The sequence below is a fragment of the Phyllobates terribilis genome, unplaced genomic scaffold (genome assembly GCF_046119375.1).
Source record: "Phyllobates terribilis strain yellow unplaced genomic scaffold, ASM4611937v1 Scaffold_4__5_contigs__length_816908805, whole genome shotgun sequence".
NCBI lineage: Eukaryota > Metazoa > Chordata > Amphibia > Anura > Dendrobatidae > Phyllobates > Phyllobates terribilis.
The window spans coordinates 473,319,017-473,391,105 of record NW_027362764.1 but is presented as its reverse complement, the minus strand read 5'-3'; the positions used below and the strand labels follow the sequence as shown (position 1 = coordinate 473,391,105).

Genomic DNA, 72,089 nt, shown 5'->3' with positions numbered 1-72,089 from the left:
TACAATTTTTCATTCTAAAAAATGGTTTGAGTTAACATTTACCAATCAGTATTAAACTGACAATTATTATGCTGAGGTGTTACTCACCTGTACTGGCTTCAGCTCTGGTCTGCACATCTTCCTTACCTGGGTATCGGGTTCTATTTGCTCTCATGCACATCGGATTACCATGGTAACCCAGTATCCTTGTGCCTATGTGCCAATCTGGTTCTGCTGTTCCAAGATGATGTCCTGACATTTGGCTCTGCCTTTTCAAAGTGTCTTTCTGCCATTCAGGCTCAGCTGCTCAAAAGTGCAGCCTGCACATTCAGGCAGCTAGATATAGGAAAGCTATGTGCCAGTCCAGCTCTGCAGTGCCAAAGTGCCATCACGCATATCCAGCTCCACTGTTCCATGGTGTTCGATGTGCAACCCAGACTATCCTGCCTTTCTATTCCTTGCTATTACACATGCTGTCTGGCCTATCCAACTCTATCCAACTCAATGCATTTGGTCCATACTGCTCTCTGGGACTTAAGGCTTTGCAAATTCATCTCTGTCATTTTTTTTCTTCAAGTGGATGTCTTTTCAATGTGTAGGAGCAGTTCTTTTGTAACCTTCTCATAGATCTAGAAACCATCCCTGCAGTTTCTTTTCTAGGGATTTACAGTTAGATGTTCTACAGCAGAGCAGAAATACTCCATTGGTGATTGAGAACTTCTAGCTGTAAAATGACCTTTGAAGGAGCCTTCAAAGCCTTCAGTTACCTAATTGAAGGCGCTAAGTTTCCAATGACCATTTATACTGACCATAAAAATCTGCAGAATGTTCAGTTTGTCTTTAGACTGAATCCTCACGCATCTCTGGTGTTGCTTTTCTTCTCTTTCTTAATTCCTTTCTCAGCTATCATCCGGATAAAAAAAATACCACTGGGCTGACACTGATGGTCTTTTGATCCATGTAACGCTTCTGAAAAAGTACCTTCTTGAACCTGACTACATTCTTGCTTCTATTTTTTTCTTCATTTAGGCTATGTACCTACGTAGTAGATTTGATGCAGAGCGTTTTTGCCTCTCGGCAGAAAAAAACGCATGCAGATTTACATGCTTTTTTTCTGCCAGAGAGAAGCATTTTTTCAGCGTTTTTATATGCGTTTTTCAAGCAGTTTTCCAAGCGATTTTGACAAATTGATCACACAATATAAATCCATGCAACCGGCATGGATTTATAATGTGTGAACAACTTAGATGCTTTAAATTCAGCATCTATAGTAAAAAAAAAGAATTAAAACGTTAAAAATAAAAAAAACCTGTATATTCACCTCTCCGGCGGCCCCCGGTCTGCTATCCAGTCTCCTCCAGTTTGCTCCCGGCCGCGTCTTCTCTCTTCAGCGTCCTGCAGTGTACTGTCAGGACCTGCGGTGACGTCATTTAGTCAGCTGATGGTCACGCGACCATCACCTGACCGCCGACGTCGGCTCAAATTGTTAGCGGACACCATGTTGCGTTTGGAGAGCCCCTGTGTGCCCAAACTTTGGAGCTCCCCCACAAGTAACCCCATTTTGGAAACTAGACCCCCCAAGGCACCTATCTAGATGCATAGTGAGCACTTGGAACCCCCAGGTGCTTCACCAATTGATTCATAAAAATGAAAAAGTGAAAAAAAAAGTGCTCACTATGCATCTAGATAGGTGCCTTGGGGGGTCTAGTTTCCAAAATGGGGTCACTTGTGGGGGAGCGCCAATGTTTGGGCACGCAGGGGCTCTCCAAATGCAACATGGCGTCCGCTAACAATTTGAGACGATTTTCCATTCAATTTGTTAGCAGACACCATGTCGCGTTTGGAGAGCCCGTGATGTGCCTAAACAGTGGAGCTCCCCCACAAGTGACCCCATTTTGGAAACTATACCCCTCAAGGATTTTATTAAGGTGTATAGTGAACATTTTGAACCCAGAGGTACGACACAGAATTTGTTTACATTAGGTCATCATATTGAATAAGTTGTCATTAGTCTTGAGCAAGTGCTCGCTACTTGAGTTTGCATCGGGTACTCAGGTATGCACCATGTACAGCGTGTGCTCGAGTGACATGCTCGAGTCCCTGCTCCGCATGTTTCACGGTTATTAGACACCCAAAAAAAAACATGCGGGGATCGCTCGTGCATGGCAGGCAATCCCCGTAAAGTTTTTTTGGCCGAGAAGCATATGGGGCAGAGACTCGAGCATGTCACTCAAATACCCACGATACTCAATGCATACCAGAGCACCCGATGCAAACTCAAGTAGCGAGCACTTGCGCTCAACACTAGTCGCCATATCGTCATCTTTTTTTCTTACTTTTGAAAAAAATCCCAGCCCCATCACAACCCTAACCCCAACCCTAACCCCAACCCCAGCCCTAACCGTAGCACAACCCTAACCGTAGCACAACCCTAACCCTAGCACAACACTAGCCCTAGCACAACCCTAGCCCTAGCACAACCCTAACCCTAGCACAACCCTAACCCCAAACCCAGCCCTAACCCTAGCCCAATCCTAACCCAAGAGTTTATTTTTGACGCCGTTCCTTGTGCGGTATAAGTGATTAGACGACTTTATTCTTCGGGTCGGTGTGATTACAGCAATACCAGAATCATATGGGGTTTTTATGACTGACAGCTGTCACACACTAAAAGACGCATTTTTTGTAAAATCTAGTTTATGCATCGCCATATTTTGAGAGCTATAATTTTTCCAGATTTTAGCAGACAGTCATGTGACGGCTCGTTTTTTGCGGGATGACTTGACGTTGTTATTGGTGCCATTTTCAGGCACGTGACATTTTTTGATCGCTTTCTATTCCGATTTTTGGGAGGCAGAATAAACAAAAACCAACAATTCAGGAATTTTTTTTTTTTTTTTTTTTTATTCTGTTCCGTGTGTGGTAAAATTGATAAGGTAGCTTTATTCTTTGGGTCAGTACATTTACAGCAGTACCACATTTATATCGTTTTTCTATGTTTTGCACTTTTACATAATAAAAGCAATTTTATAGAAAAAAATATTTTTTAGCATCGCTTTATTCTGAGGGCTATAACTTTTTTATTTTTCGAATGATGGAGCTGTATGGCGGCTTGTTTTTTGTGGGACAAGATGACGTTTTCAGTAGTACCATTTTTATTTATATTTGTCTTTTTAATCGCGTGTTATTCCATTTTTTGTTTGGTGGTATGGTGATAAAGCATTGTTTTTTGCTCCGTTTTTTTTTTTTTTTCCGTGTTCACTGAAGGGGTTAACTAGTGGGACAGTTTTATAGGTCAGGTTGTTCCAGACGCGGCGATACCAAATATGTGTACTTTTATTGTTTTTTTTTTGTTTTTTTTTTATAATAATATTTATTGATGGGTACATTATATTTTTATTTTTGGTGGATTATTTTTTTTATTTATTTTTTTTATTTTTTTATTTTTTTATTTTTTTTTCACTTTCTGGAAGCTTATATAGTTTATTACTTTGTCCCACTCTGGGACTTTCACTTTTTTTTCTCTGATCGCCTTCATGGCACAGGAATGCAGCACCATCCCTGTGCCATGCAGGCTGTCAGCGCTGGACAGGGAGAAGATTGTTTGGAGATGCACTGTGCATGTCCAAACAATCTTCCTGCTGTCTGGTGACCCGGATGTTGTCATGACGACATCGGGTCGTCATGGCAACACCCGGGAAGCCTTTGCAGACAGCGCTGGAAGCCGGAAGAGGAGGTGAGTATCTGCGATCACCTCCCCTTGCCCCCCGCAATGCTGCGATCGACTTCGATCGACTTCAATCGCAGCATCGCGGGGGTTAATGTGCTGGGAGTGGTGCAGGACCGCTCCCTGCACATAGTATTGGGTGTCAGCTGTGACAATCAGGCTGTGCGGGCGCGATCGCCATGACGTACTAATACGGGTCTGGCTCTTAAGTCCCAGGGCACAGACGCGTATTAGTACGTCAGATGTTGTTAAGGGGTTAAACATTCTAAATCTAGGATGAGGCCATGAGCATGAAATGTAAACCTTACTACCATTTCCTCTGTGGGATTTCTGTGGGTACTCGGGATTACTCCCACACTCCAAAAACATATGTTACCTAACTTCATATGAAAGTGTGGCGCCCTTGAGGGTTCAGTCGCCACAGAGGTACTGCACCTCACCCAGAGGTGTGGTGTCTCCTTCACTCAGGTAAGGAGGTAGTGCTGCCCGGAAACCCAACACCTGCATCCAACACTACACTGCTCCAGGCCGGCTGGAGGGGCAAGACGCAATGTATGTTTTCTGCTGAGCCCTGACCCTGGCTGGAGTGGGAGGAACCAAAGGTAGGGGGAACCAGTAGTGGGTGTGGGTGGAGGAAGTAGTTAGGGGGAGCACTTTGGTAGGAGTATAAAATAGGGAAGCCATCTTAGGGTGGCAGGAGATGAGTTAGGTCGAGTAGAAGAGAGCAGTTCAGAAGAACAGCTCGGGACAGTTCAGAAGAACAGTCCGGGAGCAGAGTCTCAATAGGAGCCCTGCTCCACAACCAGGGGCCTAGTGACAGAGGCCCAGGAGGGGAGCAGGGAGTAGGCTCCGTTCTAGGAAGAGATCCTAGGGGGTACAGCGAGTGCAGGAAGGCACCCGTACGCCCCGCACCTGTCAGAAGACAGGGGGATCGTAAGCCGCATTCTAATCCCCAGGAGGGTCAAGCAAGTCCGGGATCCGATGCACAGGAGGGACTTCAGAGCACCCAAACAGGATTGAGAGTGGGCAGCGCAGGGCAGGAGAGAGAAAGACCCAGTGTGAAGTCGGTCTAAATAGGAACACGTGAAAGTGGGGTTCTGCTAGGTACCCCTGATCTACCTGAGGAAGCACTGAACCCCTGCCTGGTGAACGAAGCCCGACGCGGGAGGCTGTAAGCTGACAGTGCACCCTGAGGAACTAAAGAACTGTGAGTAAAGACTCGGATGACTGCACCGCACCGCCTCTGTCCATTATTTCGTCCGCGCCATCATTCCCTCCCTGCACTACAACGCCCAGCGCAACTACCATTTACCTACACTGCCCTGGAGCTAGCTCTACCCATGGAGAGCCACACCATCCCTGCTGCCATAACACCAGCTCCAGAGGACTGCTCCGCAGCGGCAGCTCCCTCTAGCCGCAATCCACGGGTGGCGTCACGAACATTTTCCCAAATCCCCTATAATTCTCCCCCTTGTTACTGACCACCCTGGGTCACGGACAGGGCCAGCCACCGTGATATCCCCCGGCAACCAGAGGCCCGGCTGCCGAGTACCCCACGGTCCTGGGGCCGCATCATGTTTTGGTGTCACGAACAGGATGCATGACCAGCCCGTACCGGCGGGTGAAGTGTGCCTACAGAACTGTGTTATGTTACTGAATGTGGCGCCCGCCCCAGAAGAACGGGCGCCATTATTTGCGTGATCAAAGACAACAATATGGTACCTTCCATCGTGGGCCAGGTCCCAGAATGGCGCCAAAAGCCAACCCTGCCCCTTGCAACAGTGACTGTCCGCATAGATGTGTCCGTCAAGGCAGGGAGGCTGTCACAGGGAGTGACCGACAGCAGATTGCCATGGGACCAACCCCGAAAGAGAGGAGGAGGAGAAAAGGAATGGAGACAGGGTGTGGTCTTAACCAGTCTAGACAGACTGCACCCGGCAGCCAGCATGGACGGACGCGAAGACGAAGCCTCCACCTCTGGCCTGCTCGAGTGGAAAGCAAATCCCCTCACCCAGGAGGGAGAAATATCTAAACTGTCCCCGGAGGATGCCGAGTTCCTCCAAGCTGAGGTGCAGGAGCTGAGCCACAATGTCAAGGAGGAAGAGGGCATGCCCCTGCAGCTTGAGGCTGATGACCCAGCTGGGTCAGCCAGCAAAAATCAGTCGTACCCCAAGCTGGGACCCCACTATTAGTTTAGCAAGTGGGACTGAAACTGTAAATAACCACCTGTAAGGGTACAGTGTGAAAGTTTAATAATGTTTTTCTAAAGTAGTGTATATTTCCATAAGTACCCGTCAGGGTATATAGACTCCAGGCTGGGGACAGTGAACAGCCAGAAACTGATGTCGTAAATAGTTTAGCACTTCTTAAGGTGCACCCTATTGGTTTTATATTCACAACCATGACCTCAGAAGAAAAACCCGTTTGGCGTGGCGGAAGACGTGGTCCACGACCAGGATCGCCTATGCCCTGCAGCCACACCCAGGGCCTACGTTGAGGGTTTGTGGATGGGTCCCTTATGCTGCTACCTGTTGCACCTGTTTAAAAGTAAAATGGACACCCGGTTACAGCATGAACTGTAACCTGTTGCAAGAATGATATGAAAAATGTTTTATAATGTTGATAGATATAACCCGCAACGTTAAAGTGAAGTGCCTCCCAAAAAGGGAAGAAATGTTTTATAATCTTATATGCGAATGCATTCTTAAAATTTTGCATGTCAAATTTCCCGTGTTTTACTCTGTTCCAGCCTGTGGACGTGCTGTGTTTTACCAGGGGGGAGGGTGGCGCCTCTGAGGGTTCAGTCGCCACAGAGGTACTGCACCTCACCCAGAGGTGTGGTGTCTCCTTCTCTCAAGTAAGGAGGGAGTGCTGCCCGGAACCCCAACACCTGCATCCAACACTATACTGCTCCAGGCCGACTGGAGGGGCAAGACGCAATGTATGTTTTCTGCTGAGCCCTGACCCTGGCTGAGTGGGGGGAACCAAAGGTAGGAGGAACCAGTAGTGGGTGTGGGTGGAGGAAGTAGTTAGAGGGAGCACTTTGGTAGGAGGACTGCTCCGCAGCAGCGGCGGCTCCCTCTATCCGCAATCCACGGGTGGCGTCACGAACATTTTCCCAAATCCCCTATAAATCTCCCCCTTTTTACTGACCGCCCTGGGTCACGGACCGGGCCAGCCACCGTGATATCCCCCGGCAACCAGAGGCACGGCTGCCGAGTACTCCGCTTTCCTGGGGGCGCGTCAAAAGCATACCAGTATTTTGCTGGTATGTGAAAAACAAAACAGAGCACAGACATAGAAGTTAAATAAAAGTACTGCTGATGTCTCTGACACCAGAAGAAACATGGGTTAGTGTAGATGATAACAGGGAGGAGTGTGCAGAGGCAGCAGATGGTGAAATATAGCGTACTGAGAGGCCAAAGATGGGGAAATACACCGGAAATAGAATGAAGACCATAATCAACATAACATTTACATGTCTTATTTGCTCCCAGTGGTGGTTAATATGTACAGATATGGGTCTATATGGTCAGTTTTGACATCAGTTTGTTCCTTGTGTAACATCTCATATCAGAAGCTATGTGGAATAAAATAATGAATATCTTGAGTTATACATTGATTCAAAAACATAAAACATTTCCAAAAGCTGACAGTTATACCTACCAGAAATACTGTTTTCACTATGAATTAACTTACAGGATGAATACCCAGCTGTAGACAAAATGAAATCTTTTTCACAGATGTGATTTATAAAATTAAAACAAAAAACAGTCAACCCAGCCACACTCAGCAGCAGAAAATCTCAGACACAGACTTCCCCAATGTCTCACATGCAGCTGCACGGTCATGAGTTGTCTATATTGTGATCATTGAACCTGAGCTTTTTTTCAAAACTTTTATTAGTAAGTCATAGTCTTAAAATATTTTTCAATTTACTGTTGGAATATAAAATGAAAATATCGGGCGAGTCAGATGGGCAGGTTGAATAGTGTTTGCACCTGGAAGACTCTGATTTGACTATTAAGGCTGGGGTGTCACCATGACTTTGCCAGCGACTCCTAGATGTCACTTCTACATTGCAGCCCAAACAAGTAGTTAGGGTTATATTGTGACCCCAAGGGTACTGCGACCACAACAAGCAAGTTGCAATAAGTCAGATTATTTTGCAATTTGCTTGTCGCAGTTGCATATTTGTCTTTTCAGGTGACTTTTCAGAATAAGCTCTCATTGTGTTTACACGAGAAATAACACTATTTCCCACTATTGTATGACCTTTAAAACAGCAAATGTGGTCTGAAAAGGGACTATAAACAGCACTATTGATGCAGCACACATGCATCAGGTGATCTCTGCTTCTTTGCATCACTTCACATAATCAAAAAATCCCTGTGCACAAAATCTGTCTTGCAAAGTAGCTTACGTTAATCACATTTGCGCATAATCTACAATCATGGCCAAAAGTTTTGAAAGTCTCACAAAATTTGGTTTTCACTCAGTTTGCTGCTTTAGTGTTTTTAGATGTACTAGTTAGATATTTCGATGGTAATTGAAGTACAATTATAATCATTTCATACATTTTTACACTTTTATTGACAAATACATCAAGTTTAAGCAAAGACTCAATATTTACAGTGTTGACCCATATTTTTCCAAACTCCTGGCATGCTGGGCCAAATCCTTAATGATGACAACCCATTCTTGCCTAATTTTTGAGGCTTGACCACAAGTTCTCAATGGGGATGACATCTGGAGAGTTTCAGGGCCATGGATCCGAAATGTCAATGTTTTGTTTATTGAGCCATTTAGTTATCACTTTTGCCTTGTGATTGACTGCTCCATCATGCTGGAAAAAGGATTGGTCATTAGCAAATTGCTCTGGGATTGTTGGGAGAAGTTGCTCTTGGAGGATGTTTAGATACATGAGTGTCGGACTGGGGTGCCAAGGACCCACCAATAACCAACTCCAGGGCCTCACTTTTTAACTACATGACAATGTGCTTAATCACAAATATATATATGCAGTGGGTAAGGAAAGTATTCCGACTCCTTAAAATGTTTCACTCTTTGTTTCATTGTAGCTATTTGTTAAATTCTAAAAAGTTCATTTTTTTTTCTCACTAAAGTACACTCAGTGTGATAAATGGAGACAGACAAGTTTTTTTTTGCGAACCACGAATCGAAGCTCAAAATGTTAGAATTCAACCTAAACTCGATCCTCCGCTCATCTCAAAATGTAACACAATTTACATAGCATAATACAGAGTGCTCTACCCAGAGGGCACCCATTTATATAGGCACTAGGAGGCAGTTCTATGACAGATTCTATACAGGTTGTCAAGTTGAATGGCCACTTTTGCCTGTTTTTCAACCATTCTGTCATATTTTTCTTTAAGCTCCCTCTGGAATAATGAAGAATTCAAACTGGGTTAAGTCATTGTGCTGCTCAGCCCCTGATGCAGTACCATTGCTCTAAGCTATAACAGTTCCTCCAGTTTGCTTTACAGTTGGTTTCAACAAACATATAATCTAGTACTGATCAAAGCTATGCGGTATGTTCTTTCTTTTTTGTTTTTTACATGAATTTATTGATCTATTGTTAAAGACGAGAGACAGAAGCAGAAGTAACACTTAAAAATATATACTGAGTCATAGAGAAACCTGTCTGCTAGAATTAGTTAATCTACAGCAGCACCACATGGTGGAACTAGTGTATAACTTCCAGTACTTGTCACATTGAAAACATGAAGCTAAACTTTCCTTCTGGTTCCATCCTTCTCATTCCTTGTATGAACATTTTTATCACCACAATTCCTTAGCATCTTGTGAAATATGGTTGATTTTCAAAATTCTAACTCTCCAGACTTTTCAACATCAAAATTATTGAAGTCAACTGCAATGTGCGCTTAGAGAACTAGAATTACATGACACTTTGGTCCCTTCTGGCAGATCTTGCAGTTTACACCTATAAAGCTCATGCTGCTGTTAAATGGGAATGTATCATCTATATTATTTTCTAATAAAATCCGATTCTTATAAAATTTATATTTTTCTATTTTTTCTAATCTGTTTTTACTTTTCTGACTATACATTTTCTTAAATTCTATTTTCTGTACATGATCATGAGAGCGGTGATGTTGCCTCCGCTGCTGTTAAAATTACTTAGACATATTATTTATCTGAGCCACATAGACATAGGGAACAGTAGACTGGAGATGTTCTTTGGCCTCTATGGGAGGGTGTTGTGGGCATGCGACCAGTGCAGAGGTTACTGCGCAAGGAAAGGGAGATGAATTGTGTCCATCAACTTTTCTAATTGGTTGATCCTGTGCAATCTAAACATTTGTGTCAACTTTCATTATAATTCTGTCTTTGATGACTACTGAAAAGTGATCTGTACAGAACAGGAAGTGTCAGTCCATTATGAGGCCAACTCTAAGTGATAACTACAAGATTTCAAGTTAAAAAAAATAGAATAAATATATATATATATATATATAAACTTGTGTTCAACATAAACACTTGATTTAAATAATAGGTCATTCTCTGACTATAGAATCCTCTTAAGAACCCATCATATGCATGTCTGTTACCAACTTTCCAAGCTGTAGAGCTTTGGGATTGATGTGTCAGTGGTGAGCAAAGCAGAGTGCATCATTGCTTTCCAGGCAGCCATTTTCCTGAAGCTGTGGGCCGCCGGGGGCGACGCATGTGCAGATCGGCATCTCAGTCCAGCCGAGATCTCAATATTTGCATGCGCTACCTCCGGCAGCCATTACCCTACTGCCCACGGCTTGACTGAGATCCCAATCTGCACGGGCACTGCCTCAGACGGCCATTTTCCGGCGGCACATGGCTTCAGAAAAATGGCTGCCGGGAAAGCAATGATGCACTCCCTCACCGACACCGGGCCCGCAGCATCGCCACACTTCTGGCGCCGCCGGCTTCCTGAGGAAGGGACCCTGCTCCACACAATGCACTCTGCTCTGCCTCACCTCTGACACCAGGCCCGCAGCATCGCACCGCTGGGATACCCCCTCCTCCCACCCAAGGCCCACAGCATTGTCCCACTTCTGCTGCCGCCGGCTTCCTGAGGAAGGGACCATGACTCCTGTGAATCTGATCCACCGCCGCCCCTTTCCCCCAGATAAGATACCTTAAATTCGGACTATAAGACAGACCTCCATCTTATAAAACTCTTGTTTTTCTATTTTTCACCCCAAAATTTGGGGGGCGTCTTATGGTCCGGTGCGTCTTATAGTCCGAAAAATACAGTACTTTTTTGATTAAGTTTTGGAGAACTTCTTTAACTAAGAAGAAATATTGTATTCAAATTATTCTTATTTAGAGCAGTGTATATAGTTTTATATAGATATCCCGACTAGGGACGAGTGGACCTGTGGAAGTTCGAGTTCTAGCGCCTTACCCAAACTTTTTTTTCAAAAGTTTGGTTCGGGTACCAGAACTTTACCGGAACTTGTGAGCTGGAAACGAACTGTCCGGTACGAACCCCGAACTTTTAAGTTCAGGTTCACTCATCTTTAATCCCGACTGATTTACCAAATTTATGCTCTCTTATTCATTCATCCTTCTCAGTATAATACTTTTGCACTAGTGTTGAGCGAGTACGTTTCATTAACCCCTTTGGCGAGCACGCTCGGGTGCTCGCCGAGTATTTTGGCGTGCTTGGCATTTCTGTTACTGTCGCCGCGGCTGCAAGTGTCACGGCTGTTAGACAACTGTGACGCATGCAGGGATAGACTGTGCTCGCCGAAGGGGTTAATGAAACGTACTCGTTCAACACTATTTTTCACAAATGTGTAAAATATAAAAACATGATCTAATCAGTAATCTAACCTCAACGAGTTGTAGACACAAAAGGTAACATTCAATTGAATTTTTAACAATCTGGTTGTTTTAACAGTTTATATGAGTAAAGAATGTGAATATATTTACTGTAAGCCCCCCACCAAACTCATACATTATTTGCACTCAATTACGGTAACCTTTACATGTTGTGCCTTTTAGTCACTGAATTATTTCTTGTATTTTTTTTGTGGGTGTCGCAAAAGATATTTCTAACTTTAAATGTGTCTTGATGATTGAGAAAACTTTCCTTTAGAAACTTTTACAGTTTATAGCAGAAGGAGACTGGGGTTTCCCACCTGTGTGTAGCTTGCATGTCTTTATACTGTAGATGCGCTGGAGGGCTCTAGACAGCACTGTATAAGAGTCGCACTCATGTATCTGTTACATCCCTCCTACATTACACACCCCTTTTATAATTTATTCCCCACAAAAAGGAAGTTCCTTTTTTTACATAGTAGTAGTAATATTTTAGTTTTCTGCAGTGAGAGTTCTTACACGCGATTCTCTTGAGGAGAGGTAAGATATGCAACCACTCTCTCCTTAGATCACCGTCTTTATACTGTAGCATTTTCCTACCTGAACTTTCTTCTTATCTTCTACCATGTTGCAGAGCGACATGATTATATATCTGAAGAATTTATTTTATATACAAAAATAAATATATATATGTATAATTAGTCAAGATATATTATTTTTCTCTTTTCTTATATAAATATGAGAAAAATATTAAATATTGACTATCTATATACATATATGTATCTATCTATCTATACATGCTTAGTTAAGATGTATTATTTTTTAGTGCATATATACATAAATATAACTTTATATATGTATATCTATCTATCTATATATGTATATGTATATATATATATATATATATATATATATATATATATATATATATATATATACAATTAGGCAAGGTTATTAGCCAACATTTATTATTGCTCTCTTTTTTTCTTTTTTTTCTTCTTTAAAGATTTATTAAGCAGCTTATTTATGGAAAACATCTAAAATATAATGAATATATTAGTGCACGAGTGTTGTTTTCCAATGCATATTTGCTTTTACATTGTAGGTAAACATGCAGGTCATTAAATTGTAATATATATATTTTTTTATGAATTTTTTGTTCATTCATTTGAAACGTTGTTATATATTTTGCTTATGAGCTCAAATTGTAAAATTGTAATTCACAATTACCATACTTTGCACTTTACTTGGTGCAGGACGTCACGTGCTGTAAGTTTTCAACCCACTACAGCTTATAGATCAGAGGTCCCCAACCTATTGCACTTTCCAAGCCACATTAGATAGAGCTACATGCTATGGATGTCACCTTAGATGTTACTGCTAGTAATATAGTGTGACATTAGTTGTGTGCATAGTGCACACTGGTATATTTAATGCCAAAAGTTATCCAAAAAACTTCAAGCTTGAGAAAGGTCCACAATATTGGACTGAATCGTTGCTATATGGGCTAATAAATTACATCACTTCATTCTATTTTGTGTGCTACCTCCATACTTTTTTGGATATTTCAAGGACTGGTATGTACCTGGGGGGGCTTTGCATCTGACTATCTTTTTTGTGCTGTTTCCTGTCTTTTCGTTTTTTAATGCCAAAAGTTAGAGATCAATGTGCACTTGCAAACCCGATCTCTTGAAACCATAGAACATCAGCCTAATGAGCCTTTATATACAGTAATATTGTAAGTAGATGCAATATCTAAGAAACAGCAAGGGACATGTGCTAATAGCTGCTGCATATAGCATCATGGCTCCTTTCAGGTCTACAGTTCACTGTAAAGTGCTATAGATCACTGCCGAGTGCAGTTGTATCATATATCACCATGTGTGTGTTTAGGGCGACCGGACATGTTATGTTTTGGTGTCACTTCATGTTAAACAATCATTTTTACAATTGAAATGATGTTGGAGAGAATTTAGGTATAGACACATTTGGTTATTGGGAATGTATGTAGGTAGAGTGCCTAAAACGTCACCCACTGTGATGTAGCATTGTATGGTGACTGTCATATATGGTGTTGTAACATATGGTGCTAGCGACTGAATGTCTTATCTATTTAAAACCAAATAAAAATATTGTAAAAAAAAAATCATAGTTTGGACTTGCAATCCCTAATATTATTTTATAAATGCTAATAAAATAATATTTTATTTTTCATTTTGCAAGTAATTTCTTAGTGTTTTTTTTTTATTGTAAGTCCACATTTATCTGTTGTATACTTTGCATTTTTTCAGGTGGAAATACAGTTTAATGTCAGTGCAACTTAAACTTAATCTGTCAAAACAATCCATTCACGCCAAACTTTATATATAGTAATAGTGCTCCCTGAAAGATAATGCCATTGCTGTTTTAATTTATGTGTAAAGTGCTCTGGGAGCGTCAAAGCACTTCCCAAGCCTTTGCCTCCATGGCACTATTCCCTGCCCAATCCCCCCTTTCTGCTTGACTAACAGTTCACTGGCTTGACAAAATGCCAGTCCAGCAGAGGTAGGTGGGGCTGGGAAGGAAATAGAGCCAGGGAGGCAGATGCTTGGGAAGAGCTTTAACACTCCCAGAGCACTTAAGTTTAATTTGCATATGACTTAAAAGAGCAAATTTTCAGTCATGCAGCAACAGATTGCATCTGCAAAGATAAGGATGGCATTATGATTATGATTTCTTAGAGTAATATGACCAAATAAACAGATTGGGGGTGGGAGTTGGATTGTTCTGACAGATGCCCTTTAATCATTTTAATTACATGTGGTACAATAAACTGTATGGCATCTACTGCTACAAATAAAGTTGTCTTATGGGGCTAGCTAAGTGTTTCTCATGACTAACAGGGCCAATGTAAAGAATACCTCTAAAACCAGACATTGTATAAAGATCCTCTGCTCTTATCACTGAAGCCAAAGTCCTAGAATAGAAACATGGATTTCTATTAGAAGAACTTAGTTTTTTTTTTCAATCACTAGGCATAAAGTAATTGTCTACAAAGAAACCAAATCGATCCTGAGCACAGGTCCTCTTGTAAGCTATTTGTGGTTCAGAGAAATACTTTCAAGGGAACCAATCATGTTGAGTATGGTATCTGATCTGTAGGTGGAATGCTATAGAGCATGAAGAGCTGCTCAGATTCCTATACATTTTTATGGGAAAAGTTTCAGTAAAACTTACATTTTTTTATTGTTTGTATTTATGAGTCCAGTGGAAGGTCCTACTAAGTGATTGACAGTGTTCCCTAAATGACTGTGTATGTAGGGAGTTGTCAATCACGAGTAGGACCGCCCACTGGACTCACATCTATACAAACACCAGAGATTTCAATGAATAAAACACAAGTTTTACCGTATATTTCCAATAAATCTATATATCGTTCTGCTCAGTGTGTTCTTCTCTGTACCATGCTGTCCACAGATCAGACTGCATGTTCAATGTGATAGGTTCCCTTTGACACATCCCTGTTTTAGAAAGTGGGGGAGGGGTTACATTATGTTATTTGCATAAGAGGGTGTCACGCAAGCAACAGATTTTTTATCTTGTTTGCATTTTTTGAGGGAAATTTTTTGTAATAGACAAAGTGGCACATTAGCTGTTAGACGCAGATGAAATTTTTTTATGATAATCCGTTCCATTTTTTTCCCCCCAAATAATATTTCCATTTTGTTTATTGATTCATAGATCCTCTATTCCCCCCTACCCGCCTGTATATTGTCCAAACTCAATTGTTTAGGTCTTGTACATTGGCAGGTTTTGTGCTCTACACAGTATAGATCTTGTATGCACCATTAATCCCATTGCAGGAGCAGTGATGTGTGAAGCATTTCTATACAGAAAAACAAAAGTAATGTGAATCTCTAGAGACAAGTGTAACGTTGCTTTCCATCAGCCTCCTTGTATATAAAATATGTCTGTTGTGCTTAACATCTGTTCAGAATATTTAAAGGGAACCTATGCCTCAGTATTGTTTATCTGAGTCAGTGGTCCCCAACTTTTCTTACGCTAAGCACCACATTCAACTGTGAGAGATGGTTGCGAGCCACATCCAGAGCCCCCTGAGCAGTGACATCCTGCCCCCTCACCAACATTAATGATACCCTGTGCCCCACATTACTAGTATACTGTATGTGCATCTAGATCTGCTCTTCTCTACCATGATACTTACAAAAGTTACCATCTGGAGAACTTCATAGTTGTTTGCTAGACCTGATAGTAATACACCAAGTTGGCAGACAGCTGCCAGCCACACATCATGAGCCCGCAAGCCACCTGCAGCTCCAAAACCACACGTTGGGGACCCCTGATCTAAGTGAAGGCAGGATAGTATAGGGCTTGTTTTTACCTTTTTAATGATGTCCAGGATGTTTTACAGGCAGTGGTGAAAGTAAAAAACTTCTAAACACTTCTAATAAAAGGTACCTACTTTTACCTGCTATGTCTCCACCATTCTCTTTGGCAGTCCTCCTCTTGTCATATACCCATGGTTTATCCAGTCTCACCCCGGAACCATAGTAGACAGCTGATCTGGGGAACAATCCTACCCGTATGTAACTTCCCATGGCATTCTAATATCTCTCTCGAAACATTTTGGTCATGCTGGTATAGTATACTTATTTAGAGACTATACCATGTGAGATGACTATAGTCTTGTACCAAATGCATGCTTATGTGTTAAGAATAATGTATATGTAATGACACTTGCACATTGCACTTTAGATAAATCTAGTGCACTTTATTGTATTATAATTTGCTGACAGCATTTTTTGTGTAGACGGGTCTACATTATATACATTTCATTGTTTTTGTGGGATTATTGATATTATACCCATTATACTATTTGAGATGGTTACAGCCTTGTATAAAAGGCATGTCTATGTGTTGAGATTAATATACAGTATAAGGCTATGTGCCCACGATGCAGAAATGCTCTGGATTTTTCCTGAGCGTTTTTGCATCTCCCTGGCAGAAAAAAACGCATGCGGATTCTACATGCGGGTTGTACATGCGTTTTCCTGCCAGGGACATGCGGATGTGAAGCGTTCTTCACTTGCATTTCCGCATGCGGGTTATCAAGCGCTTTTTCAAGCGATTTTAGCATCACTTGGAAAGTGCTTGACAACTTGGTCACACTATATAAATCCATGCAACCGGCATGGATTTATATAGTGTGACCGAAAGAATGGTAAAAAATAAAAAATAAATATTATACTTACCATCTGATGGCCCCCGATATCCTTATTCAATCCGTCCTGGCTTGCCGGCAGCTCGCGGTAGACTAAAAGGACCTGCCATGACGTCATTTAGTCATGTGATGGGTCACGCGACCGCTGACGTCAGCGGTCGCGTGACCGTCACATGACTAAATGACGTCATGGCAGGTCCTTTTAGTCTACCGCGAGCTTCCGGCAAGCCAGGACAAGGACACCGGGGGCCATCAGAAAGTAAGTATAATGTCTTCTCCAAACCCGGGTACCATCCGCACATTGAACCGCATGTTATCCGCATGTACAGATGCCGTGATGCGGATGTCATGCGTTCCAATGCAAGTCAATGGCGGCGAAAACGCAGTGATTCCGCAAAATAATTGTTAGTGCTGCGGATTTTTTTGCAATGATAATCCGCAGCGGAAATTTCCGCAGCATGTGCACAGCACATGTGGATTATCATTGGGGAACATGGCAGACCTTCTACCATGCATTTTTTAAGCGTTTCTGCAGCGGAATTGCCGCTGTGGAAACGCTTAAAAAATGCATAGTGGGCACACAGCCTATGAAGTGATATTTGCTCAATGCACTTTATAGTGTTATAATCTGCTGACAAATCATGCATTTATAATAAGAGACTGCTGATTGGGAACCACAGGATAGGCTGACCTAGGTCTTATATAGATGGTTATTGTTGTATTATAGCCACTTTTGTGCTTTTTAAATGTTTTTAACTCTTTTGGTGGCATGTATTGTTTTTGAGAAAATAAAAATTAATGGGAGGTGATCACTATTGCTTACATATCTCTTGTCCTCTTTTTCGCTTAGCTTTCTCAGCTCAGCTTCATGCTAAATTTAAAAACTGTGTCAGAACCGCTGAAGCCAGTAAACTAAGTGATACATCGTTGGATTCAGGGTCTCTTTGCCTACATCAGGCTGCTCTCAGATGAGGAAGCAACAACCTGCTGACAGATTCCCTTTCAACAATAGGCTATCTTCCATTATAATTTTATGTATTCTAGATTTCCTAATCCTTCCTTACTTAACCTAACTTTATCATCCTGCATCCTATAGCTATCCTATATGATTCTCTATGCTGACCACCAACAAAGGAAAACAAAAAACCTCTTTAAAAAAAGAGGCACTGTTAGTGCTGCGTTTCCACTGCTACCCCGGTGTGGGGTTTGTGGCTGCCATGTTGCAGCGAATCGGAGAGTTCAGCTGATTGTGCGGTCTACATCATCTGAGCTGCTGATCTCAGCGATTGGCTGCAGATAATGATGAGAATCTGTCTACAGAGCTTATTTTAAATGAGAGGAGCTTTACCAGTGTGAGACATGTAACTATCACAGAACAGGAGAACTGAACTTTGTCTCCTTATAAACACATTTGCTGCAGCTTTCACAGCTCTGCTGTATTGCAGCCCTCTCTGCTGCTGGAAGCTGAAGCTGAGAGGAACCTGCAGATGTGTGAGGTATAATCACACACAGCTCTGCAGTGAGATCAGGAGAGCAGAGAGCGGCCATTACACATTATACTGGTAATGCCTCCTTCATGTAAAATAATATCTTGATGCAGATTCTCATGCAGATCAGTGTCCGTCCCATAGTCCTGAACAGCTCATTTACATATAAGAAAAACATGGATTTCTCCGGAATAAGACACGGAATCGCAGATATCAAGGTATCATTTTATTCAGCTTCCTCTGGCCTACATGCCCATATAGACGGCTTAGTAGGGCTGAGCCTACTGACAGATTCCATTTAATATTTAAACTTCCCGCAGATTTACATACAGTACATATACTGGAATGCTCTCAATTGTAAAGAGACAGGTTAAGATTAAATAAATATTATTATTAGTATTATTATTAATAAATCACCTAGAAGTTCACAGTGCTTTAAAACAGTTTATAGTACATAATGATATACAAATAGATAACAAATACAATATACATGATTAAACAGGAAGTAAACAGGTAGCAGATGGTACAGCCAGCGCTTACAGTCTACAAGGGAAGGAGACAGTAAGTCATGGTAGAAGTTGTTTATATCATACTGTAGTGTCAAAGGAGTTGACACCTGAAGAGATTGTTTTTTAAGTTGCTTTTGAACCTTTCACTAGAATCTGACTAGTTGAGGTAGCATCTCTGTGCTCCAAAGAATGAAGGATGCACAGGAGAAATCTTGGAGATGGTTGTGTGATGAGTAAACAAGAGGAGAGCAAGGTAGGAATTCTTGAGAAAACTGAAGGTAGTGTGTCACGAGATAGCATCAGATGTATTTAAGGGGGCAGTTTGAGGACAGCTTTATATATTATCTCTGGGTAATGGGTAGCCATTGAAAGGATTGTAGTTGAGAGGTAGAGGAATAACAAGGGGAGAGGTGGATTAATCAGACGCCAGAGTGAACAGTGGATTGAGGGAAGCATACGAGTGTTGGCTGGTAGACCACAGAGAAAGAGTAGTTACAGTAGATACAGTAATGGTGAAAAAGCAGGTTATGGGGGGAGATGAAGGGGCAATTTGCTTATAGGAATTGCAGAGACTTGCTTGAAGCTTATTCTGATGTTATCAATCTTCTGTTTAAAATATGTTGTAAAGTCCTCAGCTGAGATGAGGGGGCACCAAGATCTAGTGTGGAGAGCTGAAAATGTTGAATAATTGTTCAAGTTTGTGACACAAAGAAGACATGAGAGTACAGTCTACCATACACACTAGATAGCTGTTGGCCAAACAATCATTGGACCCGCAGCTACCTCCTGAGTTCCTCCTGCGCAGGAATGTTAGGCCTGATGCTTCTGTGCTTTGAGAGGCGCTGTCAGATTCCTATGGAAGCAGCTTAACTCCAGGGAGAGCAAAAATATCAGCCATTGAAATCCAATAGGCCGGATACTTCACTCCCTGACATTATCTGTCAGAGGATAATAGGGAGGCCCCCATACACATTAGACTGCCGGCCAATCCTGCGAATATTGGTGGGTTTGGCCGACTTTAGCATAATGTGTATGGAGGTCTTTCAGGTGGAGAAGAATTAAAGAATCAGTTATCTGATAAAAGAAGATTGACTACTCCACTATGTTTGCTGCTAGAGCAAGGATGGGAGTGGGGAGGAAATAAACTGGAGACCACCATATGAGAATTCTTTTAATTATCACTTTTAAGTTTTTCTTTTTTGATTCAGTTAATATTTTTTTTATTGAAAAACCACCTCATAACATTTTCCATTTTAATAATATATCAAGGAACAGAAAAGAGAACAAATAAAGAAATACCACAATACTAGTAGATACATTATGGTGAAAGTCCATGGTCCTCAACATGGACACTACACCCCTTTCATATAATACACTATATGTCAGATAGTATGTGAAATAGATTAATGATAACTTATACACACTAAAGGCCGACTGATCACATAGTATGTATTCAATTGCAGGAAGTACAGAAAGGTCATCATAGGGAATGGCCAACATTCAGGAAGCGCACCCTAGGGGAAGAATGTAATGGCTGTAATAGCTTAGCAATAGAATCAATTCGTGAGGGAAACAAAGATTGCCTGTGGTGTGTCATCTGCTCCCTATTTAGTGTGCCACAGGGTAAATATGGGCTGTTAAACCTCCTTTATTCTTTCAAAGCTGTGCATCACTTTTTTTTTTTGGCACACATCCTACTCAAGTCTTATTATGTTGTTCATTTTATTTATTAGTACTATTATGGTAGGAGGTCCCCGATCTAACCAGTAAAAAGCTAGCAAATATGGGCTTGGAATACTATGGGTGATATACTAATTGTCACTGGAGACTCAGAGTCCATTCCATCACCAGTCACCCCCAGAATATATATTTTGGGGTACACTTGCAATTTGATAGAGGATAACTGTTCTAGGGACAATACTCTTTTCCAGTACATGCCAATTCTTGTAGATTCCCACATCTGATGCATAAGGTGCACCTTATCACCCCCTCCTCTGGGATACACAGAGTCTGACCAAATTCTAATTTTGTGCAGAAAACTATGGGCTCTACATGCCCAGATATCAAGTACGATTGAGAGACACTGGGGCTTGCTTAGCAAAGGTCTGGGAATAGAGTTTAGGATTTCACTCCACATTTCTTCAGGGATAACACCCACATCTGCCTTACATTTAGATTTCACTGTCACCGGAAATGTACTCCCATTTGAGAGTAACAATTGTCTAGAAATGCCGGATATTGAGCCTTTTGTAAATTGGCAGATGTAATTCATTCCACAATAAAGTTGCTATCTACATTCATACTTGTCTGTTTCACTTGTACTGTGTAGGCATGACGAAGATGCAGGTACTGGAATAAAAAGCATGTACTTCTCAGCACCTCATAATGAAATAGCTGCATTATCAAATATATACCGAATCCTGTTTTCCAGGGCTTCAGACATAAGCCACTAAACGTGAGGGTAAAACGCTGTGTGAACACAGCCGAGCAGGAGCACATAGCCGAGCAGGAGCACTATGGAGCACATAGTAGGTCATTATGGAATGCAGAAGTGCAGTTTGCCAGCTTTTCCATAGTCTATTTAGTGCCATTCAGCGTTAATATATTTGGTGCTTACAGATGATCAAATTTACTGCCCTATAGAGAGCTAAAAAAATAGTACTTTCTAGCACCTACAGTAAATTCCCTGACAGCTCATGCTCTTTTTTTACACTCACATAGTGGCTTTATTTCCAGTCACCAATGTGTGACACAGGAACAGCAACCTCTTAGTCATTTGTCTTGGGGGGACAGGATGTCTTGAAGCAATAAAATCTATGTACAATAATTTTCTGTTATATATTTGATGTTAACGTTATTTTAATTTTTAAAAGGAGTCTGTCACCCCAAAAATTTGATTCATACTACTTATACATTGCTTTATGGGACTTAGCCCCCATAAAACTCATACCAGCTATGAAAAGTTTACTTCTTTAGGACAAAAAAAGAAAGTTTTACTTAATAAGTAAGTGAGGCTCTTCGGTGCACCCTTGGTGTGGCCAAGGGCTCAGTGCACCATTCCACACCTTCCCTTTGATTGGTTGATTGATAGAGCTCCCTTGCCAAGAAGGAGCATTGTCTGCGTTAAATTCTGACCCTGCACATCTGCACTGACACTGCAGGAGCTAAACAGGCACGCACACACAAAGTCAGAGCACGCGCTCACCCCACTCTCCTGTCTGCAGTGGCCGCCCATCACTGTGTGATCTTGTGTGCGGCAAGAAAGCACAGCAGGCAGGAGAGAGGGATGCTTGTCCGGCTCCTGCAGTGCCAGTGCATATGTGCAGCGTCAGGGATTTAATTCAGGCACCGTTTGCTCTGGGCAAGCAAGCACTGTCAACCAAGCTAATGGGATGTGCGCAGCATGCTGATTAAGGGGGCGGAACAATACTTTGAGCCTTAGGCCATGCCAAGGGTGCACTAGGGAGCTCTTGTTTGAATATGAAATAAAAATGTTTTTCTGTCCAACTAAAGAAATAAAATCTATACTGCAGGTATCAGTTTTATATGGTCAAAGTCCCCAACAGGACTGTATAAGTAAAATCACGTTTTTGGGATGAGAGACTCATTTTAAGTTTTTTAAAGGGGTTTTCCAGCCTGAAATGAAAAGTCTGTAGTCCCTTTAAATAACTGCAAAATTCCCAACTTGTGACAGTGTGTGATGCACAGTTTGCAATCTTGAGGTCCTGTGATCACCCACTCATTCGGCAGCGAAATCGAGGATGTGCGCTCACTTTCATTTTATACTGGAGAACCCCTTCAATGGTAAATGGGTTGTCTCATTATTAAATAATAATTTACTCTGTTAGATCAACAAAAAGTCATTGGAATCATTTGAATGAAATTCCAGTGTCTGTTTATTGTCTCATAGTCGTTATGTTGTCCAGTCCTGTCCTTTTAGTTTCTACCAGAACATCTACCTAATAATGAACTGATTTTTTTGTTGGGTGGTCTGTACGATAGCAAGAATCACCCTATTTATTACATGTGTACAAGAGAATCTGATCGATGGGACTGAACTACTGTGAAGGTAGTTCACAGTAGTTCAGTGAACCTGCACACTTAAGGTGAATGATCTAAGAGGGAATCAAAAGATCACCAAGGGCAGTATAACAAGTTTGTGTCAGCAAAATCGAAAAACACAGGAACATCTCTTTAATTGATTTCATTTGATTAATAGTTACATTTTGCCTGATCTAGCAGAATGAATTATATTTTTGTGACATAAGATAAAATCCCTTAAATGAACAAAAGAAAAGAAAAAGATCCTTACAGTCATTGTGTTATGAGCTAAATGATTCCCAGCATTGAGAAGAGTATGAGTATGTGCACGTTTGTTTTTTTTCTGCAGAAAAACTCTGCGTAAAATATGCATTTTTGCTGCCTGTTTTTTCTTGTGCTTTTGATGCGTTTCTACTTTATTTAAATGCGTGAAAAATGCTGCAAAAACGCTGAAAGAATTGACATGTTGTAGATTTGAAAGGAAAAAAAAAGCAGCATGAGATTTCAGATGTCTCATTGACTTTGCGGTACTATAAAACACAGTTTGTTCTGTGGCAAAAATGTGCAAAAAATAAGAGTGTGACTAAGCCCTACTAAAAGCAAATTACTAATTGCTCCATTTTAACTAATGCTTCATAGATGCTTGTATATTCCCACTTTTCTTAGTATTTTTAGGCTGTACATATTTCCCTACTGCACTGTTCCCCTATCTACTATGTCTGACTGACTCCCGAAAATTATGCACTTCAGAGCGAACGTTCGCTTTGCCATCACCATTACAGTCTATGGCCCGGTCGGCGCATATGTCCGAATCCTGTTTTGTGTGAGGTTCGAATGTATGCCCCGACGGGGCCACCGAAGGTGTCCCTAAGCGCAATATAAAAGCACTCTTGGACTCTATTTTACAGGCATAATATGGACCTTAACTTACATTCATATTTCAGACTTCTAATAATGGTGCTATCTTAAGAATTCTGACAAATTTTGTAGACTTGAATCTACATTATTAATAGTTACTAAAAGGTTAAATATAATATATCAAATATTGCAGTTTTGACTACACATCACTGTTCATTCTGATATATCAGCAGTTTGTTGGACAGATCCAAGTAGTTTTTCTTAATTTAAAACAACAAATGTAACAAAAAATGAGTATACAGTATATCGCAAGAGTACACACCTCACATTTTTTTTTAAATGTTTTCATCTTGTATAACAGTGTAAATGTGGTGTGCCCTCTAACTAACTCAATACACAGCCATTAATGCCCAAATTGTGCTCCAAGTGTCAATAGTTTGTGTGGCCACCATTATTTTCAAGCAGTGCCTTAACTCTCTTGGGCATGAAGATCATTAGAGCTTCACAGGTTGCCACTGGAATCCTCTTCCACTCCTCCATGACTACAGCTGGTGGATGTTAGAGACCTTGCACTCCTCCACTTTCCATTTGAGGATGCCCCACAAAAGCTCAATAGGGTTTAGGTCTGGAGACATGCTTGGCCAGTCCTGAACCTTTACCCTCACTTTCTTTAGCAAGGCAATGGTCGTCTTGGATGTGTGTTTGGGGTCGTTACAATGTTGGAATACTGCCCTGCGGCCCAGTTTAGGAATGAGGGGATCATGCTCTTCTTCAGTATGTCACAGTACATGTTGGCATTCATGGTTCCCTTAATGAACTGCAGCTCCCCACAGCCGACACACTCATGCAGCCCCAAACAATGACACTCCCACCACCATGCTTGACTGTAGGCAAGACACACTTGTCCTTGTACTCCTCACCTGGTTGCTGCCACACACGCTTGACATTATCTGAACCAAATAAGTTTATCTTGGTCTCATCAAACCACAGGACATGGTTCCAGTAATCCATCTCCTTAGTCTGTTTGTCTTCAGCAAACTGTTTGCGGGTTTTCTTGTGCACTATCCTTAGAGGAGGCTTCCTTCTGGGACGACAGCCATGCAGACCAATTTGATGCAGTGTGCAGTGTATGGTCTGAGCACTGGCAGGCTGATCCCCCACACCTTTAACCTCTGCAGCAATGCTGGCAGTCTATTTGAAAAGACAACCTCTAGATATGACCCTGATTACGTGCACTCAACTTCTTTAGTCAACCATGGTGAGGCCAGTTGTGCATAATGTGCAAGTGCATCAGGGTGAGTAGTTTATATATTGTTCTTGTGTACAATAGAACAATAGGCAAGGCCATACAATTAGTGTGGCTAATCCACCTTAAGTCCACAAGGCTACACAGTAGAGGGAAAAAAAATCCATTACCTAGTGGTGAAATAGGTTCCAGGGAAGCTGGAGACAGCTGTCACGCTGTCTCTGTATACTGGAGGTAGGGGGCCTAAGCTGACCCTAAGCTGGGGCCCTGACTAATCCCTCAACCTGGAGGTACTGTTAAAGGTACAGAGGTCCAGGCCGCCAGCGTAACCCCTACCTCCTGAGGATCCCTGCACCTAAGTAATCTAGTCCTGAGAAGGACCCCAATCACAACAAAAGGGGACAAGTAATAATATGCCCACACACAGTACTTAGACGAACGAGACAGTACAAGGGAAAAACCAAAACCACCTTGCATACAAAAACTACACAACTACAACAGAGGGAACACCAACGGGAAAGGAGATAAATGATAAAGCGAGGAAGGGAAAAACACTCCAAATGCACTTAGCTCTGGAACTCCAAATACCACGATCCGCTCTGTTAGTCTGCATGAAATGCTTTCACCGACACTTCCCTAACAGACCAGCAGGCATTTGAAGGAGTCTCACTACAGCAGCATTGATTGCAGCTGGGCGAGGCTGGACCTCGTCTAGCACAGAGAGAGAGAGAATTAACTCCCTCACTGCCGAAAAACACAAAGCACCTGTGATGAAAGCCGGCCGGTGGGTGCAGCTCTCTGGCGCCCCCTTACCTCTCAGGTCAGTCAAGGTACTGCACCTAGAGAAAGTAGTGCCAGGAAGCTGCAACCAGCGCAGGGAACACGGTAGTGTGTTATCCCTTCAACGTCACTAAACCGTAACGTCACTACACAGCACAACTCGCTAGCGCCCTCTTAGCCTCAGGTCAGTCAAGGAACTGCACCTAGGATAAGCGGTCGCCAGGGAGACTGTCCTGTAACCTACTGGGTATCGGGGCCCTCTGTAGTGAGGGCGGTATATATATCTTCCTTGGCCGCGCCAGGAATATATATATCTGAACCTCCGACCGTCACTACCAGCCTTCCCCAATCCCCAGTTGGTATGCTGCCACCAGTCCCTATTTTAGATATACGCCCAGTCCGTGAATGGGCCTATATCGGGTCAGGAACCAACCCTGGGTAGCGTTTTGGCTTGAGCCGAGCTCACACGGACGTGCGTTCGTTATGCAGAATAAAAGGCAGGCCCACAATTACTTGAGGTAATTGATTATAATAATACACTAGACACACGATATACAACTAAATATACACAGGTATAAGGTCAGGCTAAACTATACAACAATGGAATACAACACACAGAATCACCACAGCATATCAGTTACCGGTTTCTTGATTCTCTTGTGACGCAGGGAGAGGATTCTGCGGTCGCAGGCACGGTTCTTTGTTACAGGCTGAGGCCTACCACCGCATGGTCAAACTGCTCCTCCCCTTGGTGGCCTCAGCTGGTGCTCAGATGTTCAGCACACCACTCTTGGGTCAAAAACTGACTTGTCTCTTGTCTGTCCTGCTATCTTACCTGCCCCGTCCCGCCCACTGCTGGTGAGGTCAGCTGGCTCAGTCTCCACCCTCAGGTCTAACTTCGATCAGAAGCCCAAATTCTATGGAACCCAATAACTTCTTCTGGGATGGTCTCATGATACCCCCAGGGGTTCCCATGGATTCGGGCCGCCGTAACCGACCTTTTGATATCAATTATGATACCATACGGTCCTCAGGAATGGCTCCGCGCTATATCTTGGCTTCCAGAGCACGTACAAACGTCTACCGCGGAGGCTTGTGTGCGCAATGGCTCCGGGACGCCGTGATATTTTTTTATTGGCCCATCCCACGCAACATGCGTGTACTATTCATGTTTCTATATCTTATGCCTCCATGCTTGTGACAGACAAAGAAACTAGTCCTATGGGACAAATGGTCAGGTACAGATAGACGAAGCACCCCCCCCTGCTGGCTGTGTTTCCTCTCGAAGTCTTTGAAGCTCCTAGCATTCAAGTGTTAAGTAGGCTTCTTATCTTACAGGAGCCTGGATGGGGGGAAACTATCTAGTTGACGTTTTAACAGAAGGTCCCAAGGGTGGGGGCTGCTGAAGTGTGGCCATCCCTGGATATGATTTATCATTACCAAGATGGCGGCTACAGGTTCATCACACCTCCCCCTATACGAGGGCGCGAGGGGGTAGCACATTCCTGTGTTCCCCCGTGCGTCCTTCTGCACCCTCCCCTTGCCGGGATAACCCGTCAGCGTTACCGTGGTCACGGCCTCTTCTGTGGCGAATGGAGAAGTGGTACTGCTGGAGAGCGAGGCTCCAGCGTAGCAACCTGCCATTCGACCCAGAGACCGTGTGTAACCAGCTGAGGGGGTTGTGGTCCGTCTCCACGGTGAAATGGCTCCCGTACAAGTAGGGCTGCAGACGCTGCAGGGCCCATACAATTGCCAGGCATTCTTTTTCCACCGTGGAGTAAGCCACCTCCCGGGGCAGTAGCTTCCTGCTCAGGTACAAGACAGGATGTTCCTGGCCTGTCGTGTTGACCTGACTTAGCACAGCACCGAGGCCAAAGTCACTGGCGTCGGTCTGTACCACAAACGGCCGGTCGAAGTCGGCAGCTTGCAGTACAGGGGAGCTACTTAGGGCGGCCTTGAGTGCCCCGAAAGCTGTCTCGCAGGCGACTGTCCAGTCGACTGCGACGGGCAGCTTCTTCTTGGTGAGGTCCGTCAGGGGCTTGGCCAGGGTGCTATAGTGTGGGACGAACCTCCTATAGTACCCGGCGGTCCCCAAGAAGGACATCACCTGCTTTTTGGTCCTAGGAGTGGGCCAGGATGCGATGGCATCCACTTTCCCCGGTTCTGGCTTCAGAACCCCCCCGCCTACCCGGTGACCCAGGTAGAGGACCTCACTCATGCCCAGCTGGCACTTTTCCGGCTTGATGGTCAAGCCTGCCCGGTGGATCCGACCGAGCACCTGCCGCAGGTGCTCTAGGTGATCCTCCCAAGTGGGACTGAAGACTGCAATATCGTCCAAGTACGCAGCCGCGTACCCTTCAAGTCCCTCAAGCAGCGTATTGACCATCCGCTGAAAAGTGGCAGGGGCATTCTTCATGCCGAATGGCATCACTGTGGACTCGTACAGTCCAAAAGGGGTGATAAAGGCAGAGCGTTCCCTTGCCGCGGGGGTCAGAGGAATCTGCCAGTACCCCCGGCTCAGATCCATGATGGTCAGGTACTTAGCCCCGGCCATCCGATCGAGCAGGTCATCGATGCGTGGTATGGGGAACGCATCGGTGGCCGTTACAGCGTTGAGCCCCCGGTAGTCCACGCAGAACCGTGTAGTTCGGTCCTTCTTTGGTACGAGGACTACAGGCGAGGCCCACGCGCTGCTGGATGCCTGGATCACCCCCAGCTTCAGCATCTCGTCTATCTCTTGGCGCATGTTTCCCTGCACCTCGAAAGAGACCCGATATGCTGAACGCCGGATCGGCGGGTGATCGCCAGTGTCCACGTCGTGGACAGCCATCTCAGTCCTTCCGGGCAGGCTGCTGAACAGCCCCCGGAAGGGGTGCAGGGTGGTCCCCAGCTGGGACCGTTGGTCCTCCGTGAGCTGGTGGCCAACCCCCACATCCTCGATGGACCCACCCGCCTTGGCTTGGGTGAGCAGATCCAGGAGGGTTTCTACCTCTCCTTCCTCGGGAAGGTTGCACACTGGGTGGGCAGTCGCTTCCCGCTCATGATGAGCCTTCATCATGTTCACGTGGAAGGCCTTCCTCCTTCCACGGGCGTGATCCAGGGTGACCAGATAGGTGACGGCATTGAGTTTCTGGTGCACGAAGTAGGGACCTTCCCAGGCTGCCTGAAGCTTGTTCTGTGGTACGGGGACCAGTACCCACACCTTTTGACCCACCTGGTAGGTCCTCTCACAAGCATTCTGGTCGTACCACCGCTTCTGGTCGGCCTGGGCCTGGGCCATATTGTCCTGCACCAGCTTTGCCAAGGCCATCATCCTGTCCCGGTGGCGCACGACATACTCGATGACCGACACCTCGGGGGTGGCCAAATCCCCTTCCCATGCTTCCTTCACCAGAGCCAGGGGGCCCCGTACCCGTCGCCCGTACAGGAGCTCAAAGGGGGAGAACCCCGTTGAGGCCTGCGGAACCTCCCGGTAAGCAAATAGGAGGTGTGGGAGGTAACGCTCCCAGTCTCTCCCGTGGGAGTCGACCAACATCTTAAGCATCTGCTTTAAGGTGCCATTGAACCGCTCACACAGGCCATTAGTCTGTGGGTGATACGGGCTGGCCACCAGATGTTGCACCTGCATTTGCTTACAGAGGGACTCCATCAGCCGCGACATGAACTGGGTCCCTCGGTCGGTGAGCATTCCTTGGGGGAAACCCACTCTGGAGAAGATCTCCAGTAAGGCGGTAGCCACCTTGTCGGCCCGAATGGACGACAAAGCTACCGCTTCCGGGTACCGGGTGGCATAGTCCACTACCGTGAGTATGAAGCATTTCCCGGAGTGGCTGGGAGTGGACAGAGGTCCAATAAGATCCACAGCAACCCTCGAGAAAGGCTCTTCGATGATTGGCAGAGTTACCAGTGGGGCTTTGGGGCGCGGCCCCGCCTTCCCCACCCTCTGACAGGTGTCACACGAACGGCAGTAGGCACCCACCGCGGCTCCCATCCCAGGCCAGTAGAAATGCTGAGCTATCCTGGCCTTGGTTTTAGCGATCCCTAGGTGTCCGGCCATCGGAATCTCGTGTGCGATCCGCAACAATTCCGCCCTGAACGGATAGGGTACCACTAACTGTCGGTCCCTGGGCCACGCCTCCGGTGAACCCTGCTGGACCGTTACCCGGTACAGCCGTCCCTGGTCCCAGACCACACGCTCGCAGTCTGACTCCATGGGAGGCTGTGCCGCCTGTTCCTTGAGAGCTTTCAGGCTGTCGTCTGCTTCCAACGCAGCCTGAAATTCCTGACTTGATGTGGCCAGAATCGACGAAACTGCCACATCCTCTGTCAGCCCCTCCGGGCATGTCACCTGGCCGCTGTCTGACCCGGCAGACACTTGGTCAGAAGTGGGGAAGCCGTCGGACCTCTGCAAGGCTCCTTGGGCTCCGGCGCTCCCACTCCTGGTGACAGCGGCTATGACCGCTGTGACCGTGGGTAGTGCCTGCTTCCCCTCTGTTTCTGACCAAGCCGCCCGATCAGGCAGGCTTCCTAGGCCTTTGGACATCTCGGATGTGGGGAACTCCTGCCCTGGGGTCTTACCTGGCGGCTCCTCTCTTGGGACACCCCCACCTCCCATGGCCTGTTCCTCCCCCTGCAGTGGGCCTATACTCAGCAGCCTGGATACCCCTGGGAGCCCTACACTGCCGGTAGCTGCCCCCCTCTCCATCCCTGAGCTTCCCTCTACAGAATCCTGCCCGCCCCCTCCCTCACCGGAGGACAAGAGGTCACGGCACGCCGACTGAGCACCTCTGCGGGCATCCCCACACTCCCCACCTGCTTTCACTAACCCTGTTTGTGTTGTGTCTGTGCAGGTGTTACCCTCAGGTTTCACTCCCTCCTCCTCAGCAGGACACACACTACATACAACATGGTTGGCATTAGCAGCAGACAAATCAATACACTCTTGGGGGGCCGAACTTGGGGGTTCAGAGGGTACATACTGCGATACTAGACGCCCCAAGTCGGTCCCTAATAAAACATTTGCGGGAATATTTGGTGTTACTCCCACCTCCCGCATCCCCCTTCCGGCACCCCAGTCCAAATACACCATGGCAACGGGAAGTGCCGGCTCCACGCCTCCAACCCCGGAGACGGAAAGAGTCTTTCCTGGTACCAAGTCCTGGGGGGACACCACCTCAGGCCGTACCAGTGTTCGTTCAGCGCCCGTGTCCCGCAGTCCCATGACCGCAGAACGGCCTATGGTGACGGGTTGGATGTTGTCCAGGGACCTACCACCACCCCCTCCCACACACAAAACATTGGGCGCTCTCTGGGACTGGGATGGGGTCTTTTGGCGCTGGGGACACTCAGCCCTAAAGTGTCCTGGTTTGTTGCATAGATGACAACGTCTTACGTCTGGTCCTTGCCTGGAGAGGGCAACAGGGGGATACACCCCTTGTGTTCTAGGGGCCGGGGAAACAGGGGCATGACTGGGCTTACCCCCTCTCCAGGTGCTGCTGGCAGACTTCTTCAGCTCAGGCGCCCTGTTATTGGCATACTCGTCTGCCAGGGCGGCTGTAGCAGAAGCCCCTGTTGGTTTTCGGTCACGGAGGAACTGTCGGAGGTCCTCTGGGCAGTTCCACAAGAACTGCTCCGTGACGAACAGTTCCTGGACCTCCTGGCGGGTAGTAAGCGCTAGACCCGAGGTCCAGTGCTCTGCGGCTCTCAACAGCGCCCGCATATGATCGGTCCAGGTGTCCTTGGGGCCACGCAGCAGGCTCCGGAACTTCTGGCGGTACGACTCGGGAGTGAGGTTGTACTGCCGGATCAGGGCCCGCTTGATGCAGTCGTAGTTCTGTACCTCCCCGGCAGGTAAGTCCCCCAAGGCATCCAGGGACTTACCCCTCAAACGGGGGGTCAGGTATCTGGCCCACTGATCCCGGGCCAGATGGTGCTGAAGACAGGTCCGTTCAAATGCCACCAGAAAGGAGTCCAGGTCCCCATCCTTCTCCAGTAGAGGGAAGTCCTCAGCTCGGACTTTGGACGACTTGGTCTCCTGATGGGTTGGTTGCTCTAGCGGAAGCCCCCGCTGGGCCAGGTCCAGTTGGTGCTGGCGCTCCGCAGCTCGCTCTGCACGCTCCGCAGCCTCCCGGCGCTCTGCAGCTTCACGCTCCGCAGCCTCCCGGCGCTCCGCAGCTTCGCGCTCCTCCTCCGCTGCCTTCTCTGATGCTGCCAGGAGGGTTTTGTAGACGGCATCGCCATGAGACTGGAGACTTGCCATAGCCGCTTGTAAAAGGGCTTGTGATCTGGACAGGCTGGGCTGGGTAGGTGGTGGGCAGCCCACTGCGGGACCGTATACTGGGGACTGGCTCCCTGAGGTGCCCGGGCTGGACTCCTCCTCGCCATGAGTAACAATGTCCTCCCCTCCTGCCACACGGACCGTAGCATTAGCCTCTTGCAGGGTCTTGCTCCTGGTGCCGTCTGCCATCTTGGTAACCGACACCGCTGCAACCCTGAGTTTGCACACACCTTGTTATACTTTTAGCCTGACCGTCTAACGTTGGGCTGACCTTAAGACTCCAGCAGTGGAAGTTACCACTGGCAGTCTTTAGTGCCTGGGAGTAGGGGTCCCACAACACTATTATTCTGCAATCCCACCGCTCTGCCACCAATGTGATGAAAGCCGGCCGGTGGGTGCAGCTCTCTGGCGCCCCCTTACCTCTCAGGTCAGTCAAGGTACTGCACCTAGAGAAAGTAGTGCCAGGAAGCTGCAACCAGCGCAGGGAACACGGTAGTGTGTTATCCCTTCAACGTCACTAAACCGTAACGTCACTACACAGCACAACTCGCTAGCGCCCTCTTAGCCTCAGGTCAGTCAAGGAACTGCACCTAGGATAAGCGGTCGCCAGGGAGACTGTCCTGTAACCTACTGGGTATCGGGGCCCTCTGTAGTGAGGGCGGTATATATATCTTCCTTGGCCGCGCCAGGAATATATATATCTGAACCTCCGACCGTCACTACCAGCCTTCCCCAATCCCCAGTTGGTATGCTGCCACCAGTCCCTATTTTAGATATACGCCCAGTCCGTGAATGGGCCTATATCGGGTCAGGAACCAACCCTGGGTAGCGTTTTGGCTTGAGCCGAGCTCACACGGACGTGCGTTCGTTATGCAGAATAAAAGGCAGGCCCACAATTACTTGAGGTAATTGATTATAATAATACACTAGACACACGATATACAACTAAATATACACAGGTATAAGGTCAGGCTAAACTATACAACAATGGAATACAACACACAGAATCACCACAGCATATCAGTTACCGGTTTCTTGATTCTCTTGTGACGCAGGGAGAGGATTCTGCGGTCGCAGGCACGGTTCTTTGTTACAGGCTGAGGCCTACCACCGCATGGTCAAACTGCTCCTCCCCTTGGTGGCCTCAGCTGGTGCTCAGATGTTCAGCACACCACTCTTGGGTCAAAAACTGACTTGTCTCTTGTCTGTCCTGCTATCTTACCTGCCCCGTCCCGCCCACTGCTGGTGAGGTCAGCTGGCTCAGTCTCCACCCTCAGGTCTAACTTCGATCAGAAGCCCAAATTCTATGGAACCCAATAACTTCTTCTGGGATGGTCTCATGATACCCCCAGGGGTTCCCATGGATTCGGGCCGCCGTAACCGACCTTTTGATATCAATTATGATACCATACGGTCCTCAGGAATGGCTCCGCGCTATATCTTGGCTTCCAGAGCACGTACAAACGTCTACCGCGGAGGCTTGTGTGCGCAATGGCTCCGGGACGCCGTGATATTTTTTTATTGGCCCATCCCACGCAACATGCGTGTACTATTCATGTTTCTATATCTTATGCCTCCATGCTTGTGACAGACAAAGAAACTAGTCCTATGGGACAAATGGTCAGGTACAGATAGACGAAGCACCCCCCCCTGCTGGCTGTGTTTCCTCTCGAAGTCTTTGAAGCTCCTAGCATTCAAGTGTTAAGTAGGCTTCTTATCTTACAGGAGCCTGGATGGGGGGAAACTATCTAGTTGACGTTTTAACAGAAGGTCCCAAGGGTGGGGGCTGCTGAAGTGTGGCCATCCCTGGATATGATTTATCATTACCAAGATGGCGGCTACAGGTTCATCACAGCACCAAAAAGTCAGCTGCGAGAAGTCAGGCTGTGTAATCGTGACGATCTTCGTGGCGACACACCCGTGACAGTACCCCCCCTTCTACGAGGGGCCTCCGGACCCTCAGGGCCAGGTTTATCCGGGTGAGTCGTGTGGAAGGCCCGAACTAATCGGTCTGCGTTAATATCCGACGCAGGAACCCACATCCTCTCCTCAGGACCATACCCTTTCCAATTAACCAGGTACTGAAGGGACCGGCGATTAAAGCGTGAATCGATGACCCTCGATACCTGGAACTCCAAGTTACCCTTGACCACCACTGGAGGGGGAGGTAAAGGTGACGGTACCACCGGCGCCACATACCTCTTAAGCAACGATCTGTGGAACACGTTGTGAATTTTAAACGTAGGGGGGAGGTCAAGACGGAATGCCACCGGATTAATAATAGAACTGATTCTGTACGGCCCGATGAACCTGGGACCCAGTTTCCAGGAGGGAACCTTAAGTTTTATATTCCTGGTAGACAACCATACCCGATCGTTCACACTTAGGTCCGGACCAGACACTCTCCTCCTATCAGCCATACGTTTGTATCGGTTCCCCATAGTATTCAGATTCTTCAGCACCCCTCTCCGTACTGAAGCGAGTGATGAGGAAAATCGTTCCTCCTCAGGAACCCCCGAAGAGCCCCCCCTACTGAAAGTACAAAACTGGGGGTGAAAACCATATGCCCCAAAAAACGGGGACTTACCAGTGGACTCGCTCCGCCTATTATTAAGAGCAAACTCTGCCAGAGGTAAGAAAGAAGCCCAGTCCTCCTGGTTCTCTGACACAAAACACCGGAGATATGTCTCCAAGCTCTGGTTCATACGTTCCGTCTGACCATTGGTCTGAGGATGAAAAGCCGATGAGAACGACAAATGCATACCCCGCCGTGCACAAAACGCCTTCCAGAACTTGGGCACAAACTGAGACCCCCGATCAGACACCACCTCGGAGGGTACCCCGTGAAGCCTCACAATCTCCCCAATGAACACCTGCGCAAGAGTTTTAGCATTAGGGAGAGCCGGAAGAGCGATAAAATGTGCCATCTTGCTGAACCTGTCCACTACAACGAGTATGACCATTTTACCCGAAGACGGAGGGAGGTCCGTAATAAAGTCCATAGACAGATGAGTCTAAGGACGCTCCGGGATCTTCAAAGGTAAGAGGGCCCCAGACGGACGGGTATGTGAGGTCTTAGAGCGCGCACAAACCCCACAGGACGCGACAAAAGTTACCACCTCCTTATGTAAGTTAGGCCACCAAAACCGACGCGAGAGGAGATCCACAGTTTCTCTACTCCCCGGGTGTCCTGCAAAAACTGAGTTATGGTGTGCCTCGATCACCTTTTGTCGCAACTGATCTGGAACAAACAGTCTCCCCGGAGGTCCAACAGGGGCGTCCCCCTGAGCCTCCAATACCTCCTCCTCCAGCCAGAACATACTGCCGAAACCACCACCCCCTCCTGAAGGATAGGAATCGGGTCGTCCGTATTCCCGGCCCCAGGGAAACTACGAGATAAGGCATCCGCCTTTACATTTTTTGACCCAGGACGATATGTAACGACAAAATTAAACCTGGTAAAAAACAATGACCACCTAGCTTGTCTGGGATTCAGACGTTTCGCGGACTCCAGATATAGCAGGTTCTTGTGATCGGTGATGACGGTGATCGGATGGACTGCCCCCTCCAAAAAATGGCGCCACTCCTTAAAAGCTAACTTAATGGCCAAGAGTTCCCTATTGCCGACATCGTAATTCCTCTCAGCGGACGACAATTTTTTAGAGAAAAAGGCGCACGGATGCCACTTACCAGGGGACGAACCTTGTGACAATACTGCTCCCACCCCTACCTCGGAAGCGTCTACCTCTACAATGAATGGCTGTGACGCATCCGGTTGAATGAGTATGGGTGCCGAGGCAAAACATTTTTTCAAGGAGGAGAATGCTTGACAAGCCTTGTCAGACCACCTAAAAAAATCCGTCCCCTTTTTAGTCATGTCTGTGAGAGGCTTAACCATGGACGAGAAATTACGAATGAACTTCCGGTAATAATTAGCAAACCCCAGGAAACGTTGTAGTGCCTTAAGATTCTCTGGCCGATCCCACTCAAGAACTGCCCGCACTTTCCCAGGGTCCATACGAAAACCGGACGCTGAAACCAGGAAGCCTAAAAACTGGAGTTCCTGTACGGCGAACACACACTTTTCCCATTTGGCATACAGTTTATTATCCCGCAAGATCTGTAACACCTGCCTAACGTGCTCCTGATGAGACACCAGATCCGGCGAGTAAATTAAAATATCATCCAGATATATGACAACAAACTGTCCCACCAGGCGGCGAAAAATGTCATTAACAAAGTGTTGGAACACCGCCGGGGCATTAGTCAGACCGAATGGCATGACAAGGTTCTCATAATGCCCCTCCGGAGTGTTAAACGCCGTCTTCCACTCATCCCCCTCCTTCATCCTAATCAGATTGTACGCCCCCCTGAGATCCAACTTAGAGAACCATTTGGCGCCCACGATCTGATTAAAGAGATCGGGAATAAGTGGGAGCGGATACGGATATCGGACCGTAATCCGATTAAGTTCACGGAAATCCAGGCAAGGGCGTAGGCCTCCATCTTTCTTCTTAACAAAGAAGAACCCTGCAGCCACCGGTGAAGATGAAGGTCTAATATGCCCCTTAGCCAGACTTTCTGAAATATAATCCTTCATGGCCTGCCTCTCAGGACCAGAAAGGTTATACAACCTAGCTTTAGGTAACTTGGCCTCAGGGAGCAGTTTTACAGAACAGTCATACTCGCGATGAGGAGGTAGTTCCTGACACCCTTTCTCCGAGAATACATCCTCAAAGTCCGCCAGAAATGGAGGTAAGACCCAAGGAGTAACCGCACCGATGACCGTGTTCATGCAGTTTTTATTACAGAATTTACTCCATTGGCTTATCTCTCTGGTTTGCCAATTAATAACCGGGTTATGCTTAGTTAACCAAGGAAGGCCCAACACTATAGGAGTGGGAAGACCCTCCAACACGTAGCAAGACAACAGTTCTTTATGTATCGCCCCCACTTGAAGTTTTACGTCATGCACAGCTTGCAAAAAACTTCCCTGACCGAGAGGCCTGGCATCGATCGAGAATATGGGGATGGGTTTAGCCAACTCACTCAATCGCATACCTTGAACCCGGGCAAACCGAGCATCAACCAGATTAGCCCCGGCCCCACTATCCAGAAGAACAGATATCCTCTCAGTTCTCGTACCCACCACCACCTCCGCCGGTACGAGAAACTGAGACGAACCTAGGGACGAAATACCTACTCCCAGATTGCCGTCCACCACACAACCTGGGATCAACAGTTTTCCGACGACTCTTCACTCTGCAAGAGACGGGATGGACACCCCCCAATAAAATGTCCCTTTCTCCCGCAGAAGAAACATCTTCCTGTCTTATGGCGCACCACCGGTCCCCTCCCCCGAAATGATGTCCCTCCTAATTGCATAGGCTCCTCTGGACTGACCAGGGGAACCACCATATGAGGGGACCTTGTAGGAGGTGGAGTCATCACAGGGGGTAGAGTTATCCCGCACCTCTCCCGAAGCCGTCTGTCAACGCGAATAGCAAGGGCCATAGCGGCTTCCAGTGACGCGGGAGAGTCATACTGTGCCAACACATCCTGTAATTTGTCGGATAAACCTTGACAAAACTGGCTCCTAAGAGCCGGGTCATTCCACTGGGTGTCCGTGGCCCACCTACGGAACTCCGAACAGAATTCCTCCGCCGGACGATCTCCCTGCTGGATCCTACGTAACTTAGACTCAGCAAGGGAGATCCGATCTGGGTCATCATATACGAGTCCCAGAGCAGCGAAAAACCTATCCACTGACTGGAGAGCCGGGGAGCCCGGGGGAAGAGAGAACGCCCAAGATTGTGGGTCCCCTTGTAGGAGCGAGATGACAATTCCCACCCTTTGTTCTTCACTCCCCGATGACCGAGACCGCAGCCGAAAGTACAACTTGCATGCCTCCCGGAAAACAAAAAACTTGTCCCGCCCCCCAGTGAACCTGTCAGGGAGAGCTACTTTAGGTTCTGGTCCGGCTTGCTCCTGAAGATACAAAACCTTGGACCTAACGTCCGCCAGCTCCATGGACAAACTCTGCAACTGCCGAGCTAGACCGGCTACTGGATCCATGGTAGCTGGAGAAAAACTAAGTGGTCGGTGAAAATGTCACGCTGTCTCTGTGTACTGGAGGTAGGGGGCCTAAGCTGACCCTAAGCTGGGGCCCTGACTAATCCCTCAACCTGGAGGTACTGTTAAAGGTACAGAGGTCCAGGCCGCCAGCGTAACCCCTACCTCCTGAGGATCCCTGCACCTAAGTAATCTAGTCCTGAGAAGGACCCCAATCACAACAAAAGGGGACAAGTAATAATATGCCCACACACAGTACTTAGACGAACGAGACAGTACAAGGGAAAAACCAAAACCACCTTGCATACAAAAACTACACAACTACAACAGAGGGAACACCAACGGGAAAGGAGATAAATGATAAAGCGAGGAAGGGAAAAAACACTCCAAATGCACTTAGCTCTGGAACTCCAAATACCACGATCCGCTCTGTTAGTCTGCATGAAATGTTTTCACCGACACTTCCCTAACAGACCAGCAGGCATTTGAAGGAGTCTCACTACAGCAGCATTGATTGCAGCTGGGCTAGGCTGGACCTCGTCTAGCACAGAGAGAGAGAGAATTAACTCCCTCACTGCCGAAAAACACAAAGCACCAAAAAGTCAGCTGCGAGAAGTCAGGCTGTGTAATCGTGACGATCTTCGTGGCGACACACCCGTGACAACAGCTCTGTCCTCCCCACACCCGACTAACGCCGTTTCGCTGATTGCTTCTTCCAGGGGCGTGTCAAGATGACACACCTCCGGAAGAAGCGATCAGCGAAACGGCGTCCGTCGGGTGTGTCCGTCTAACTGTATAGCCTTGCCTATTGGCCTATTGTATACAAGAACAATATATAGCGTACTCACCCTTATGCACTTGTACATTATTTTGCTGAGCATCTCCTACTTTTTTCCTCTGGTTACTCATTTTGGAGGTGACATATGTGATATACCTTTATTTTTCATTTTAGGATTTATCCTCTTCTTGTTTTGACATTTGATTTAATGTTCCTTTTGTGTGTACGCTGCTCTATTATACATCATGTCACAATCCATGAGATAATACTGTGTGTCCAACCCCCTCTTTTTTGGAGGTTATTTACCCCATCTTTTTAACTTGTTTTTATTATTCTTCAAATAAAATTGTGAGATTTTTAATATTTAAGTGTCAGAATCTCTTCTTATCTGGCGGTCATATGCTGTTACAGATTTGTTGTTTATAGCGTCCTCCACATAACCTGGAAGAGGTCATTTATATAAAGTGATAAAAGATTTCTCAGCAACAAGCCATCTGATATGTGGCATACAGGTAGGACTTTTTTCAGCAGTCTATAACCAGTATGCCCAAATTAATAGTTTGGATACAGTGGGTACGGAAAGTATTCAGACCCCTTTAAATTTTTCAGTCTTTGTTTCATTGCAGCCATTTGGTAAATTCTAAAAAGTTAATTTTCTTTCTCATTAAAGTACACTCTGCACCCCATCTTGACTGAAAAAAAAAACAGAAAGGGGTGTGAACACTTTCCCTACCCACTGTAGGTCAAATGTGGTGACAGATTCCCTTTGAGTTATTTAGTGGGCACACCAAATGTACACTGTTGTACAAGCTGTACATGGACTACTTTACATTGTATCATAGTATCATATCTTCAGTGTTGTCCTATGAAAAGATATAATAAAATATTTACAAAAATGTGAGGGTTGTACTCACTTGTGTGGTATACTGTATATAATATTCTTGATAGAGGTTAAATCAATTACAAGCTTTGTCAGGTACTAATTGATTAGTATTTATCTGTGTTTATAAATTGGTCAATAACTGCAAACCGGGTGATATATTATGAGATATTCATTAAAGGGACTCTATCAGCACAGAATGACTGTTCAAACTAAGTACAGGTGCTCGGTGCTTCATGGCGAGGCCAATCATTTATATACACCTTCCCACCTGCTTGGTTTCCATCTATCTCCACCCTTCTCTGGCTCTATGAAGCCAGAGCTGTCAATCAAAGAAGAGGAGACTGAGGGAAAATATGCAGGTGGGAAGGTGTATATAAATGATTGGCCCCCTTGAAGCACCGAGTGGCAGGACTTAGTTTGAGCAATCATCCTGTGCTGATAGAGTCCCTTTAACCAACATGGCATTTAATCAACACAGTTATCACCAATAAATCAAAAAATTAACAAAAGCTTCATTATGTTTTTGATTTGACTATTTTTTTAATTTGATCATCCTTTAATTTATCATAGTGCAAGAAGAAGGCGGGTATATTTGGTATGAACCAAGACAGAGGGAGTGTAATGACACCAATTAGCTGTGGCAATGGAAAACTAAGACAGTGGCTGATTGACCAGATTGACAGTGGGAAGTATCCTGGTTTAGTATGGGAGAATGACGATCGGACCATCTTTCGCATCCCATGGAAACACGCAGGGAAACAGGATTACAATAGAGATGAAGATGCAGCCCTCTTTAAGGTAAAGTGTCTAGATTAATACCAAAATGAAATATTATTCACACTTACGCAGAAAACATTGCGACCACTGATGTGTGATGATTATGAGCAGATCACTACATTTACAGTTTTCTAGTGAAATCATTTGCATACAAGTAAATTCCCTTTATATGTTGTATTTCATTATCATTATATCCTCTCACAAATAACTTAAAATATGGACTCTAAAACTTCAGTGTTAACCTATCAAACAGCATGAACAGCACTAAAGACCTTGCAATGAGTCATACTCTGGCTCTTTCTAAATGTAGAAACATTCACTTTTTTACTTGTGCATTTCAAATAGAAAGTATGAATGGTTTTTATCATGCAAAGATGCAAGATAAAAGGTATATAGGACAGCGATTGGGTTTCTCTAGTGAAAGCTTGAGGTTGTAGCAGGGGTGAACATAGAAATCATATGGCCCCACAGCAAAAGTCTGAATGCCCCCCAACCCCCTAAAACTGTGCAGCCACAATATTTAGTCCCTCCCTCATGTAATGTGCAAACTGTGCAGCCAGAAATAATATTTACCCCCTCCCCCCTGTAATGTGCAAACTGTGTAGCCTCAATATTTATCCCCTCCCCCGGTAATGTGCAAACTTTGCAGCCTCAATATTTACCCCCTCCCCCTGGTAATGTGCAAACTGTGCAGCCTCAATATTTACCCCCTCCCCCCTGTAATGTGCAAACTGTGCAGCCTCAATATTTACCCCCTCCCCCCGGTAATGTGCAAACTGTGCAGCCTCAATATTTACCCCCTCCCACTGGTAATGTGCAAACTATGCAGCCACAATATTTACCCCTTCCCCCCGGTAATGTGAAAACTGTGCAGCCACAATATTTACCCCCTCCCCCCCCCCCCCGGTAATGTGCAAACTGTGCAGCCACAATATTTACCCCCTCCCCCCGATAATGTGCAAACTGTGCAGTCACAATATTTACCCCCTAATATGGAAACTGCAGCCAGACATAGTGTTTACCCCCTAACCCTCCCTCTGATGTGCAAACTGTGAAACCAACCAGAAATAATATTTACCCCACCTCTCTCCCAAGTAGTTGGATTAGCCTTTTTTGGACCACACACAAAGTAGAAGTGGCAAGGGCAAGGGGACACATTAAAAAAAATGAAGTTAAATTTATTACCACCACCAGACCCGGCTTACTGTCTTGCGTCTCCTCTCCGCACAGGCAGTGCTCACATTCCTCACATGTGCTGCAAATGACTTCCGGCTTCTGGGTCCTGCGTACAGCTGCTCTCTGGCTGGAAAGCTATGTCAGCCATGAGGCGTGGCGTGCTTATGCAAATCCAGCCAGAGTTGAGCAGACAGTAGAGCAGGAAGAGTTCGGAGGAGCGAGAGGCACACGGCGGCACTGACATTTTATTAAAGGCACACACACCACGCAGCCGCAGTACCGCACTGGGCCCCCTCACCTGTTGTGCCCCATAGCAGTTGCGTGGCCTGACGCCATTGGTGCCACTGGGTTGTTGAGTTGGCAGTACACAAAGCAGGGGTGGATATATAATTGGTGCAGAATGTACAGTCGTACAGAGGCCCAAAAGGTGAGGGGGCCACATCTGCCTCCAAATCAGGTGGAATTGTTCATTATGAATAACCATTCAACTATAAAGGGCCCATATATTGTTCTGGCACAGGGGCTCTCTACTGTCTGTGGCCGCTACTGATACAAAGCTAACCTCCATTCTCTCCAAAGCACTTTTGCTATACTAGAAATTCATTTTTTGGACACTCAATTTGCATATGATTTTGTAATATGCAATATATGATCCATAATGACTGTGGTTATAGGGTTTATTGTCTTACATTCACTCTGCACAAACATAGTGTAGTTTACAGCAGTCGAGAATCAACAGAACCCAAGACCTCCGAGAGACTAGATGTTCATGAAGATGTGTTTCATACTTCTCGGAGTGAATTCACAAGTGACAGATTTATTGCAGTAATTTCTTAAAGCATACTATTCATCTGAATGGTGTTTGCAGAAATTGTTATGCTTGCAGTCAGTTCAACCCTATTCAGATTTTCGGCTGCAGAAATTTCTTTAAAAATTCCACCACATCTCAATATTCTTTTTTGCAGTTTACATAAGTTTTTAAACTAGAATCTGTCACCAGGTTTTTGCCACTTAATTTTAGAGCAGCATAATGAAGAGACAGAGACCCTGATTCCAGCGATGTGTCACTTACTGGGCTGCTTGATGTAGTATTGATGAAATCACTGTCTTTCTATGATATACAGGACTTCTCACCTTCTCTCTATTTGGGGCTGAGTGCTCTTTGAGAGTCCTCACTTTACTGAATACTTTTTTCATGTTTTTATGAACCTAGTGTTCCCCTCTAGGAGTTGGAATGACTTCATTTCTACATTGATCAGCATCTCTTCTACATGCCTAGGCTAACTTCTATATTACTTTCCGAACATACACCTGTTCTGTACTATTGTTGTGGTGAGATCTCCACTTGACCAGGGGGGCTACTTTTCTGGTTATTCTATGACCATAATAATTAATTTTTCAAAATCATATCACTAAATTTATAGTTTGATATGACTATTTTAAAAGTTGTTGGTTCAAGAATATCATCTAGAATAATTTTTTTCAACAACATTTTCCAAGTATCTTTTCCTGGAGTTGGGTATAAGCAGGAAAAAAACTGAACTCTCCCTTTGTCATACACAGAAATTTAGTAATTGCCTAGTGATCTTAGAAAGAATAGTTATCTGGTCCAAATGCCTATCGGAACTTCCATTGTTTTGTTATTAGCCATCTATAGCGGAGAAGAATTTTATTTTCTCAGTAATATGAGAAGATGAGTAATATAGGGGAAGAAAAAGCTTTGAAAAGTTTTTTTGCGCAACACGAGAAAAAAGTGGCTTATGGCATTTTCATGCCCACTTTGTCGGAGTTGGGTTGGAGCAGGTCAGGGACATGGTGACCTCCGCTCATTAAATTCATGACAAATGGTGGCGGCATTCACTACGACACAAATCTTACTCAGGCGGGGGTAAGTCTTGCAGTAAGGCGCACGCCCAGTGGCATAAGTAGAGTCTGATGGGCCCCGGTGCAAGATTTTGAACGTGGCTCCCCTTCCTAATTATATACATATATATATCCTCCATCCTGTTATATATATATATATATATATATATATATATATGTCCTCCATCTTGGTATTTATGTTCCTCATCCTGGTATATATGTGCCTGATCCTGATATATGTGTCCCACATCCTGGTGTATATATATATGCCGTCCATTCTGGTATTTGTGTCCCTCATCCTGGTATATGTGTCCCTCATTCTGGTATATGTTTCTTATCCTGGGCCCCATCCTGGTACATATATCCCCCATAATGGTATATATCCCTTATACTGGCCCCATCCTGATGTATATATCCCCCATCCTGGTATATGTCCCCTGTTCTGCCACTGTTCTTAATTGTATAGAAAAAAATAAACCATTATACCCACCAGGGGCGTACATAGAAGTCATGGAGCCCCATAGCAGAAGTATAATGCACTCCCCATAGTCCTCTAGCTAGTATAATGCACAGCCCATAGTCCTCCTTATAGTATAATGCACCCCCATAGTCCTCCATATAGTATAATGCACCCCCATAGTCTTCCATATAGTATAATGCACCCCCATAGTCCTCCATACAGTATAATGCACCCCTCATAGTCCTTCATATAGTATAATGTGCCCCCCATAATCCTTCATATAGTATAATGCGCCCCACATAGTCCTCCTTATAGCATAATGCACCGCATAGCCCTCCATATGGTATAATGCATCCCATAGTCCTCCATATTGTATAATGCACCCCATAGTCCTCCATATAGTATAATGCACACCTCATAGTCATCCATGTAGTATAATGCACAGCCCATAATCATACATGTAGTATAATGCACAGCTCATAGTCATCCATGTAGTATAATGCACAACCCATAGTCATACATGTCGTATAATGCACAGCCCATAGTTATCCATGTAGTAGTATGGCCACCATGTACTCCCCCATCGCACGGCATCCTCCTCTGAAGCTGGCAGCTGACTTCAGCATGCTTACAGGATCACATGACGTCAATACCATGCGCCCCCGCCCCCAATGGGTCTGTACGCAGCAATACACTACAGCTGAATGTGCATCTGAGGATGCACACCCAGCTGAAATATTTGCTGGCGTGGGAAGGTCGCTCACCCACCAGGCCCAGTCGCAGCGGTGACCATGGTGGTTACACCCCTTAGTACACCGCTATGTGCCTCGCCTGATTCACTAAGAAGAGGTTCAAGAGATGCTTCTACATATCAACTAGAGATGACCCACTGTAAGCTATATAATGAAGCTCTGTGATAAAGTTCATTCCTTTTACAGATGTAACAAGCATGGCTACTTCCGCTACTTATGGAGCATGGCTGCCCATTTATTTTAGATTGTAGCCACCAAGTTGCGCAAATAACATGCACCATTGCACAAAAGAAACTTTTGTTTGGTGGTTGCTACATCTGTATGGCATGAGTGGCAAACATGCCACAACTATCCTCTGAGTTCCCTGGAGCGCTAATTATTCTAGGTAATTGAAACCCTCCTAAACCACTAGTCCTTTAGTGTTATTTGCCAGCACAATGTGGAGAACCATATGGAGAAACAAAGATGTTCATAGAGTTGATACATATCTTAAAGTCAGGCACGTTTGTATTGTATTTTTCCAGATGCCTAGTCTGTGAGCCAAAGATGGCACCTATACTTTTCTGCACATTCCTCAATTTAGGGGAATCCTTTTTCTTTTCATTAACGCTCGTCCTCAATTGTTCTCCTTCCTTTTTTATTTCTTATTGAAGCATTTCCTCCTGTACCCTGTTCCTAACCAATGTTGTCTAGTTGCTGCTTCCTCATACATAATGTCCTACGACACCAAACTCCTGAGTCTATGCAGTTGAGCTGTGTTACAAATATTATGCTGTAAAGTTATATTGTTTTGGTTCAAAATAAGAGAAATGATTGGAAATTGTGTTACTGCGTTCCATTACTTGGATCACTTTTTAAGGCTAGGTGTACACATGCATTATTCTTATCATTTAAATGACGGAGACCATGATGGAACCCCCGACGAACCCCATTAAAAACCAGTAAGGACTTTTTGAATTTGTCATATAATTAATTTCTCACACTAATATGGCTTCTGTTATGAACCAAAGCAAATGTGAACAAAGCCCTCAGCAGACATCCTCTGAAAAAAAAAATTCCTCAAGTCACATAATTTTAGGAAATCTGTGGTGCTATTTGACTATTCAACCTATATATTTATCACACATCTCCACGGGTGGTACTCTCCATCTTTAAGGAACATCTGAGTGGGTTGTGGATTTTCTGTCCATGCTTTCAAACTACTGTTGTGTACAGTCAAAATGAATGACATTCCATCAAATCATATCCACTTTTTTCACACAGACACAGCAAATCTTCAAAATCTGCAAGGTTTTCTGCATCAAATCTGTCCAATGTGAACAATACACTTACTATGCCACATCTTTAGTACAGTGCATATAGCACAGTATAGAACCTCTCCGCTTTTTGCAAGTTTTAGCTCCAGAGGAATAAAGTTTAGTAAAAAATATCCTTTAGTTTAACATTTTAGTTATGTTTCATTTTTATTATCTGTTGTAGTGATAATTCACAGCTATACAGATAGTGCCATAATACAGAATAAAGATACATGCATACATGCTATATATTTATTTTAACGTACAACTGTAGGTTTTCAAGGTTCAATATTTCCATTTTTGTTCATGTTAGTAATTTATTTTATTATGGTTTGTGGTCTTTTTCATATATAAAACATTGAATGAGACACAGTGAGAGGTTAACTCAATGCAGTAATATAAGCCATACGGCCACCTAGAGTCAAACGTGAAGTCATTCATTTACAGATGACCATCACGACCTGCAGTATCAGCTGATAGACCTGTTAGAAGTGGTACTCTCAAAAACTATCGAAAGTAGTAAGACTCCGACCACAGTATATCTAGTTTATGGTATCTAATCTCTTTTATCTGCTAATTCTAAAATTGACCACACACTGTAGGCCAATGATGCCAAATGTTAATAATTTCTTATAAAGGAGCCTTAATTTTCTTTCCACCTCCCACACTTCTGATCAGCACCTGATTGTCATTTTAAAGTTAACTTTTTGGTGACTCATTTACCAGCAGAGGGCTGTCTCATTTTCTAAGTACTATAAACATAAGGCTTTACCTTAGAAAATGTAACATACTTATCAGATGCAGAAGAGTGTGTGGAAATGCTCACAGTGTGCTACTTCTTCCTGTATGCTCTACATTTCTTCCAGTTTATGCCTATCTTTACTGAAATAAACATGACAGAGTTATTAAGAAATATATCATCTTTACGGAAAAATGTTCTTCTTGGAGAAGCTTAAAAGAGTGAGCAAACTAACACAAGTAGGAAAGCTGAGAGAGGGATGATCTTAAAAGGGAACTGTAATTTCAAGAAACTATATAAATCAATAGCGCAAGGGAATATAAGACACTTTGTAATAAATCTTTTCAGAAAAATCTGCTCCTTTTTACCCCCGATTCAGCTAACATCGTTATGAGTTATATTATATTCCTCATATAGTGGCATGATATGGACACATGTGATAATTACAATAACCACTATAATAGAGGATTCTATCATTGACTGAGCTACATAGAATAGTGGATGTTAAAATTCCAAACAATGGGAAATAAATATCTTCCTAATGTCCCCTAGAATGACCCTTCCTGTCCGCAGGGGTTGGCACCGTAAATCAGCACGCCAGTGGCCCCTCACTCACTAGTCGTTTGTCCCTGAAATTCCCTATAAGTCCCTAACCAGGGGTCACCATAGAACGGACGTTAAAAAAGTCGATGGAAGACGATGTATAAGTCAGCCATATGGATTCATAGTGAGCCTGTTTTTTGCACTTACTTCCTTTCTACCCCTGCCTTGTGAACCCACCATCTCATCTGAAAAGAGCAGCTCAACTTCTCAAGACAAGATGGTTTGCCAACACAGTGAGATGTCTGGTTACAAAAGCAATTATGCTCAATGGAGAGGGGACTTGTAGGAGTGAGAAGCATTGCAACAAAACAGGCAGAGATAGACATACAAAGATCGTGCTGAGCTTTCTAACAAGTCTTTTACCTCACCCCAGAGATTCACATTCTGCTCAAGTATATAATTAATTACTTACATGCTGCAGTTTTTGCTTCTGTCTGCCTGCTAAGGAAAGAAGTAAAGGAAATCATCTCTCTGTGTGCTGTGCTCTGTCTAGAAGAGATTACAGCATCTAGTCTCCTCTCACCAGTTCAGAGTCCATTGCAAATTAAGACATAGAGTAATGACCAGAAATAGTGTTATTCCTTCTGTACACACAGCACCTTATTCTGAAAAGTTACTTGAAAGTATAGCTACCCTTTAATAATGTTGAAGAATATATGAAGTCAGCCCATGTGGCACAATTATTGCAAAGATGTAATCAAAATGCAACGTGCAACACAACAAATTTGGCACAAGTTGATGCAGTGGCCACTCATTAGTGCAGTGGGCATATAATATATCAATATCACTTCACCATCCAGGAACAGCAGTGTCGACATTGCTGAAACCTCGACTCTGTGTAAGGCAAGTATTCATTGTTATTATTATAATTGGGGTCCTGAATTGATGAAGCAGGGACTGTTCAGTAGTGGACAACCCCTTTAAATTTGCTTAGCTGGAATTTCACAAAATGATTGATTTTCTTTTGTTGACCTATGTATGCTGTGGAAAAGACAACTTAAGCTGGTCATAAGAGAAAAGTTAGCTAAAGAGAATTCATTGGGATTCATGACTCTCCGAGAAGGCACATACAGTACAGTTTATCAGGAGAAAGAGTGATTGAGTATGTGTGAGATAAGCTGATGCCAAAGTGTTCTGGTAGTGGCTTATTCCCTTCTTCCTATTAACGTGCACACTTGGCCAAGTTTGTAGGTTTATGGTTGAGCTTGAAGAACTTGCAATATGGCAGTAATTTCATAGGTTTGGTCATCTTAAGACTGTATGATTGAGTACGTCTGCTGTTACGTTTATGAAATGGTTGATGTCTTTGTATTTCATCATTTTTGTGTTATATATTTATATATATATATATATATATATATATATATACATCAACTTTTTGTTTTGTATTCTGTGATCTTTACTGGTTTTATTGCGCTCACAGGCATGGGCACTTTTTAAAGGCAAATATAGAGAGGGCTTTGACAAACCGGATCCTCCCACATGGAAGACAAGATTACGCTGTGCCTTAAACAAGAGTAACGACTTTGAAGAGTTAGTAGAGAGAAGTCAACTGGATATATCAGACCCATATAAGGTGTACAAAATTGTTCCAGAAGGATCAAAGAAAGGTGAGAAATCCTTCCCCCAACAGGTTTCCTGCCAATTACGTTTTGTGGTTTCAGTAACAAAGCTCTCAACAAACCAAGGGAGAAGTAAGAAAAGTTTTACAGGTTAACCACTAAATATGTTCTGTCAGTATCACACGCCAGACAGTGCAGCAAATTCCAAGTCCCTATATGTGAGAAATGTTCTGTTATCCTTGTGCTGTCACATTCTTAGGGAGTAGATATAGGGGTTTACAAGTAGGAGTCACACTCAGAACGTGTTGCCTGAATGGACCCATGATTGAGAAGAAGCTAGTGTTATAAAGGACAGATAGACGGGTTCAGGTCGCTCCTTTGTCCAGTTTGATTATATTCTAATTGGTGTTCCAACATCAGTTACAAATATCAAAGCTTACATTTCTCAAAAAAAATATACATGAATATTGTATTATATTGTATTATTGTCTACAGTCTTGATTTTGCTAGGACTGTTCCCCAAACTGGACCACAGAAGAATGGGTCTTAGAAACACCTCACCTAAAAGTTGTTATTTGGTTTCCATAAACTCATTACACTCCTAAAAGTTATGTTCTTTGTACTACAAAATTGATATGAGGTTGTAGGCACAACATGCTCAAGTTGGTTTCTGATCAGTCATTATAGGTGTAAACATAGATATAATATTGTTGCATTTTAGGTGTACAGGCGTGTTAATTTGTGTAATATTGTAACAATATATTGTTCCTACAGTCAGGTAATGATCTTCTCTATTAAAACAATATATTATATATTTTTTTCAGGAATAAAACAGCTTGGCACAGAAGATACTCAACTAATAGTCAACCATCCATTTGCAGTACCTCCAGCCTATACGTCTTTACAGCCACATGCTCAGGTTAGTAGCATAAAGGGATGAGGTTCCGAGGACTGCGGCACCCTCCTCGTCCTTAATGATTAATATCAGAAAGATCTTTTAAGAACTGCAGAAGATTAAGATACTATTAGTACCGTAACCTATGGATTTATAATTAATGATTAGGTCTGCAACTGAACAACTGAATAATTTACTTTTTTCAACTCTCTCATCTATCAGAAACATTAGGTCAGGTCAGGTTTTTAGTTCCAGATTAAAGCTATTTTTACATTTACTCACAACCGAGAGATCTTAAAAACGGTGAGACATTAATATACCAAAATCTATTTGTGCCACAAGCCTTGACACACATCATATTTCAAAAATAATTTGTTACTTTTGGGTAGGGGTGGCCTAGAAGGAGGGGGCAAGGTCAACAAATACTTCTACAAATGTATTACGTTTAAAGCTAGAAAATGGTGTCAAAAGTTGCGCAAATCTGCTGATAGCAGTAATACATTTTTTGTGTGGATTTAAACAGCTGAAGATGGGCCAAATTTATTGTAAAGTGTATACCTGTATGTAAAAAACGGTTTTTGTAAGTATATTTGTCACCATATATCATACTATAAGCTGCATACATTATTAAATAGATCTCGTAGACCAATTAGGCTGGTGTACTTACTGTGAAAATTTATGTCAAAATGGCTATATAATCCTTTACAAAAAAAAATCCTGCTCAATATGAAAATATGCACATTATGCTTGATCTAAAGGTGGATTCATGATTGCTCATCATTTTGCATTAAAGAGGATCTGTCATTAGATTTCACAATACAAACTGCTTATATCAAATAGGTCTCATATACCCGATGAGGCTGGTGTATTTACATTGAAAATCTATGTTAAAATGGTTGTATAATTCTGATATTAAGGTGAGTATTTAATGAGTCCAGCTATAGAATGAAATATCTCATGAGTCCAAGTGTATTCAATCTCCTCCCACCCAGTCTGATTGAGAGCCACATAGGAGATCTAAGCATCAGGAGGGACACTGAGGGTTATCAATCAAGCTAGCTAAGTAGAGATTCAGTTAAAATGTCACCAAATTATACAATCATTCTGACATGGATTTTCAAAGTAAATACAGTATCTTTGTCAGGTCTTATCAGCTCCAATACTGAACTTGTTTCCTCTCTATGTGCTTCCCCCTAGTCTATAGCTTATTTTCTCTGCTCTCCAAAAGACTTTAAATACTTTCTCACTTTTTACTGTAAACCTGTGTACAACTCCCTCTACCTCCCTTCTGCTATCTCTAACAAGAAGAGAAGGGTAGGGAAGAGCAAAGAGAACATAGAACCACGAGCAAGAGCTCTGATGGATTTCTATTGGTTTTGCAAAAGCACTCAGCTAGATAAATGAATTACAGAATATCTCCAGCAGATGGTAGATCATTTTTAATAAAGACTATCTAAAAACATTACATTTAAGAAGGAGAGGAACAATAGAAAAAAAATCTGTACATACCTCTCATACTCTTTATTAAAGGCTATGTCATATGACACAAGGTCCAACAGATTATGTAAAAACTACTTGATTTTTTTCTACCGTTTAAATGCAGTACAATTAGGAGAATTGTCTTGTTTTTTTACCAGGTGCCACACTTCATGATGCCACATGAACGTAGTTGGAGGGACTATGAACAACCCCATCCGGATCTCCCTTACCAGTGTGCAAGTGTCCCCTTTACAGCGCGTAGTCACTTATGGCAAAATACACCCTGTGATAACGGTAAGAACAGGACTGTACTGCAACTTAGTCATTTTTTATGGTGATCAGAAAATGCCAGTGGAATTGGATTTACCAGTGAAAAAAGCCTATCGCACTGTCTATCCTATCAGTGTTTCATACCACAGCATCCTAGAGTACCCATATTCTGAATAATACTGACTAAACAATATTATCGAAATCTAGACTTTTCGGATGACTACACTATTTGATATTTAAGTTTAGATGAACTTGGAAACACTTATAATACAAAAACTCCTGACTTCTCTAGACTTCATAAAAGAATTCAGTGGGTACAGCGCAACTTTACTAGGAAATCACTTCTTGTATGATGATTTCTTGGCAGGTACTTGTCTGGGACATGGATTGGCAAAATCAAGAAAGTTAAATTCCATCAAGTGATATTGATCTGGACAATGTCTGTAAGAATAAGACTGCAGATAATAAATGGGATATTTTGAAATCTATTTTTCATTTTCAATGTGGTAGCTATATAGTTACCCTATAAAAATAAAAAGCTTTGAAACTAAAGAAAACCATTTCACAGTACAAACTGCATAGATAATAAATAGATCTCTTAGACCTGATGAGTCTTATGATGTGCTGAAATATTCTTAATGAAAGTTTTCATATCTAGTATTAAAATCAGCATTTTATGAGTCTTTTAGTTTTAGAATTTTATGACCGTTCTGATTAGGAATTTAAAAATATGTACATCAGCCTCATCAGGTATAACAGATCTATTAAAGGGAACCTGTCAGCTATTACACAAGCTGCCCAAACTTTGGACAGCATGTATCAGCCCCTGGCTGTGTGATCAGTTATGTATATTTTACTATGAAAAGCTTTAGCGTTTCAGAGAAAAACATAATTTTAATCACCGCCGGAGAACGAGCCTCATGGGTGACTAGTTATACAGGCGGGTCCCCGGCGGCTTCTCTCCACCCCTCTGACAGTGACTGACAAGTCTGTACCTATACATGCCACGTAGGCAGAGGCTTGCCAGTCACTGCCAGAGGCCGTGGAGAAGCCGCTGGGGACCTGCCTGTGTGACTAGAGTACAGGGCAGTTCGGCCACAGCGGTGATCAAAAGTATGCTCTTCTCTGAAATGCCGCAGTGTTTCAGAGTAAAACATACATGGCTGTGATCGTACAGCCAAGGGTTGATACATGCTGTCCACGGTTTGGGCAACATGTATCAGCTGACAGGTTCCCTTTAAATAATGTAGGCAGTTTGTATTGAAAAATCTGGTGACAGTTGCACTTTTGTGTGAGTGTGATATTCAAAAGCTGTCAATATGAGATCCCCAAACCTGTAGGCTCATCACATCATACAAAAAAAACTTTCAGATTACTATTAACCAAATGGGGAGAACCCCATAAAATATCCCTTTCTATAGCGCTATAAAACTGAACTTTTATTTAATTATTCAATTGTCTCATCACCTGATGACGCTGCTGAAGCAGTGAACCATGTTGGGGGGACGTGTGCTATTATAACTATTGTCCTGTTCTACCACAAATGATGACACCCTGCGGTGTCATCCGTACAAATATACAGGTGCATCTCACTAAATTAGAATATCATCAAAAATTTAATTTATTTCAGTTCTTCAGCACAAAAAGTGAAACTCATATATTATATAGAGTCATTACAAACAGAGTGATCTATTTCAAGTGTTTATTTCTGTTAATGTTGATGATTATGGCTTACAGCCAATGAAAACACGATAGTCATTATCTCCGTAAATTAGAATAATTAACAAAAACACCTGCAAAGGCTTCCTAAGCATTTAAAAGGTCCCTTAGTCTGTTTCAGAAGGCTCCACAATCATGGGGAAGACTGCTGACTTGACAGATGTCCAGAAGGCAGTCATTGACACTAAGTAAATGCAAAGTAGATTTTGCATTTCATTTGGAAATCAAGGTTCTGGAGGAAGAGTGGAGAGACACACAATCCAAGCTGCTTGAGGTCTAGTGTGAAGTTTCCACAATCAGTGATGGTCTGGGGAGCCATGTCATCTGGTGGTGTAGGTCCACTGTGTTTTATCAAGACCAAAGTCAGCGCAGCGGTCTACCAGGAAATTTTAGAGCACTTCATGCTTCCCTCTGCCGACAAGCTTTTTGGAGATGGAAATTTCATTCTCCAGCAGGACTTGACACCTGTCCACACTGCCAAAAGTACCAATACCGGGTTTAAAAACAACAGTATCACTGTGCTTGATTGGCAGTAAACTCGCCTGGCCTTAACCCCATAGAGAATCTATAGGGTATTGTCAAGAAGAAGATGAGAGACACCCGACCCAACAATGCAGACGAGCTGAAGGCTGCTATCAAAGCAACCTGGGCTTCCATAACACCTCAGCAGTGCCACAGGCTGATCGCCTCCATGCCACGCCACATTGATGCAGTAATTGATGCAAAAGGAGACCCGACCAAGTATTGAGTGCATTTTCTGAACATACATTTCAGTAGGCCAACATTTCGGATTTTAAAAACATTTTTCAAGCTATTGTTATAAAGTATTCTAATTTACTGAGCTAATGACTTTTGTGTTTTCATTGGCTGTAAGCCATAATCATCAACATTAACAGAAATAAACACTTGAAATAGATCACTCTGTTTGTAATGACTCTATATAATATGAGTTTCACTTTTTGTATTGAAGAACTGAAATAAATTAACTTTCTGGTGATATTCTAATTTAGTGAGATGCACCTGTAAGTGATAATATAAATAAAATGATTTGGTAGAATAGGGACAACTTTTTAATACCCTTTATGCATTTAAATAAAAGTAAAATTTTATTGCCCTATAGAGAGGGATATTACATGGGGTCCTCCTCATTTGGTTAATAATTGAGTGTACATCCCTCCAGGCTATTGTTTGTCCTCCTCTTGATTTTGGTTTTCACATTACTATTTAGTCTTATTGCTGTTGTAGCATCTGAACATTGGACTTAATATATGGAGAACATAGTATATAAGTGGTAATCTGTAATGCACACGCCCGGGCTGAGCGGCGTGTACGTGTGATTCCACTGGACCGTGCCGGAGAGTGAATGCCTGGAGAGGCGTAACTAGGTATTCACCCGATCCGACCAGGGTCGCACGACGGCATACGACGCCAGTGCACCAAGGAGGAACCGAGCAGAGGGATCAGGTGCTACTCCAGGACAGACCCCGGACACGGCTGTTGACCCACACAGGGGAATACAGGAACAGACTGGTTAGGCTGGCACACAGACTGGTGGGAATAGGCAGGGACGACTGGTATGCAGGCAGGTGGGTATGCAGGCAGGGGGGTACAGGCAAACACGGCTAGAGTGCAGACAGGAAGGCACTAGCAGGTAGGAACACAGGCGGGATAGGACCTAGTACACACTGGGACTCAGGAACAGAACCACAGATGTGGCGGACAAACACAGCAGAGTGAGGCCGCCCAGAGAGGTGAGCGAGAGCAGGGCAGGACGAGACCGCCTGGAGCGGTGAGCAAGGGCAGAGCAGGACGAGGCCGCCTGGAGCGGTGAGCAAGGGCAGAGCAGGACGAGGCCGCTTGGAGCGGTGAGCAAGGGCAGAGCAGGACGAGGCCGCCTGGAGCGGTGAGCAAGAGCAGAGCAGGACGAGACCGCCTGGAGCGGTGAGCAAGAGCAGAACAGGACGAGACCGCCTGGAGCGGTGAGCAAGAGCAGAACAGGACGAGACCGCCTGGAGCGGTGAGCAAGAGCAGAGCAGGATGAGACCGCCAGGAGCGGTGAGCAAGAGCAGAGCAGGACGAGACCGCCTGGAGCGGTGAGCAAGACGGCAGAGAGCAGAACGAGGCTGCCGGAGCAGTGAGAAAGAAGGAGCAGAGCGAGACTGCTGGAGCAGTGAGAAAGAAGGAGAGAGCAGAACGAGACTGCCGGAGCAGTGAGAAAGAAGGAGAGAGCAGAACGAGACTGCCGGAGCAGTGAGAAAGAAGGAGAGAGCAGAACGAGACTGCCGGAGCAGTGAGAAAGAGGGAGCTGAGAGAGACTGCCGGAGCAGTGAGGTAAAGGGAGAGAGCAGAACGAGACTGGAACTGAGTGTACGGAAGAGACCGACACTGCAGCGGGATACAGGAGCGGGTCTGGGAATACGGCCCCCAGAGAGGCGGGACGAACAGGCAAGGAGCGTGTTCAGACAGGACAGACAAGATACAGGAGCGGGTCTAGGTAATCGGCCCCTAGAAGGCGGGAGGAACAGGCTAGGAGCGTGTTCAGACAGGACAGACAAGATACAGGAGCGGGTCTAGGTAATCGGCCCCTAGAAGGCGGGAGGAACAGGCTAGGAGCGTGTTCAGACAGGCCTGGAAATACAGCCTCCAGGATAGGCAGACAAGAGAAACACAGAACGGGACCTGGCACCTTCAGAGTGCAAGCACACACTGAATGAAACACAATGCTCAGGCAGGGATTGATTGGAGCAGCTGGGTTATATACCAGGTGACAGACAGCAACAGGCCGAGGACGCACAAGGGGCACGACCCACAGCAGGTACAAAAAGCAGGAAGTGATCGGGCGCCGCCCCCAAGCAGCAGAAACAGACACAAACAGACAGCACGGAGGGAAGCCAGAGAGACATTCCGGACCGGAGACCAAGTGCGCGCTCCCGCACAGTGGGAGATGGACCACCATGCAAGGGCGCCGCCAGGTATGTTACAGTACCCCCCCCTTACACCCCCTCTTCTTCAGGCCTGCCAGAATCTTCCGCAGGGAACTCGAGGGCCAATCCCCCACTTTAAGGAGATCACTCCCACTGTCCACAGGAAAAACTGGTCTCATCTGGTTAGCTAGGATGCTACCTCCTATCCAGCCATCCTCAGCAACAGACGAAACGGGTGGAGTACCAGGAACAGCACACAAGGAAGTCTCTCTCCACATATTTTCAGGTGGCACCCCAGAGGGTACAGGAGACAACTGGAAGTCCTCCACCGGGTTGGAGGGGAGCAGAGACTTGGGGGTAAACTCTGCTTCGAGGTACATCTTGTCAAGCTCACAGGAAGAAATAGACGGGTTATCAGGTACAGGATGAGGAAAAATCACTGTCTCTTTGTTATCTGGTGGTACCCCGGAGGATTCAGGAAACAACTGGAGGTCCTCCGCCAGGTCAGAAGAGTGCAGAGGCTCGGAGAAAACATCTGCTTCAGAGTACACTAGGTCAGACTTACTGGACGAAGCGAGCGAGGTATCAGGTACAGAGTATAGGAGAGTCTCTGTCCTTTCGCTACCAGGTAGCACCCCGAAGGGTTCTGGAGACAACTGGAGGTCCTCTGCCTGGTCAGAGGGGTGTAGAGACTCATGGGTAACATCTGCTTCAGAGTACACTAGGTTGGACTCACTGGACGAAGCGAGCGAGGTATCAGGTACAGAGTATAGGAGAGTCTCTGTCCTTTCGCTACCAGGTAGCACCCCGAAGGGTTCCGGAGACAGCTGGAGGTCCTCCGCCTGGTCGGAGGGGTGTAGAGACTCATGGGTAACCCCTGCTTCAGAGTATACTAGGTTGGACTCACTGGACGAAGCGAGCGAGGTATCAGGTACAGAGTATAGGAGAGTCTCTGTCCTTTCGCTACCAGGTAGCACCCCGAAGGGTTCTGGAGACAATTGGAGGTCCTCCGCCTGGTCGGAGGGGTGTAGAGACTCATGGGTAACCTCTGCTTCAGAGTACACTAGGTTGGACTCACTGGACGAAGCGAGCGAGGTATCAGGTACAGAATATAGGAGAGTCTCTGTCCTTTCGCTACCAGGTAGCACCCCGAAGGGTTCTGGAGACAACTGGAGGTCCTCCACCTGGTCGGAGGGGTGTAGAGACTCGGGGGTAACTACCACTTTGGGGTACCCATTGTCAGGCTCACAGGACGGAGCGGACAAAGTATCGAGTACCAGGTGTAGAGAAGTCTCTCTCCATTTGTCATCGAGTGGTATCCCGGAGGATTCAGGAGGCAACTGGGGGTCCTCCGCCAGGTAGTAGAGGTGCACAGACTCTGAGGTAATCACAGCTTCGGAGCATCCTTGGACATGCACACCGGTTAAAGTGGGTGAAGCATCTGATGCCGGGTGCAGGAAGTTCTCCTGTGTGGAGTCTGGATGGGCAGTAGTCTCTTCGGGCAGGAGAACTGGTGCACTACCCACGCACATTACCCGTTGGGGCTTCTCCGGGATACAGGGAGATGAAGCTTCAGTAGGGACTTCAAGGTTGGGGTCAGGAGGTCTCAGGGAGGACAGACCCTGGCGTGACGGCTTGCCTCTACGTCTAGCACGTCTGGACTGCCTCTTGAGGTTGGGAGAAGTATTCCCGAGAGCGTAGTCACCCTGTGAGGATTCTGGGTGGGCAGTAGTCTCATTGGGCTGGAGGACTATTGCGCTACCCACACACATTACCCATCGGGGCTGCTCCGGGATATTGGGAAGTGAAGCTTCAGCAGGAGCCTCCGGGTTAGGATCATCGAAGACCATTAGAAAGGCCACCAGGAAGGCCATTATGTCCAGGACGATAGGATCCTGTGTTTCCCATAGAGGGTTGATCCATTCCAAGGCATCACCCGCTAGGTTAGACATAATGAATGCCACCTTAACCCGATCGGTGGGAAAACATAGAGGGTAGAACTTGAAGTGTAGCATGCATTGCTCCACAAATGCATGACTTTGTCTTGGATCCCCATAGTAACGTGGCGGATCCGCAGGAACGAGAGCAGATAGATCCATCTGGACGGGTGCGTAATTAGCCAGGAACTCAGCTAGAGAAAAAAAAAATTGTATTTATTTATTTTTAATGCATGTATTCGCTGGAAAACGTCTCAGAGAGCGAAGGCCGTGGGGCTCAACGGGAACCATGGCCTGAGTATGCTGTAATGCACACGCCCGGGCTGAGCGGCGTGTGCGTGTGATTCCACTGGACCGTGCCGGAGAGTGAATGCCTGGAGGGGCGTAACTAGGTATTCACCCGATCCGACCAGGGTCGCACGACGGCATACGACGCCAGTGCACCAAGGAGGAACCGAGCAGAGGGACCAGGTGCTACTCCAGGACAGACCCCGGACACGGCTGTTGACCCACACAGGGGAATACAGGAACAGACTGGTTAGGCTGGCACACAGACTGGTGGGAATAGGCAGGCACGACTGGTACGCAGGCAGGTGGGTATGCAGGCAGGGGGGTACAGGCAAACACGGCTAGAGTGCAGACAGGAAGGCACTAACAGGTAGGAACACAGGCGGGATAGGACCCAGTACACACTGGGACTCAGGAACAGAACCACAGATGTGGCGGACAAACACAGCAGAGTGAGGCCGTCCAGAGAGGTGAGCGAGAGCAGGGCAGGACGAGACCGCCTGGAGCGGTGAGCAAGGGCAGAGCAGGACGAGGCCGCCTGGAGCGGTGAGCAAGGGCAGAGCAGGATGAGGCCGCCTGGAGCGGTGAGCAAGGGCAGAGCAGGACGAGGCCGCCTGGAGTGGTGAGCAAGAGCAGAGCAGGACGAGACCGCCTGGAGCGGTGAGCAAGAGCAGAACAGGACGAGACCGCCTGGAGCGGTGAGCAAGAGCAGAACAGGACGAGACCGCCTGGAGCGGTGAGCAAGAGCAGAGCAGGACGAGACCGCTAGGAGCGGTGAGCAAGAGCAGAGCAGGACGAGACCGCCTGGAGCGGTGAGCAAGAGGGCAGAGAGCAGAACGAGGCTGCCGGAGCAGTGAGAAAGAAGGAGCAGAGCGAGACTGCTGGAGCAGTGAGAAAGAAGGAGAGAGCAGAACGAGACTGCCGGAGCAGTGAGAAAGAAGGAGAGAGCAGAACGAGACTGCCGGAGCAGTGAGAAAGAAGGAGAGAGCAGAACGAGACTGCCGGAGCAGTGAGAAAGAGGGAGCTGAGCGAGATTGCCGGAGCAGTGAGGTAAAGGGAGAGAGCAGAACGAGACTGGAACTGAGTGTACGGAAGAGACCGACACTGCAGCGGGATACAGGAGCGGGTCTGGGAATACGGCCCCCAGAGAGGCGGGACGAACAGGCAAGGAGCGTGTTCAGACAGGACAGACAAGATACAGGAGCGGGTCTAGGTAATCGGCCCCTAGAAGGCGGGAGGAACAGGCTAGGAGCGTGTTCAGACAGGACAGACAAGATACAGGAGCGGGTCTAGGTAATCGGCCCCTAGAAGGCGGGAGGAACAGGCTAGGAGCGTGTTCAGACAGGACAGACAAGATACAGGAGCGGGTCTAGGTAATCGGCCCCTAGAAGGCGGGAGGAACAGGCTAGGAGCGTGTTCAGACAGGCCTGGAAATACAGCCTCCAGGATAGGCAGACAAGAGAAACACAGAACGGGACCTGGCACCTTCAGAGTGCAAGCACACACTGAATGAAACACAATGCTCAGGCAGGGATTGATTGGAGCAGCTGGGTTATATACCAGGTGACAGACAGCAACAGGCCGAGGACACACAAGGGGCGCGACCCACAGCAGGTACAAAAAGCAGGAAGTGATCGGGCACCGCCCCCAAGCAGCAGAAACAGACACAAACAGACAGCACGGAGGGAAGCCAGAGAGACATTCCGGACCGGAGACCAAGTGCGCGCTCCCGCACAGTGGGAGATGGACCACCATGCAAGGGCGCCGCCAGGTATGTTACATAATCTCTCTAGTAGGTAAGGTAATTGCACCTTTTTTTCTGAAAGGCCAGATATTCTATGATTCATACACTCTAGGTACACCCTAGGAGATAGAGGTGGTGAATTGTACATGTAATTTTCTGGGTAAACCACAATACATCAGTGCTACAGAAACCAGTGTGAGAAAGTTGTGCCCTTTTAGGCAGAGTACTATATTCATGCATTACCGTTGACTTTTTTTTCTCCCCCGAGCTTGTAAATGTAGAGTTGATTATGATCATATAAAGGGATACCATAAACTGAGAAATATATTTATCTCATTTAATAGGTTATCAGGTTACTGGCTCTTTCTATGCCTGTCCACCATCAGAGTCACAAACTGCTGGACTACCCATAGAACCAAGCTTACGAGCTGGAGAAGCCATTGCTTTATCAGGTAAGCTGCAAATCTAGGTGGTAATGTGCAATAATAGGCAGTGACATAAGATAATAGCCTAATGTTCTTATATGTGCTGTTGTATTTAGCAACATTTTATTCTATATTTTTTCATGCTTTTTTGTGAAATTACACATTGTCCTCACTTATTTATGTTGCCTGGAAGGTTTGTGTCTGACTTCCCTTATTCATATTAGACCTCTAAATACATCATAAGGGGAGAAGTAAAATAATTGTGTGTGGGCTGTAAAGGTGGCACATGGTCGGGACTCAGTCATGCTAGCCAGCTTCTCCGCAGATTGCACATGACACTGACATCTTCATCCATTTCCATTACTCATACCTAGATTATATGATAACCCAGTTCTGATGCAACTGACCTCTAATTATAGGTGAGATGAAAAAGTTCCATTATTCTAATTGACTTTCATTGACTTTAAAGACTGCCGGCTTCATATCAGTTTATATTATCGAGAAACCCTGGTGGGTGAGAGAACAACATCCAGTCCAGAAGGATGCAGGATTTCACATGGACAATGCTTGGAAATAAGTCGTATGGATCAGATCTTGTTTCCTTACCCTGAGGATAATAGTCTGCGGAAAAACATTGAGAAGCTGCTGAGCCACTTGGAACGGGGAGTCGTCCTCTGGATTGCCCATGATGGAATATATGCCAAGAGACTGTGCCAGAGCAGGATTTACTGGGAGGGACCTTTGTCTATGTACAGTGATCGCCCCAATAAGCTGGACCGAGACGTGCCTTGCAAGTTATTTGATACGCAGCAGTTTTTAACAGGTACATTTGTTTGTATCACTAATCGTGTAGTTTAATATCAAAAGTCAATATTGTGAAAAGAACAAACAGGAATCATAGATGAACATAAGCCTGATTATTTTTCAGCTTATCTTCTGCATACTCCACCATACATTATACATTTGGTAGAACAGCAAGAAGGGTACAGATAGTTGCTTCATTTTATTAGTTGTACTGGCAAAATGAAAAACAAAATGTTTTGAAGCTACACATGCCCTTTAAAATGTATAATAAGGCACTGTGCGTACAGCGTCAAGCCCCTCTCATCAGTGTATACACCAGGAATAAATCCCAGGGTATACACCAAAAGTATCCAAAGGACTCCATTTACCCAATAAAGCCCAATAGAGGGTCTTTTTGGCCTCTGTTGGGTGTTGTATGTTTCGGGAAACTATTTTTGCATATGTTTAAGTGTGAACAGTGTGAGCAGAGAGACTTTGAAAGGTTCATGTAGGGAGGTTTTGCATGTTAGTGGGGAAGCATTTATTAGAGACAAAGGTAGGCATTGGAAAACAATGTGGTTGAGGTATTACATTTTTGGTGAAGTCTTTTTTGGACTGGAGTGACATATAAAAGTTAAAGATATTTTTAATTAAAATCTGTACATCTTATATCAGTAGAGTATATGAGACATTGCAGTTTCTGAGCATTCTGTTGACTAATATGTGCGATTATCAGAATTACAGGCATTTGCTCACCATGGACGTCCAGTACCAAGATTTCAGATTATTTTGTGCTTTGGGGAAGAATTTCCGGACCCTCAGAGAGGAAGGAAACTGATTACTGCTCATGTAAATGTTCTTTTTCTATCACAACTATATTTATTTTCTTTATATATGCATATTTGATATGATGTAACTAGATATATTTATTAGTTATTAATTTTAGGTGTTTCACAGAGTTCTGTTAATTGTATATCTCCACTACCTGGAAAGCGCATTAAAAAAATTTAAAGAAATAATAGCAATGGATAGGCTGAGGTTGTTCAATTTGACACATACAAAGTCAATATAGGGCTTACCACTAGCGATGAGCGAGTATGTTCGGTTAACCCTTTCGGCGAGTATGCTCGGGTGAGTACCGAGTATCTTCAGCATGCTCGATATGTTTGAATCACACCCGTGTGCATGATTTGCGACTGTTTGACAGCTTTAATACATGTGAAGAATGCTTGTTTCTTAAGCATTCCTCACATGTATTAAAGCTGTCAAACAGTCGCAAATCATGCACACGGGAGTGATTCAAACATATCACCGAGCACGCTGAAGATACTCGGTACTCACCCAAGCATACTCGCCGAAAGGGTTAACCGAACATACTCGCTCATCACTACTTACCACGTCTCTGTTTAAGTCATTCAGATGCAGTAGGTGCCAGGCCCGTTGTAGACTACCAAACTCAATATAGATTTAGTAAGGCTACTTTCCCACGATGAGTTTTTGGTGAGTTTTTTTGACTCTATATATTTTTGAAAAAATGCAAGTAACCTATTTTACGTAATGGGTGCAGAAATGGTACAGAAAATCTGCAACATCAAAAAGTCACAAAAACTTATCGTGAGAACATAGCTTACGGTGAAAGGCACATCCACATTACCTAAAAGCATAGGCAGATTATAATGAGGGCAATCTGGGCTACCACCTGGGGCACAAGACTACGGGGGGGGGGGCATAGCCAGATTGCCCCATTATAGTGGCCACATCTTTGGACAGGGAGCTTTCCTGGAGCTCCACTGTCTGCAATACAGAATGGCAGAGCAGCTCCAGGGGAGCTCCCGTCACCTCTTCTGTGATGTGTCGGGCACAATGACGTCATTGCGCCAGCATGTACGCACTGGCCACAAAAAGAAGTGAACTCTGGGGACTATAGCAGAGCGCCAGGGTAATGGGAGTGAGGGGAGTGTGTGTTATTTATTTTTAGTTTTTTTAAATGTGTATGGGATGTGTACCATTATATAGGAGGCTATGTGGGGCTCATACTGTACATACAATGCTATGTGGGGCTCATATTGTATATAAGAGGCTATGTGGAGGCTCATACTATATATAGGAGGCTATTTAAGGGCTCAAACTATATATAAGGAGATATGTAGGGGCTCCCACTGCATATAGAGAGCTATATGGAGGCTTAGGGCACAGCCCCACTATCAGTATTTCGTCAGTATTCGGTCAGTATTTTTTCTCAGGAGTGGGATCCAAAACCAGGTGAGGAACAATCAGAGAAAAGGTATAATAGAAACAAGTGCACAAATTCTGCATTTATCACCCACTCCTGGTTTTGTCTCCCACTCCTAAGAAGAAATACTGACCGAATACTGACCAAATACTGATAATGGGGCTGTGGCCTTATACTGTATATAGAGGCTATGTGAGACCTCATGCTGTATATAGTGGGGCTGTTTGGGGGCTCATCCTGTATATAGAGAGCTATGTGGGGGTTCATTCTGTATATGGGGAGCTATGTGGAGACTTCTACTATATGTAGAGGTCTATGTGAGGGTTAATACTGTATCTAGGGAGACTATGTGAGGGCTCACACTGTTTCTATGGAGGCTATGTGAGGGCTCATACTGTATATAGGAAACTATGTGGGGGCTATATATATATATATATATATATATATATATATATATATATATTTGACTTAGCCGCTTATGGTTAATAATGCATCAATTTTATGCATTCTATAAGTAACAAGTACACAGATAGTAAGTCCAAAAAAATCGACCAGCAGAAGGGCTTGCAATAAAATCCATAGATTTATTGTTGAATTCTTCGTACAAGAGTAAAAAACACCAAGCAGTGTGCACATAAAATCACATAGGAAAGAAACACAGGTTACGCGTTTCTGACCCTCAGGCCCTTAGTCTCTACCTAACAAGTACACAGAGATTTGTTTTTTCTTATGGAGAATTGCCTGTGGCAGTGCCTTAGAGTCCATAACACAGTCCTGAAGGGAACTGTATTATGTTGTATTCAAAGGACTTAAAAGAATCTGTCAGCAGGATTTCATGCCCCACACTATTTATATGTGCATGTAGGTCTTTCATAGACTAGTACAGTAATATCTTTACATCACCAGTCCAATCCTCTGTTACTCAGAAATCAGCTTTTGAATTGATATGTAAATGAGACTATTGCAGATCTGAAGACTCTGTCACTCCAGCTCTATTCCCTTGCAAGCACCACCGCATTCTTCTTGACTGATGGCTCGTTTGCCTAAAGTCACACAAAATAGAGGCTGTCAATCAAGCAGCTAGAGTCAGAACTGTGAGGGGAATAGAGCTGGAGTGGCAAAGGCTTCAGATCAACAACCTCATGTGCATATAAATTTAAACGCTCATTTTTCAGTAACAGAGGAACGGACTGGCCATATAAAGGTATTGCTGGACTTGTCTTTGAAAGAGCTACATGTGAATATAAATAGTTTGGAGGGTAAAAATAATATGTATGATTGCATTTAATGTGTCTTTGGCAAATAGAAGTGTGCATGTAGTGAATGAAAGCTGTGCCCTTGATCATATTTCTAACGCAAAAGGGTATTGTGAACAACCAGTCAATGGACCAACCAAGCACTTGGGAAGTATTAAAAAACTAAAAAGAAATTACAGCATAGTATCAATGTGATTTTTGTTTTCTAGGTTGAGCCTGTATTTGCAAGACAGCTTATCGGATTTGCAGAACAAAACGGAGGACATTTTTTAAGAGGATATGAATATTCAGATCTTATTAGCACCTCAGAAGAATATCATCGGACAATTCGTCATATCCCACTTCAAGAATAAACTAGAACCCGTAGTCGACTTCCCATGTAAAGGGCACCTATCGTTTTTATCTATTTTTTATATTATTTTTTACATACTTAAACACGTTGCCGATCAATAGTGGTCAGGGTTCTCAGATCCCCACTTATCGCTCAAAACACTGCTCTGATGAGCACTTCTGAAAACAGCCCCACTAAGCTCTTGCAGGATTGCATGCACAGAGCGGTGTACACACTCGATAAAAAGTCTGAGCCTGTACACAAAGTGGAGTACGGGCGCACAGACTTGCTATTGAGTCTGCAGTTTGCAGTAGTGAGCACATCAGAACAGTGTTTGGAGCAATCTGTGTGGATCTCAGGGTCCGGACCCCCACCGATCAGGAACTTGTTTAAGTATGTTAAAAGCATATTAAAAATAAATAAAAATGATCCGGCTTCCCTTCTTTTGCTGAACTATGTACAATTGCTGAACTATGGCAGCTCAGGTATGACTGACAAAAGACCTTTTTTATTGTGATTTTAAGGGATGTTTTTATAATTAATTTGTAAATCTAAAATATGCATTTTGGTCTTCATATTCATTCCAATAACATAATTTGTCTATTTTATGAAGTTTATATTTTCTACATCTAAAACTGTAGTTGTGGTTTGTGAAGTATAGTTTAGAGTATATTGCAACAATGCAAATTTGCAGAAGAATTTCTATTGGAAAATCCACAGAATACTAAAGCAGCAGCTTTGTGGATGAGATGTTGCCATCCACACGCTGTGTATTAAATCTCCAGCTTATTTTGATCTGCATTGTGGAATTCCAATTTGCAGCATGTCAATTTACGCTGTGGTTTTTCTCTGTAGATTAAACCTGTGGCCAATCCATAGCTCTTTCACATCAGTTTTTGTGGTGTGTGTGCTATATATAATATTTTTGCACATACAGTAGCTCATGCACCCCTTTACAAGCAAAGTGCCTTTTCACATATCCTTTTTTACGGACCAATTGTTCACAAAAAAAAATACTACTTTGATCTATGTTGTGGATAAAACTCATCAATGCAAGTCAATGACTGTGGAAAAAAAACAGAAAACACGTGGATATCCTCTGTGTGCCGTCCACATTGTTTAATGAATAGGAAAAGCTAAGCTAAATTTTTTACCTCATATGATAAAAACAGATGCAGCAAAGATTGCAAAACACTGGGACACGGACCAAAAATGGATCCAGAACACTGGAAAAAAAAACCATGGGCCGTTTTTCATGTCCGAGAATAAAAAACTGACTTCTGAAACTGGCTTTATAGTGATGTATTGTTGTTTGGGTCATTGTGTCATGTAATGGATTTAAATAGATATATAGCTTTATTCAATCAGCAGACTAAAGAACAAACTTTCTTTGATCTTGATGGTTTCAAACTAAGGCAACGTTCACACTATCAGTATTTGTAAGTCAAAATCAGGAGTGGAACAATCAGAGGAAAAGTATAATAGAAACACGTCACCACTTCTGTATTGATCACCCACTCCTGGTTTTGGCTTACAGATACTGATGTAAAATACTGACCAAATACTGAACGTGTGAACGTGGCTTACTGGAAATGAATGAAATCCATTAATAGATCAACAGAACCTCGCAAATATACATGTAAATAAGAAGCACCAGACAAACTCTGAAGTAAATGAGGCTTTTATATCACTTTTTATCATTTATCCCCAGCAAATGTACGTTTGTGACAGTTTTAAAAGTTTCCAAAGACTTGTGCTTATTCGATAATGCTAGTAAAGGGGGCAGCGGTGCGTGTATTGATGGTAAAGTTGATGCCTGTTTTTGAAATTGTGGAAATTGCCTTGCTAGCTTTAGAAATACACATCTCACAGATGTAAAGTTTTGGGATATAATATCTCACGCATATCATTCATTTCCAGTGCATGTAATAACAATAAAGTATATGCTGCAACAAACACATTTTGCTCAGATTTTCTGGTAGGAAATATGTTGTGATTTTGCTTTAGTTTTATGATGTTAATGAAAAACAGTAAAGATTGTAGCAGTCCTACGCTACCTAACGGCTCATTCAGACGTTCTTGTTTTGCTGTGTTTTTCACAGATCGCACTCGTACCTATAATAGTACGCGATTTTCTGCGGACAAAGAGGTCCATGCAAAATCGCAGAGATGCATCCAGTTTTAATTTTAGTGTTGGATCAAAATTAGCAATGTAAGTCTATGGGTCTGTGAAAAAATCAGACAGCACTCAAATGGCATCCAAGTGTGTTACATTTTCACAGACTGTTAGATAGGAAAAGAATAGAGAGACTTTTTTTCTTTTTACCTATGGAAAATACTGATGACATTTGGACTGAACTCAGACAAAACTCTGATAAAACTCGAGTGAAACTCTAACCAAAATTACTGATGAAACTTGGTCAATTTTTATCGTATGTGTAAAAGAAGGGACATGTGAATGAGCCCTTACTATGTATCTGATAAAGATACAAGTTCCTGGATGATTTCTCATCATTGGTAAGGTAGAAAGATATAGATAATTGACTGAAGTCAATCTTGCCCACTGCTTCATAATACCAATGTATCTCAAAATTTCACCTAGAGTTGCCCTACAAAACAAAACCTCACGCAGTTGTGTTGATGGAAAAGTACAGCATGACAAAGCCAAATTCTTTTACACAAAGACTAGTTTTTATTGTACAAAATAAACCAGCCAAAAGCTATATACCTAAAAGGTATTGGATCTGATTCATCAAAGCTTTCATGCCAGATGAAATTGGCCAAAATTTAGCAACTTTTGGCATTTTTATGCCAGTTTCTCCCAGCTCTGCTAAATGGTCAGAGTTGGGACGGGACTCTTAACTGGAGCAAGACTTCTGGCGTGGCACACAGTGGCTCAAGCCACTTGTAAGACGCTCCATATTCTTGAAGAGGCATATGCCTCTTCATGAATCAGGATCGTCTGACTCCAGCACACCCCCTTATCCAGACTGGGATGAACAATGCCGGTCTTGATAAATTGGCCCATTGTGTCATTTAGACTGCACAGTGAACATCGTAAAACAAAACACAAAAAACAGTAGCTGAATTATTGTGTTTTTTATCCGTCTCCACAAAAAAAGTTAATAAAAGTTGAATGTCATCAGAGTGCAGTCCATTGTTCGCTGACAGAGACAATGGGGAGATGAAGTTCTCCATCTTCTCTGCACCTGTGCTATGATTCTCTCACGTGAGAGAATCTGATCGCAGTAAGATGACACTCAGATCCACTCTGACAGAGTTTGAGCAGAGCGTTATTAGCATATTTGGCCCTATTTTCTCGCATGAGATAATATATGGCAGTGTGAGCGAACCCTAAAACTGGAAATTCTAGTAAGTAGCTTTTTTTTTTTTTGAAGACATAATTCTTTTATGCTGCTATCTATGAAATGTAGGTCTAGGCCTCCTGGATATGAAGCCTACAGAATTTTATGAGCCTGTACAATACTTGTAACCACAAAGCATTGGGAAAGCACACCAGCTCATGGAGGAGCCATACAGTCCAGGCAGATTGCCTACTTGTTTTGGAGCACTTGTTAAATTGTCAGTCTTAGGTCTCATTCAGATGTCCTTTTTTCTCATATGTAAAAAAGGACTGTTTTTCATCTATTTTTGGTCCATGTGTTCATTTTTGTCATCTGTGCGTCATTATTTTTTTTCCATCTAAGCAACAAAAAATTATAAGCTTTTCCTACCCATTAAATTGTAAAAATGAACAACGCTCGATTGACACATGGATAGCATCTGTGTGCGGCCCATTTTTTTTTTAACGGACCCATTGATTTGAATGGACGTGTTTGATCAGTAACTATGACCAAACTTCAATATGTCTCCGTTTTTTTTGTGGACACACCTATAGACTATAGTGGATTCATGTTCAATTGATGAAAAGCATGGATAGAACGTACGTGAAAGATAGACATCTGAATGAGGCCTTAATGATAGTATTGGACAATATACTGCCTGAGCTGTAGGCGGAGAAAAAATCTCTTAGCTAAAATTAAATCCCAGATATTTGTATATGACATTTGCGCACCAATAAGTTCTGCCCTTTTTATGTTCGTTATGTATCACTTACTACCTATAAATGTGTTGACATTAGAAATGAAATGTGTAAAATGTATAAATGAATGTGAACATTTGTTACCCTACCACTTCTTTGCTTTTAAAAAATGCTGCTATATGGGTGTGTACATCACAAGAAAGGAACATTTTTTAGAGATGTGTTTTGGATTTCAAGTTCTTTTCAGTGAATTGCTTCTAAAGTATGGGAGGGTAGTTTCTAGCTTTTCTTTATCACTGATTGAAATAAGCTGTGACCCTAAAATGTTTCTACATCTCCAAAACTGCCAGTTCCATCACAATTTTCTTAAGTTGTTATGCAAGTTATAAGCTCAGGAATATGAATTCACATATATTGAATGTATCTAAAATTTGATCTCTTACTTTTCAGAACCTCGCCAATTATCCTGAGAATACACCTTAGTTTTCATGTATGACCTAAATTTGTTTCTAAAATGTTATATGTGTAGTTTCAATATTTTTTTTTACCTTTTTTAGGTATAAAAAATGAATAAAATGATAAATAAATGATGCCTAAAGTGTGTTCATATAAAATAATAGGAAAAATATGTTGGTGTGCATGGCTTAGGGCTGATATACTCTTTCATTGTGGTATGAAGTGTTTTAAAGAGGACGTTCCACCAAAGTTTTCATATTGAACTGGACACACAATGTCATAGTGGCTGCAGAGTTGAATAAACCTTTTTTTGTTTTGTTCTTTTTTTTTTACATTTCGCCTCTCCTTTGCGGAAATATTAACAATCAAAGTAATTCACACCTAATGATTTCTTTTTTTCAGTCCAAGTGGGTGTTATCAGAGTTTTTATTGGGAGCACGTATTTCTTCCCCCTTAATGATGCTAACCAATCATAAGCAGGCAGTAACACTAAACGGAAAGAAGAACAAACCTCCACCATAGATTAGTGTGTGAGATGTAATGATACAGTCTGATCTCTTCGTCTAACCTCCTGCATGATTAGTAAGGAGAGATGACTAACACCTTTCAGATAAGGTTCCTGTGGGGGCGGGGGGGGGGGGCGTAGCAGCACAGCTGAGTTTAGTTGTCATCTTACAAACCTTTCTCTCCTCGCACTGTCAGCTCTGCTGTACTGCTCTAACCCCCACTCTGTCCATTCAGAAATGAGAGTTCAAAGTGTCAGTATCACACTTATGTTTGTTGGGCTCAACTTGTAATCGTTCTGCAGTAAGATAAGAGCAGGATGACATTAGTTATCACACAGGAGTAGTGCAGAACAGCAAAATAGGCAGGCTGCTCCTATGTGAGATGTAATGACAGCCTGCTCTCAATGTAAAGCGACGTGTCTGCACAGCAGACATTAGTATGACAACTGACACACTCAGTAATCAGGAGAGATGATAGAAGGGTTATAATGTGATACAGTTAAACTCAGTTGCACTGCCCCTCCCCCACACACTGACTCATGCAGGACCAGGAAATCAGAGCTGTATCATTAGGTCTCACAAACTGAGAAACCTGCTCTAAGTTATGGGGGGGTGTTCTTCTTTCTTTTTGAGCGTTGCTGCCTGCTTAAGATTGGTCAGCATCACACAGGGAGTAGTACACGCCCCTATTGAAATCTATCTCATCTATCTGATGACACCCACTTGCACATTTTGTTTAGCTCATTGGGTGGCAAATACTTTGTTTGCTAATATCTCACAAAAAAAAAGTATTCTGCTCTGCAGCCAATATCACATTGTGTCTAGTTCAGCATGAAAAATATGGTGAAAGTTATTCTTTAAACATCATACAAAATTTTAGGCCTCAAATGTAGTTGTGTACGTAGAGATGAACAAATAAATCCTAATGGAATAAAATTTTACTTTAATTTTAAAAAAATTCCGCATTCACCAAAATGTGGATTTTTTTTGCACATCGCATCCGTGCATATTCAGCAAAATGGTAGCTGCTGGCCACTATTTTTCTAAATCATAAAGAGCCATCAAAATGTAAAAATAAATCCTTATATTCACCATAACGCTCACCTCTCCTGCCCCTCTGCTCCTCACTGCCACTCGTTCAGTCCTTGTCGCATCTTCTGATCGCCACCAGTCTCCCTGAAGAGGCCCAGGATAGTGCATGCATATGCAAGGTCACGGCACACATCGTGATCTCATGACGCTGTGACCTTTCACACACTTGTGCAGAGAACCTTGCCAGCCCTTATTACAGCTGGAAGTCTCGGCCTAGCATGAGAGGACATGGGATTTCAGCATGATCAGCGGTGGCGATCAGAAGATGCGGTCAAGATCTGGACGGATGATGGTCAGGAGCAGAGGGGCTGAAGAAGTGAGCAGTGAGGTGAGTATAAGACTTTTTTCTATATTTCTTAAATCTGGAGAGACCCCAGAATATAACATGGGACATTAAATTTGTGGAGAATAACTTCTCTGCAAATTGAATTTCCATGAAAAATCTGCACATTAAGTTGAACTCAAATTTTGTCTAGTCCATTAATTTCTAGTAGGGATACGCAATAAAGTGCCTATGGTCACCTATAAGTACAATTTGACAGGGTGGCTGAATGAACGCAAAATTTTTGTGAGATTCTGTTCTCTGAAAGATACTAACGGTACGGTGGGAACTTATTCGATAAAGAATCTTAATGGTAAGGGGAGCCATGTGCTCAGATCTGCTACATATTGGGTGGAATCATCTACTCTCCTGTTTTGTCACTTTGGGAGAATAGGAGAATTGATTAACCATTTTTTTTCAAACAAGGTAAATGATTTGGATTTATTGGGAAGAGAAA

The 72,089-nt window shown here is 44.1% G+C and overlaps 1 protein-coding gene across 1 annotated transcript; it reads left to right on the top strand.

Annotated features, from left to right (window-relative positions):
• The first annotated feature begins 11,963 nt into the window (after positions 1 to 11,963).
• Positions 11,964 to 69,648, top strand: IRF4 (interferon regulatory factor 4). The gene is made up of 9 exons (XM_073676656.1): positions 11,964 to 12,091; positions 40,274 to 40,501; positions 48,792 to 48,978; positions 49,755 to 49,849; positions 51,463 to 51,598; positions 60,531 to 60,638; positions 61,081 to 61,434; positions 62,131 to 62,243; positions 65,093 to 69,648. The coding sequence occupies exons 2-9, from the start codon at positions 40,301 to 40,303 to the stop codon at positions 65,234 to 65,236; spliced, it is 1,338 nt and encodes a 445-aa protein (XP_073532757.1). The 5' UTR covers positions 11,964 to 12,091; positions 40,274 to 40,300; the 3' UTR covers positions 65,237 to 69,648.
• The last annotated feature ends 2,441 nt before the right edge of the window (positions 69,649 to 72,089 follow it).

Excerpts from the sequence above, each read along its gene's own strand:
- IRF4 (XM_073676656.1), top strand. The coding sequence starts at position 40,301 with ATGAACCAAGACAGAGGGAGTGTAATGACACCAATTAGCTGTGGCAAT. Across the intron at positions 48,979-49,754 it reads TCCAGAAGGATCAAAGAAAG|GAATAAAACAGCTTGGCACA; the intron begins GTGAGAAATCCT and ends TATTTTTTTCAG. Across the intron at positions 62,244-65,092 it reads GGAAACTGATTACTGCTCAT|GTTGAGCCTGTATTTGCAAG; the intron begins GTAAATGTTCTT and ends TTTGTTTTCTAG.